The sequence below is a fragment of the Oryctolagus cuniculus genome, chromosome Y (genome assembly GCF_051225735.1).
Source record: "Oryctolagus cuniculus isolate XC-2025 breed Fujian yellow rabbit chromosome Y, ASM5122573v1, whole genome shotgun sequence".
Classification (NCBI taxonomy): Eukaryota; Metazoa; Chordata; class Mammalia; order Lagomorpha; family Leporidae; genus Oryctolagus; species Oryctolagus cuniculus.
Genome location: NC_142889.1, coordinates 31,114,102 through 31,186,190, shown reverse-complemented (window position 1 = coordinate 31,186,190; position 72,089 = coordinate 31,114,102). Strand labels below are relative to the sequence as shown.

The 72,089-nt window shown below is 40.4% G+C and overlaps 1 long non-coding RNA gene and 1 pseudogene across 3 annotated transcripts; one reads left to right on the top strand and one right to left on the bottom strand.

Annotated features, from left to right (window-relative positions):
- Positions 1-23,435: 23,435 nt before the first annotated feature.
- Positions 23,436-24,822, bottom strand: LOC149119479 (nuclear receptor subfamily 2 group C member 2 pseudogene; annotated as a pseudogene).
- Positions 24,823-31,407: 6,585 nt separating this feature from the next.
- LOC149119478 (uncharacterized) lies at positions 31,408-52,697 on the top strand. Of its 3 annotated transcripts, none has more exons than XR_016228739.1 (3): positions 31,408-31,583; positions 45,903-45,985; positions 51,714-52,697. It is a non-coding gene; the product is annotated as an uncharacterized LOC149119478 (long non-coding RNA). The 3 variants fall into 3 exon arrangements; XR_016228737.1 differs by lacking the exon at positions 51,714-52,697 and adding an exon at positions 47,000-48,466; XR_016228738.1 differs by lacking the exon at positions 51,714-52,697 and adding an exon at positions 46,130-46,991.
- Positions 52,698-72,089: the final 19,392 nt, after the last annotated feature.

Sequence of the window (72,089 nt, the reverse complement as noted above, 5' to 3'; positions counted from 1 at the left end):
ATCCCTTTGACTCTTAGGCCTATCATTATGATCAATTGTGAATAGAAATTGATCACCAGGACTAGTGAGATGGCATTGGTACATGCCACCTTGATGGGATTGAATTGGAATCCCCTGGTATGTTTCTAACTCTACCGTTTGAGGTAAGTCAGCTTGAGCATGTCCTGAATTGCACATCTCTTCCCTCTCTTATTCCCACTCTTATATTTAATAATTTCATAATAAATCCTAATACATTAATATATTTTAAGGTGAGAAAATAGGATTTCTTTGAAATCTCATAGAATGATAGTGAAAATTGAAGATATCTAGTGTTTCATAATTTTGTTTAAAAATTGTCAAATTGATAGTCTTTTAGGGAAGTTTTTATTTTTTAACAGATTCAATAGGTTTATAAATAGAATTCTAACAAATAATGTATACCCTTCCTGTCTCATTGCCACCTTCTTTCCTTCATTGTCTTTTTAGTTTTTGAGATAACATTTTAAATTTAAATTATGATTTAAAAAAGCTTAATACTTCAGGGAACTAGTTTAACAAGTATAAAGCAAAAAAAAAATACCTAGTTCAGTGAGAAAACAGACAATGGCTATAAACAATATTTGAAAAAAGAAATAGTAAAGATTAAATGATAAAATCACTATTTTAACTCCTTTACTAAAAGACTCAGAGAAAGTCATTATTTATGTCTGTGTGAAAATGGATGTAAAAAATGAATTATTTTTGTGTAATAAAATAGAACTTCTCTGAAGCTTTCCTGACAATCTCACAGAAAAACTTTTTAATAAATTTAAACAAAGTTTCCCCCTCCTTGTAAATTTTAGAAATCATCTACACTGTTTATACTTAATATTATTATATATAAAAATAATGAGATATTTTCTGGACAGTTACACAGGAAGGTCAGGTCATGGAACTGAGGCCCCTCATCCCACATGAGAAGACAGGAGGAAGCGAAGACCCATAAATGACAGCTCCTTACCTGCCTGAACCCCACACACAGCCCAGCTACTCTGTAGTGGCCACCCAGTCCCAACTGCACAATCAGGGGAGTCACAGCTGCCCAGGGATGACTCTGGGCCCAGAAGTCTCTGCCAGCAGCAAAAGGGCAGGACACCGGAGGTCCCAGGTGTGAGTCCAGGCCCCACCTTGTTGGTCAAAAGAGACCCAGGGAAGTGCTGTGTCACCTGTGAGATGGGGCCAAGCATTGCACAGACAGCTCTGGGAGCCTGCATCCTGCCTTAGCTCCACCTTCCCCCATTCTAGACCCCAGCCCCGCATACTCACCATTTCCTGGTCTCCTAAGTGTGTGGTTTCCTGTGCTGAAAGAGGGTCAGAGATCAGTGGACACTGGGATACCTTCTGGAGTCTCCCAGTAGCAAAGCCCCCTCCTTGGACCCTTTCTCCCCATAGGAACTGGACTACTATGGTGCCAAGATCCTGTGTAGTTATGCAGTGTTTACACCACCGGGCCTGATTAGACAGCTTGCATAGCCATCAGCACACATGAAACAAAAGACACAAGGAATCAGCATCCTAGATAGCAGTTACATAATTTTAGGCCTCTCCAGATGGGAGAAGTAACAGGGAGGGCTGTGTTTGTGTTGCAAACTGCCTCCCCTAGGGATCCACCTTACCTGCAGGGAGAGGGCCTTTCACCACTGGATCATGCCACCTGCCTCCCCATGGGTTTTCCTGCACCTGTCCTACCTAGAAGTTGTAGTAACCTGCTTAAGATGAGTTGAAGTCTAATGGTGTTTATTGGCTTCTGGGCCTTTTCATTTTCTTCATATTTCTGACTCATTTCTCTGTTGGGTCATTTGAAAATTTTTTATATCAATCTTAAGGATGTTAACAGAGGTTAAATATTCATTTTGTTGTAGATACTTGTTTTCTAGTCTGCGTCTTGTTCTTAAATATGATAGTTGTTTCTTGCTGGTACTGAGTAATTAGCAGATTTTATACATTAATCTTCCCAGTAATCTTGTTAAACTTATCAGTTGTATTTTAGATTTTATGAATTATCTCTGTATTAAAGTGTCAACCTAGATATATTATATATATGATCTATATAAACAATATATTCCTTCAAAATTTATCTTTACCCCTTATATTTTCTTTTTGCTTATTTACAGGACTACTCGTCCACTATGAAGTTGAAAACAATAGTGTTGGCGTCTTATTCTAGGCTTTCTTCCAAGGAAAAAGTTTTCAAAGCTTAAGTGTGTTATTTGTTTTAGGTTCCTTATGATCTTGATCAGATTGAAGACATTACTTTTTGTTTGTTTTGACTGATAGCAAGTTTTTTTAAATAGAAACTTAATTCTATTAAATGTATTTAAACATTCACTCAAAATGATCATGTGATTTTCTTTTTGTATTTTTCACCTAATTGTTCGGGAATCTTTTTTTTTTTTTTACTTTTATTTAATGAATATAAATTTCCAAAGTACGACTTATGGATTACAATGGCATCCCCCATACCGTCCCACCCACCCACAACCCTCCCCTTTCTCACTCCCTCTCCCCTTCCATTCACATCAAGATTCATTTTCGATTATCTCAATATACAGAAGATCAGCTTAGTGTACATTAAGTAAGGATTTCAACAGGTTACTCCCACACTGAAACATAAAGTGAAAAACAATAGATGTTTTTTTAAATGATGATGAAATCAGATCAGACCTATTGTCATGTTTAATCCCAGTGAGAGTCAAGTTGGGTATTGATAATTTCTTTTTTTCTTTTTTTTTTTTTACAGAAGATCAGTTTAGTATGCATTAAGTAAAGATCTCAACAGTTTGCACCCCCATAGAAGCACGAAGTGAAATATACAGTTTGAGTACTAGTTATAGCATTAAATCTCAATGTACAGCACACTAAGGACAAAGATCCAACATGAGGAGTAAGTGCACAGTGACTCTTGTTGTTGACTTTACCAATTGACACTCCTGTCTATGACATCAGTAATCTCCCTATGCTCCAGTCATGAGTTTCCAAGGCTATGGAAGCCCTCTGAGTTCTCCGACTCTTATCTTGTTTAGACAAGGTCATAGTCAAAGTGGAGGTTCTCTCCTCCCTTCAGAGAAAGGTACTTCCTTCTTTGAAGACCTGTTCTTTCCACTGGGATCTCACTCACAGAGATCTTTTGCCAGAGTGTCTTGGCTTTCCATGCCTGAAATACTCTCATGGGCTTTTCAGCCAGATCCAAATGCCTTTAGGGCTGATTCTGAGGCAAGAGTGCTATTTAGGACATCTCCCATTCTATGAGTCTGCTGAGTATCTCACTTCCCATGTTGGATCAATCTCCCCTTTATTCTATCGGTTAGTGTTAACAGGTACTAGACTTGTTTATGTGCTCCCTTTGACTCTTAGTCCTTTCATTATGATCAATTGTGAAATGAAATTGATCACCTGGACTAGTGAGATGGCATTGGTACATGCCACCTTGATGGGATTGAATTGGAATCCCCTGGTATGTTTCTAACTCTACCATTTGGGGCAGGTCAGCTTGAGCATGTCCCAAATTATACATCTCTTCCCTCTCTTATCCCCACTCTTATGTTTAACAGGGATCACATTTCAGTTAATTTTCAACACTTAAGAATAACTGTGTGATAATTACAGAGTTAAACCAGTCATATTAAGTAGAACAGACAAAAAAAACTACTAAGAGGGATAATGTATTAAGTTGTTCATTAACAGTCAGGGCTATGCTGATCAAGTCACTGTTTCTCACTGTCCATTTCACTTCAGGAGGTTTCCTTTTTGGTGTTCAGTCAGTTGTCACCGATCAGGGAGAACATATGGTATTTGTCCCTATGGGACTGGCTTATTTCACTCAGCATGATGTGTTCCAGATTCCTCCATTTTGTTGCAAATAACTGGATTTCGTTTTTTCTAACTGCGGTATAGTATTCTAAAGAATACATATCCCATAATTTCTTTATGCAGTCTACTGTTGATGGGCATTTAGGTTGGTTCCAGGGCTTGGCTATTGTGAATTGTTCTGCGAAAAACATTAGGGTGCAGACCGCTTTTTTGTTTGCCCATTTAAACTCCTTTGGGTAAATTCCAAGGAGTGGGATGGCTGGGTCAAACAGTAGGGTTATCTTCAGGTTTCTGAGGAATCTCCAGACTGACTTCCATAGTGGCTTGACCAGTTTGCATTCCCACCAACAGTGGGTTAGTGTCCCTTTTTCCCCACATCCTCGCCAGCATCTGTTGTTGGTACATTTCTGTATGTGAGCCATTCTAACCGGGGTGAGGTGAAACCTCATTGTGGTTTTGATCTGTCTATTTCTGAGAGTGGAGTATTGAAGTCCCCCAGTACTATTGTATTGGGGTCTAAGTCTCCCTTTAAGTCCTTTAATAAATCTTTTAGATAAACTGGTGCCCTGTAGTTAGGTGCATATACATTGATAATTGTTATATCTTCTTGTTGTATTGATCCCTTAATCATGATATAGTGTCCCTCTTTGTCTCTCTTAACGGTTTTTGTGGTAAAGTTTATGTTGTCTGATATTAAGATGGCTACGCCTGCTCTTTTTTCATTTCTGTTGGCATGGTATATCTTTTTCCAGCCTTTCACTTTCAGTCTGTATGGATCTTTGTTGGAAAGATGTGTTTCTTGTAAGCAGCAAATAGATGGGTTTTGTTCCTTAACCCAATCAGCCAATCGGTGTCTTTTAACTGGACAGTTCAGGCCATTAACGTTCATTGTGACTAATGATAAGTGGTAACTTTGCCCTGCCATTTGCCAAAGATAAGTTCTAATATATGCTTTGAATTCCCTGTGATCTTTTGCTGTGAGCTTTCCTTCCTTGGTTTCCTTCCTTTACCTTCTTTCATATTGATGACCATGTTTCTGTGTTTCTGTGTGTAACACATCTTTAAGCATCTGTTGCAGGGCTGGATGAGTGGCAACAAATTCTTTCAATTTCTGTTTGCTTTGAAAAGTCTTTATTTCACTTTCATTCACAAATGATAGCTTTGCAGGATATAATATTCTGGGCTGGCAGTTTTTCTCTCTTAGTACCTGGGCTATATCTCGCCATTCCCTCCTAGCTTGTAGAGTTTCTGATGAGAAGTCAGCTGTGAGTCTGATTGGAGATCTTCTGAGAGTAATCTGACGTTTCTCTCTTGCACATTTTAGGATCTTTTCTTTATGTATCACTGTGGAGAGTTTAATTACAACGTGTCGTGGTGAGGATCTCTTTTGGTTGTGTTTATTAGGGGTTCTATGAGGTTCCTGTACTAGGATGTCTCTGTCCTTCTCCAAACCTGGGAAATTTTCTGCTAATATCTCACTAAATGGCCTTCTAATCCTTTCTCCCTCTCCAGGCCTTCAGGAACTCCTAAAACCCGAATGTTGGGTTTTTTAATAGTATCCTGAAGATTCCTGACAATATGTTTTAGATTTCTAATTTCCTCTTCTTTTCTTTGTCTGACTGTATTGTTTCATGTTCTCTGTCTTCTAAGTCCGATATTCTCTCTTCTGCTTCTCCCATTCTGTTTGTAAGGCTCTCTATTGTGTTTTTCATTTGATCTATTGAATTCTTCACTTCAGTCACTATCACAGTTTCCTGTTGTACTAGTTGTTTCGTTTCATTTTGATTCCTCCTTAATATTTCATTTTCACGTGAGAGATTTTCTATCTTGTCCATTAAGGATTTCTGTAGTTCAAGAATTTGTTTTTGAGAACTTCTTAATGTTCTTATCAATTTTTTGAGATCTGCTTCTTGCATTTCTTCTATCTCATCATCTTCATAATCTTGAATTGGGGTGTCTTTTTCATGTGGGGGCGTCATGGTGACTTCCTTGTTTTTATTACCTCGGTTTTTGCGTTTGTTATTTGTCATATTGGAGATATTTGGTTTCTTCACTGTGGTGCTTTTTCTTGTTATACTATGACTCTAGATTAAGTGGACTATCTGTTTTTGATGGAGCCTTAGGGCTTGAGATGGGTGTGACTTGAGAGCTCTGTTTGGTGTGCCAAAGGTGACACTCCCAGGTTAGGCGTGGTAAATCTCTCTCTCTCTCTCTCTCTCTCTCTTTCTTGTTTTTTTTTTTTTTTGATTCAAAAGGGAAGTAATTCCGCACAGCTGAACAAAGTTGGAGGTAGTTAGCAGGCAAATGATATACCCACAGGAGCCAGAGATCAGAAGCTCTTTCCCAAGGACCACACAGGGAATCTGTTCGGCCCTCAGAGTGGGCTCAAATTCTCCTTCAGTCTCCCACTGGGTTGCCAATGTTACAGAATTTTAGTGTCTCTGGAGAGTATTCATGTGAATTCCGTGAGTTCTCTCCCCCACCATCTCTTTTTTCACAGTCTCAGTTCAGTAGCACCACAAATTTACTAGGTCCTAATCTCCTGTTAATTCGCCCCGCCCAGAGTCAGGTTTTTCTGCTAGGCTCAGGGCCGGTGCAGACCTGAGGCTGCTCTGCTTATGACATATGTCCAAGATGGCGCCTGCACTTTGTCTTGCTCGCCCTTGAGAGGTGAGCGGAGAGAGAGAAACCCGTGTCCGTACCAGTCACCTTTTTTTTTTGTCTCTCTCTCTCTTCCAGTTAGCCTGGTGAACTTCCCCCCACCGGGGGTCATTCCCTCTAGTCTCCTCTCTCCGCTTGCCAGCCGGTGTCTCGGGCTATTGAGGTTTGGCTCACCTCACGTTCCAGCGCTGGTGTGTTGAATCTGCCGCTGGTGTTCCGAACTGTGGGCTCCCATGCTCTCCACGCAGGTCTGCTGTGAATCATGCGTTCCAGAAGAGTTCTTCTGCTGTTTCCTCCCCTACTCTTCCTTGAACCTGCAGTATCTCCACTTTTATTAAACTATCTCTCCCCGGACTATCAGTGTGCTCCCTTCCTGTTTCGCCATTCTGTTTTTAAGGCTCTCTAATGTGTTTGTCATTTGATCTATTGAGCTCTTCATTTCATTTTGATTTCTCTTCACTATCACACTTTCCTGCTCTACTAGTTTCTGCATTTCATTTTGATTCTTCCTTAAAATTTCATTTTCACGAGAGAGATTCTCAATCCTGTCCAATAAGGATTTCTGTATTTTAAGGATTTGCTTTTGAAAACTTCTAAATGTTCTTATCATAAATTTTTTGAAATCCGTATCTTGCATTTCTTCTATCTCATCATCTTCATAATCTTGGCTTGGGGTGTTTTGTTTATTTGGAGGCATCATAATGTCATCGTTGATATTGTTCCCTCGATTTCTGTGTTTATTGCTTGGCATGTTTAATTCTGTTTCCCTCACTGTGAGTTTTTGTTTGTTTGTTTTTTAACTTTTATTTAATGATTTAATGAATATAAATTTCCAAATTATGACTTATGCATTACTGTTTTTTTTTTTTATTATTATACTATGTCCCTGTTAAGTGTACTGCCTGCTGATGGAGGAGCCTTGGAGGCTTGAGATGGGTGTGGCCTGAGAGCTCTGCTTGGTTCTTCAGGGTTACAGGTGTGCAAAGGTGACACCCTCAGGTTATGCGTGGTAAATCTCTCTTTATTTATTTATTCATTTATTTATTTTATTTTATTTTAATTTTTGTTCAGGAGATAAGTAATACTGCAAGGCTGAGCAGAATGGATGGTATTAGCTTCCCTGGCTTCTACCCAAAGAGTCCTGCGGACTCCCACTGGGTTTCCTAGGCTACTGCATTGTAGTCTTAACTCTCCCCTTTTATTATGTATATCCCAGCTCTTTGTCTCTTGCTTGCCTTTGCAAGGTTGGCAGAGTGGAACTTGTCTGTACCAGTATGCCCCTACCTTTTTATTTATTTATTTATTTATTTTTCCTTCTCTCCTGTAGTCTGTTGGACTTTCCCGCTTCAAAACCCGCATCCCTCTAAAACTGTCCGCCGTTTCCCTGCCAATGTCTCAGGTTACTAAGCTCACCTCCGCTTCCAGCGCCGATGTGTGGACTCAGAGCCCTAGGCATCTCTCCTCTCCCCACTGGTGTCTTTGTCACATAGACTCCCCTTTCTGCACTGGCGCTCAGACTCTGCGGCTCCCGTGGTTCGGCTTCCACGTGGTGGGCAACCCTGCTCTCCCAGTAGGTCCTTTGAGTCACAGCAAATAGTTCCAGAAGAGTTTCCTCTGCAATTTTTTGCTGATCCTTTTTCTGAGGCTACCATAACTCCGCTTTTATTAAACTAAATTTTCCCGGACTATCGGTGCATGCCCTCACTATTCCACCATCTTGGCTCCGCCGGGGAATCTTCCAACTCCTGCATTTTTTATTTTCTCTTGCTTGTAATTGATCTATGGCTTTCATACATGATTTAATATATTATAATAACACTTTGCTTATGATATTCATATTTCTGTTTATAAAAGGGATGCTTTTAAAAATTCTTTCAAATCCTGATCCACTTGCATCATCATCAATGTGATATTGGTTTTCCAAGAGAAATTTAAAACATATTCTCTGCTTATTTCCAGTTTACATAGATCTGGGAAACATAAGTTTGTTCTTTCTTCCTTAAAAGTTTGGAGTATGCCTACAAAGATAGACCTGAAATTTTGATTATGTAAAATTTTCCTTCATTGGTTGGTTGGAGTTTTGAAATGTCATTCAACTTACTTTATTTATATATGACTTTTTCTATTTTATGTTATATATGTGTTTTGGGAATTTGATTTTCAAAATATGGTGGATTTTGATCTGTCTAGTCAGAATTTTGCTCTTAAGAATTTCACAGATTTCTCTTAGTATCTTGGTAAAGGCTGCAGAAGAATGATCCTTTTTTAGTTCCTGAAACTGGTTATTTGTGTGACTTTTCTCTCTGTTTCCTTAATAGCTTTTACTAATGTTTTATTAACTTAACATTTTTTAAATCATTATATCCTTGTTTATTTGCTTGTGGTAGGTTTTTTTTTGCAGCTTTTCACAAGGTTTGCTGTTATCTTCTTGCTTTAATTAAATACTGCATACAATTTATTCTACAAAGGTATTGATTTTTACACTTTAAACAAATTTTTGAAACAACTGGAAAATTTGAAAAATGTTTAGTAACAATAGCAAATTTTGTAACTATTGGTAGTTGTTTATGTATAATAATGACATTGCATTTATTTGGGAGATTGTCCATATTTTTAGATGCATAATGAAATAGCGAGGAGTGAAATGTTAAGATATCTGCAACTTACCTGCAAATGAATTCAACAAAAACTACATATGCACCTGCACACTCACTGACACACAGCAAAATATTAGAAATTGGTAATTTTAGATGTCAGGTATGCAGAGCATCACTGCATGATTTTTGTTTCTTTCTGTACACTAAAATTTTCATAATAAAATATTTGAAAACCAGATGGGAAACAGTATATATTGAACAAATATTGCTGAGAAAATTGAGTTCTTATAAAAGTATATTCCTACTTGACATCCTAGGAGAAAACAAGAAAAAAAAAAGCATTTTAGGAGAAAAAAAGAAAAAGTCTCTTTTCTCAAGTTATGACAGAATTTCTTAAGGCACAGAATATAAGTCATGGGGACAGCACAGTGGCATAGCAGGTAAATCCACAGCCAGCAGTGCTGGCAACCCCTACGGGCAGTGGTTCCAGTCCTGGCTGCTTCACTTCCAATCCAGCTCTCTGCTATGGCCCTTGAAAGCAGCAGATGATGGCCCAAGTTCTTGGGCCACTGTACCCTCATGAGAGACCTGGAGGAATCTCCTGAAGCTGGCTTCAGATCTGCACAGCTCCAGCCACTGAGGCCAATTGAGGAGTGAAACAGAGGATGGAAGACCTCTCTCTCTCTATCTCTCTCTGTCTCTCCTTCTCTCTGTGTGTAACTCTACATTTCAAATAAATAAATCTTTTTTTAAAGAATATTAGTCATGAGAAAAAGAACTAAGTGAAAAACTAAGTAAAAAACTAAGAACTAAGTAAAAAAAAAAACTAAGAACTAAGTAAAAATACCAAAACAGGTAAAAGGAAAAATCAGGACAACTAGAAAATATAACCTAGACAAATTAATATCTCTAAGAATTAAAAACATCAGTGGAAAAATAGAAAAAGTTCATGAGACAGTAGCAGAGAAACTCACCCTCAGAAAACAAGTTCAACATCCCATAAACATATCCCAAGTTATATGATCTTGAAAGTTTCAATTGAAACATGACACTCCATAACACACAGATTGGCAAAGAATAGGAAAATATGGTAGTAGTTTGAGATGATTGAAATTGCTATATAATTTGGGTCAACTGGCTATTCAAATTTGACAGTTACACTAATGCAGAAAACTGGCATACTAAATCATTTAGCAATTCCAATTCCAGAAAATTCCATTCATGACAAAAAGCTATTCTTGTTGCACTATTTGTTACTGCTAATATTAGTAACCACCCCAAAGTCAATCAACAAAAATTGAGTATGTAATACAGACCTATTCATACAATAATATATGACACAGCAGTCAAAATAAAGAATATTGTATTCATAGCAACATGGAAGTTTGCAAAATGCACTTCTAACAATAAAATCAAGCTGAGAAAAGACTATCAAAGTGTCAGGGTATTCGTATTAACTGAAAAAATTGAAGAAGGAAATCCAAACTCTATACCAGCACATTAATGCTCTACTGTAAAGATAGGGTAGGCAGCTACACAGTGACTCACAAAGAACCCTCCTTACTGTTGTTTAGCCTCTATAATCCTTTCCTATATACACCAAAGTTGCCTTGTGAAGCCAACAGTCTGTCCTTAAGGTATTGTACTATTTGAATTAATGGTAAACTAGTATTCAAACAGTACTTTATACTTTGCATGTCTGTGAGGGTACAAACTGTTGAAATCTTTACTTAGTATATACTAAGTTGATGTTCTGTATATGAAGATAATTGAAAATGAATCTTAATGATGAATGGGTTAGGAGAGGGAGTAGGAGATGAGATGGTTTTTGGGTGGGAGGGTGATTATGGGGGGAAAAAACGCTATAATCCAAAAGTAGTACTTTCAAAATTTATATTTATTAAATAAAAGTTTTAAAAAAGTTAAAAAAATAAATAAAAGTTAAAAAAAGAAAACATGGTAATAAAACAAAAAAAGATTTGGTTATAAAAATATGGTGGCTTCTGTCTTGGGTGCTCAGTAGCACTCCCTCTCAGACAACTTGCTATGGGATCAGCAAGCACACTCTGGTCAGGCAGTGGTGCTGATGTCCACCTGATGAGTAATGGGGGGTTTCTGCCACCCACAAGTTAGAGACTAGAAGTGATGTCTGTAGACCAAGGGCCAGAGCCGGCCTTCTCAGCTATTCATCCATCCCTAACCCTCAGGAAGCTATTCATCCATCCCTGACCCTCACGTAACTGCACAGAGTGATAAACAGCTATGTTTGGGGGAAGATTGCTACACAACAATAGGTAATTAATACAAGATACTTATACCCATTTTGTAAAATTAAACAGGTGCAGCCACTTGGGAGACCTGGAAGAAGCTCCTGGCTCCCAACTTCAGATTGGCTCAGTTCTGGCCTGTTTCAACCATTTGGGGAGTGAACCAGCAGAGGGAAGACCTCTCTGTCTCTAACTCTCTCTGTATCTCTACCTCTCTCTGTAACTCCTAACAAATTAAACAGGTGCAGTAATTATGAGAACATATGCTCATTTTGGGATGAAGTATAACTTTGGGGAAGGGGATGGATGGGCTTGTGTGCTATTTTTTCAAAGAGATATTTCTTTCAAAGACAGAGACGGTGAGGGAGAGAGGGAAAGAGACAGAGAGAGGAGGGAGGGAAAGAGAGAGAGATGTATCAGAAGCAGAGAAGTTAAGGCTTGATCTGCTACTCCTATGGGATGCTGTGTTGCAAGCAAAAGTTTAACCTGCTGTGCCAGAATGCCAGCCCAGGGTAAGTCTTTAGTTATACTTACCTTTAATTTCCATGGGAAAATATTATTTTTCTTTTTACTTTTTAAAGATTTATTTACATACATGAAAGTGTTTGTGTGTGTGTGTGTGTGTGTGTGTGTGTGTGTGTGTGTGAGAGAGAGAGAGAGAGAGAGAGAGAGAGAGGGAGAGAGAGAGAGAGAACTTCTATCCAATGGTTTACTCCCCAAATGGCCAGGACTGGACCATGCTGAAGTCAGGATGCAGGAGGTTCTTCTGGATCTCCCATGAGTGAAGGAGCCCAAAAACTTGGGCTATACTTTGTGCTTTCCAGGAACATTAGCAAGGAGCTGGATCAGAAGCAGAGCAACTCTGCCTGGAACTGATGCCCATATGGAATGCTGGTGGTGCAGGTGACAGCTTTACCCATTAAGTGTTGTAAGTTCAGTGCCATTTAACTGACTTTCTTTCACTAAAATCAATGCCATTCTTATCTGCTGATACCCAAAGTCTCACAGGTAGGGCCTCCTCCAAAGCTTCATTGCCTAGGAGCCAATGACTGACCACAAAGGTAGCCAGAGGCTAACAAAAAATGAAACCCTAGAACATCCCTGATAGAACGCACATGGAGGCTTTCATCCCAGACATCTTTCCTAACTCCCTCTCCCCAGCAAGAACATAGAAGGAAAATGGAATGGTGAGGCTACATAGCAAACCAGGAAAATAGCAGTGAAAGGGAAAAAATCATCAAAATTGAAATGCAAACACAGCAAAATCAATCCAAAGCACCTATGTTATCTTAAGTGAGGTCTCTCACGTGGGTGGTAGGTGCCCAACTACTGGGGCCATCTTTATACTGCTTTCCCAATCACAATAGCATGGAACTGCATCAGAAGTGGACCAATCTGGACTCAAAACTGTGCTCATTTCAGATGCTCATCCTGGAGGTAACAGCTTAACCTGCTGTGCCACAATGCTCAGCCCACCACAGCACTTTCAGACTTGGACATTTTGATTCAGGACAATGAAATCCCTTTCTTGCTCCCCATGTTTCTGCTCTGCGTTCTCGTAAAGCATTCTCTGAGTATTTTCCTATCAGTCCTCTTTTAAATTCTGCCATCCTCATGGAAAAACTTGCTTTTGTTGATTTTGCATTGGTGGGGTATCTTAGTGAAGAGGTGTTAGGGAAATGTCCAAGGAGTCAAATGTAATATTTCTCTCACATTCAAACAAACAGTAGTAGCACCATGGTTGAACATACTTGGAAGAGCTCTTTGATAAGTGCTTACCATACTCCAGGCATTTCATGCCAAAATCTCTCAACAAAACAGCTGTGAAAATAGGGAAGCTCCCAGAGGGCTCAAACCTCCTCCCGTGGCCACTACCTATGACCTGGCAAAAACAAGACTGAATTTCAATTCCCATGATCCCTAGGTTATATTCTATTAAGTGCTCTTTGGTGTACCATGTTGCCCTGATTTGAAATTTGGGATCACACTGGGAATACATAAGACAGGTCCCTCAGGGGTTCATTGTCTTCAACCACTCATGATTTTCATTTTATCTCAAAGAAAGGGCATAAATAATTATTAGATTGTCCACTTGACTTTTGTCTGCTATGGAAAAAACAAAATATTTAACAGTGATAGGACTTCAGGTACCAGTAGAACTCAGATGAAGGCCAAAAAGGAGTAATTTTTTGGTATGCTTTGTTCTAATGTGCATATTTTGATGTACTGTTTATTTTTTTGTATTTAAATACCAATTTATTGATATTAAGGGATAAACCTAGGCACACTGAAATTCTAAGAGTTTACCTGAGCACTCAGTGATTTATATGTTTTGCAGCCCCAGATTACAAGTAGTTCAGGTTCAATCAAGAGGGTATTAGGGGAACCTTTAAAGAGTTCACCAAAGATAAACAAATAAAATGTTTGGTTGAAGTGGAAGGTCCCTAGTTAGAGGTTACTTGGAGGTTTCTGACTGGTAAAGTCTCTAGGCAGAGGTTGGTTGAGGGTTTCTGGTCAGTAAAGTTGAAGTTAATCTGCAGTTCTAATTGCCTAAGCTTTTCATTTTATTATTTACACGGAGATGGATTTTGCTTTGTTTATGCAGCAATTCAAGTACTAGAGACATCACGAAGATTTTTTTAGAGGTCTCTCCATTTTTTAGCATTGACACATTTTACTTTGCATGTTTTTTTAACTTTTATTTAATAAATATAAATTTCAAAAATACAATTTTGGATTATAGCGGCTTGTTTACTTTAATGTAATTACATTAATGAAGTCTTTTTTCTCAGATTAAAAAGGACTGCAAACTATACTGCTGTTTGAAATACTAAAAAAAAAAAATCAGTGCATATTCAGATTCATGTCCTCTGGGGGAAAATAAAAGTAATATTTTCTTATTAACATCACATTATAAGATTTCAAACTTAATAGATAATAGTGAAGAAAAAGAAGCCCTCCATTCAAAGTCTTTAAGATACATAGAGTAATCATTAGACACCACTGGAATATACAGTGTGGCTCTTCACACGTGATCCAGTGTTACCTGAGTATTCTGAGTACTCACCAGAGTCATGTGGGCCATGTCTTGCAACACAGCATCAAACACCTTCTGATGCCCCTGTCCATGATAGACTTGTATGACTTGTGCTAGAATGGGTGATATATAAGGGGAGCTTGTCATGAGTAACATGGAACTACATGTCCACTCATGGTTCCCGCCTGTCATCACTGAATATCTTCTGTGGATTTGGTTAGAATGTGTGATGTATGAGGTGGTAAGGCAGTGAGTGACCAGGGAACTGCACATTCACACAGAGCTACTGTGTGTCATCACTCCATATCTGGTATTTACAGACCCATGTTGCCCCTTTATGACTAAAAGACCTTTTTATCCTCAGAACATGGAACATGACATCTGCGAACCCAAAACTCCCACTTCCCAGATAAGGAAAATGAGTCCCAGGAAAGGGAAGTTACATCACCTGAAATTACAGCCATCTCAAGGCAGAGCTTTGTCCTTGTTCAAAGTTGCCCAAATTCTTTCATCAAGAAATCTTTCCCAGGACAGAGGGAAGACACTTCAGTATCAAGAATTAAAATGAAATATTGGACATTGCTGATGCAAATTGTATACTCCTCATTATCTCACTAATGAAAACAAGGGAGACTATTTTAATAAACATCACACATTCTCCACAATGAGTAATAAGTGGAGGCAGATACATGTGGCATTGCCCGGCCTGTGCATATCTGCCACCCTCTTCATCTGGAAAATAAGGGAGAAAGGAGGTGAGTAGGCCTTCTGCAGACATGCCACATCTACCACCAGAGACAGATCTCCCAGAAGGCCTGGAGTCCTGTGCAACTGGGTCCGGCTTCTCAGGCCAATCCATGAGTCATATGATCAAAAATACCAATCAGGTCAATTTTAAGAAAATGAAATGTACCAAGCTGTCAATATTCTTTTCATATGTAAAATTATTTGCAGTTTAAAACACATAGATTTAAATTAAAACTTAGTCTGTTGATAAAAGTATTATTTATAAAAATAGTATTTATTTAATAAAATGGAGAGGGAGAGGGAGAGGGAGAGGGAGAGGGAGAGAGAGAGAGAGAGAGAGAGAGAGAGAGAGAGAGAGAGGGAGAGAGAGATGGTTTCCATCTGCTGGTTCACTCCCCAAATGAGTGTGACAACAGCCCTGCAAGTTTACTTTAAGTAAAATGACCCTTTTGTGAAATCAGCAGTCAATATTGATTTGTCTGAGAATGCGCTGTATGTCCTCTTTTCCTTCCTCCCTACTCTTTTTGGAGAAGGCCTGCTTAGCTGTCAGCAGAGATGTGGAGAGAGGCTTAGAGCCAGCTCACTGAGCTTTCTCACTTCCACTGTTAATGCTGATGAACCTCTGTCCAGTAGGCTTCAGCCATCAATTCCTGCTGAGCTACAGAAACCTGCTTTCTGGGCAGTCAGCATTTATTCTCTCTTCCTGTATGCACAAAACTTGGAAGGACATCCACCAGCCTTGTGATCCACATTGGCATTGGGAGGCACCCTTGAAGAATGGAAGGCAGCTTTTCTGTTTTATTTTGCCTGATACTCTTGTTAGCTTGCTCTGACATGCACAGAAGATGGTGCTAAGGTTACAAAGCAAGATTCCTGCTGACCTCCAGGGTTTCCACGATCGGGGGATTAGACACAGTTGGCAAGGGAGGCTGCAGACTTCATTATGAAGACTTCTCTTGGAGCTGAGTCACAAGGTACTGGGTTTTCCAAATCAGTGCCATCAACCGACTGAGATTGTACTCCACAAGTCAGCACCTTTACACAGAAACTGGTGAGACCTAAATTAACATCTAGGATTCTGTGCTGGGGTCATGAAGAAGTAAAACAGGACTGTCTCTTCCCACTCTGCCCAACACAAGAAGTACCAGAAATGGCCCCGTGCCCTCACTTACTGCATACACTGAGGAACACTGTATCCCAGGATGGCACCAGCACAGGCAGACGTGGTGACCTGTATGCCATCCCAAATTGCAGTTAACACCATAGGCAGCTTCTGGGTGCCTGGGAGGGTTATTTAACTGCACATGGGAAAGCAGCAAGTGCACCAGTAGGAGGCTCCATGGAACCCAACCCAGGTATGAGGGCTCTGAGGCACATGGGCATTCACTTGTTGCAGGGCATCAACCACATCAAGGTCTTCTCATCACTTGCTCTCGGGCCTCAGACTGTGTGGCCAGCAGCCTATGGAAGTGACTATGCTGAAATTGGGACTTCAAAGTTCATGGGAAATGCACAATATCTTTTAAATCCATCTTCTTATGAACTTTTTAACTAAAATATTAACATCATTGACATTAGTAGTATTGCTAAGCATTTTCTTTGATTCTTATTGATCCTCATTTTATTCTTGCCATCTTTTAATGCTTTAAAAATTTATAGCATGAAACAGTAAGAAACAGAATTGTAAACTGGTGTAGGTGAGGGTTAATGTATTATTTATCTTATAATAAATTGAATGTGAACAGTGCTGATATTTCTTTTGCTTTCCTTTTAAGCAGAATTGAATTTCACAATGAAGATACTCTTTGCAATGTTTGCATTTCCAGCAGACAACAATATAGAGTGCAAAATTAGGCACTATGACTTTGTTGGTAAACAGTGCTCAGTATCTAGGACAGAATGGATGACCAACATCTTTAACTTCCCATTGATGAAATTTCTGATTTAAAAAATTCAAAATTTACCAACCGCAGATGTGAAGCTGTATACTATTTTTTGTCATAATGTGCATACTTAAAACAAGCAAATATCATTCTGAATAATGGAATGGTAAAAAAAGAGCATGGGGTTCAAAGATTTCTTAACATACATGCACAAGGGAGCTTCAAGAAGGTTTATTAAAAGTAAAATTGTTTATTTTTTCAAAACTATTTAAATTCATACATAGTTTTTATTTTTTCTTTTAGTTTTCTTTAATACCAATCTCTGACATTATAAAACTTCATTTTTGCTTTTTGTCCTTTGAGAATTTCTAAATATAAATTGAGTTAAAAGAATGTTCCAAAATCTGATATTTCATTAAAAGGCATTAAAATGTTTCTTAGGCATGAACATGCTAAAGACAAGAGGAGTAAAATGTTCACATAGTCAGTTTCAATGCCTTCTGGAAATTACTATTGTATGTAATCCTTGGTTCCCTGAGGAAGGAACAATTGACCTTGAATCTTGGAAATGGACAGGAGATAATGGACATAGGGAACATAAAAAGGATAAGGTTATTCCTATTTCCTATTTTTCCTTATGGTCAGCAATATGCCAAGGTCTCAGTCCTGATGCACACAGGATTCCAGGTAAGCCTGAATAGTTATTGCTTCTGCCCCACCTCCTGATGCAGATTCCTTGTTCCCCAGATTTGCATTACAGGGTAAATTAGAGAAAAGCTCTGACCCAGAATCCATTCTGCCCTTGTTTAAAGCAATGTGATAAAATGAAAAGTTGGAAGATGAAGAAACTCTGCCTCCATATATTTTCTCTGTGACTTTTACAGCTAGTAATCCTAATAAGAGCATCATCCCATAGACATGCAAACATTATGGTGGTTCTGAAAATCAGTACAGGAAAACGGCATGCATGGATCATTTACAATGACAATGCTGGAAAATATTACCAGACAAATTTGTGTACCATAGGACTATAAACAATTGGCCCAAGCAGTTCTAAACTCAGGAAAATGGCTTCATTTTAAGGCAAAGTACTCCATGATGAGTGTGGTGATTAAGCAGAGAGAAATCAGAATGGAAATATGCCTCTTACTGTTGATATGCTTCATGGTGAGGGACAATACACAGACACCCAAGCACAAATGCATGGACCCCCTCAATATTTTGATCAAGTGTTGTTGTACACACTCAGAACAGGGAGAGCCACCCCAGATCATAGTATGGGAGAACAAAAGCTTACACACTTAAAACAGAACACTGAGCTGTGAGCTGATTTTCTAGCCAGACTAAAAAGAGTGGCAGAGGGCAAGTTCAATCATATGGGCATGGCAGATGTGCTTATCCATCAGCTAGTGTTTGAAGGGTCAAATCAAGAATTCAAGGATGCAATAGCTCCAGTTAAACATGGAAACCTGGGTTCTTGGGTCTTAGCCACAGGAGATATAGGTGTACAACCTCAGCCAATACACTGCAGTTACTATGGCTACAGCTTTGACTTAAGCTTTAAGGGATAACCAAAAAGTGATCCATGTTAAAATTATGTGAAATTTGGCCTCATAAAAAGGGATTACAAGGAACATCCAGAAATGCCAAGAAATTTCTGTCCCAAGTGCAAAAAGGTATATCATTGGGAAAAAAAAAATCATGAGTGAAATTTATTAGGGATTGTAAGCCTTTAAATGGCCATGGGAGCAGCCCTCAGCCCTGTCCCCAAGAGGGTCAGAAGCCAAAAGCTCCTCAAGTGTATTGGTGATAAAATCTTGAGCTCACTGGACTCACTCCTTAGGAACAGATAATAAGCCTTTTATGAGATTAACTGTGAATGCCATGGTTTTCAATGGATTGCTTGATAGGGGGCAGACTACTGTGTGATGCTAAGTGAGGAGTGGCCTCATCACTGGCCTTCAAAGCCTGAGCCAATATTACATGGAGTAGGAGGTGACACACTCTCCAGACAGGCGGCTCAACCATTGAGTTGGGTTGACTATGATGGAAATTAAGGATTTTTTTAACCACTCATTTCAAAGAGACTTAGTACAAATTTGTGAGGAAGGGATGTACTAGCAAGTCAGGGAGCTTGGTTCACTATGGATTATCAGTTATTGTATGATGATACTACGGATCACCAGAGAAAGGGTTGCACTAGTTCATCTGTTCATATTTACCCCCAATTCTAAGGGTCACCGCCAAACATATAGCCTTTTCCTTTACAGTGGACTTCAGATACCCCCACATGGGTTGAGCAGTGGCTCTGGAATGAGAACTAAAGGCTTTTCAACATTTGGTTGAGGAACCAATTAAAATTGGGTCTTCAGCACTCTTAATAAAGTCATGACTAAGATGGGCACTTGAAGCCTGCACTCCCAGCTCCTCCTGCTATCCCTGCTCATTACCATATCATTATTTTGGAACTAAAAGATTGCTTTTGCTCTATTCCTCCCCACCCTAAAGACAAAGAGCGATTCACCTTTCCAGTGCAACAATTAAATAATAGTATCCCTACACCCTGATATTAGTGGCCAGTCTTCCCCATGGGAATGAAAAATAGTCTTAATATATGCCAGTATTATGTTAATAAGGCTACACAACCTTTCCTTTGTCTATATCCCACAGTTTTCATTATATGGATGATATATGGGTAGGACATCCAGATGAGGATTACTTAGACAAAGCCTTTTGTGACCTTCAGGGCATGCTGTATAAAAAGACTGTACATAGCACCAGAAAAAGTATAAAAAGTAGAAACCTTTACAATATTTGGGAACAATAATTACTGACACAGCTATAAGATCTATAAAAACTCATTTGGAGTTAAAGAAAACTTTAAAGTTAAATGAGCTAGAAAAGCCCTAGGACATATTAATTGGTGTAGACCATATTTTTCCATTACTACTGCTCAAATGAGTCCTTTATTTCAATTATTGGAGGCAGATTCCACTTTAATTCAATAGGAATGGCTACTCTTCATGCTCAGGAAGTACTTGAATTGATAAAGTTTTGGATAAAATGGAACTACATGGATAAAATCCAAGAAAAGGAAATACAATTACTTATAGTCCCTACCAAAAAACAACCTTTGGGAATAATAAGCCAAAATTCAGAAGCAGTCATAGAGTATACCCATCATGTACTTCCTAATTTCATCTCTGTGGGGAGCAACTGGGAGCAACTTGGACTAGACTAAGTTACTGGAATTAAGACTTATTCTATGCATCTGCTCTCCCACAATATGGCGCTGGGAGAGGAGGAAACAGCTTCTACACAGCTGCCTCCAGTTCAACCAATAAACAGCAGGACCTGCTCCTGATTGGAGGAGAGCAGTGTACTTGGCATGTGGGTAGCAGAGTTGGGATTGGTGGAAGAAGACTATAAAGGAGGAGAGAGACAACATGCACCAGGAACATCTGAAGGAACACCTGTGCAGCCCCCGAGAGAGCCAGCCGGCGGTGTGCCACTCCCCTGCGGAAGTGGGGAAAGCGGCAGGGGGAACCGCCCTTCCACGGAGGTGGAAGGGATGGCAGCCAACCCGGGAAGAACCAGCAGCAAACCCGGGGAGGGCTGAGCAGACAAAAGAACAGTGCAGGGTCCTGTGTCATTCCTCCACGAAGAGGGGGAGCGACACATCACACCTTATTTAACTATGACTATGACTTAATAAGGAAGGCAGAAAACAGTGTCAAGCTATTGCTGGGTTAGAGTACCATACCCTCACACTACATTTAAATAAACAAGAAGTAGAATATCTACATGAAAATGATCCCATAGGGCAAGCTACTCTACAAAATTTTCTGGGAAAAATAAACTCCCACTACCCATCTAGGAAGATGCTCACTCACCTTACTTGCAAGACCAATGTTATGCCTCAAATGCTGAGTAGACACGCTGTTCCCCAGGCTGATACCCTATATACAAATGGTAGTTCTACAGAGACAGTCACAATGACTTGTTATAAATCAAATCAAAAACTTTCTGTCCACAAGACTTGGCACAATATTCAGGGTTCAGCACAAACTCTGGAATTAGTGGGTATTCACAATGACTTACAAATGACTTCCCAAGAGATCAATGTCCTTACTGACCCTTTACAATCCTTATAAACTTCCTATATTAAACCAAAGAATATGCCATTGCAACTATTTTTTTACCTCTCTACAAAATTTTTTTTTTTTATCACACAATAAGCCTTTTTACATCTTCCATATGAGAGTCCACTCTGGAATTCCTGGACAGCTAGCTGAATAAATGAGGCTACAGACAAACTTACTAGAATAAATATCCAATATTTAGAACAAGAAAAACTCAATCATCTGTTGCTACATCAAGATCCAACTATGCTAAATCAATAGTTTCTACACCTTACTACTCGGCTGTGGGGAGCAACTCAGACTAGACTAAGTTACTGGAATTAAGACTTATTCTATGCATCTGCTCTCCCACAATATGGCGCTGGGAGAGGAGGAAACAGCTTCTACACAGCTGCCTCCAGTTCAACCAATAAACAGCAGGACCTGCTCCTGATTGGAGGAGAGCAGTGTACTCAGCGTGTGGGTAGCAGAGTTGGGATTGGTGGAAGAGGACTATAAAGGAGGAGAGAGACAACATGCACCAGGAACATCTAAGAGGAACACCTGAGCAGCCCCTGAGAGAGCCGGCCAGTGGTGTGCCGCTCCCCCGCGGAAGTGGGGAAAGTGGCAGGGGGAACCACCCTTCCACGGAGGTGGAAGGGACGGTAGCCAACCCGGGAAGAACCAGCAGCAAACCCGGGGAGGGCCGAGCAGACGAAAGAACAATGCAGGGTCCTGTGTCGTTCCTCCACGAAGACGGGGAGCGACATAATGGGGCCGTGACTCGGATATGAAGCCTAGGCAGGGTTTAGTGTCATTCCTCCACGAAGAGGGGGAGCGACACTTGGCAATCAAAATGTATTGTCTTGTCTTGCAACCAATACTCTCCATTCTAGCTATTAGGTATATAAATGTCTACCAACCCTAGGAGATTTAAAAAAATGCTGTTTGGCAAATGGATGTTACACATTTTCTGGAACTTGGAAAATTAAAATATGTCCATACAACTATAGATACTTATTCTAATGCCTTAATGGCCTCCACTTTGACAGGAGAAACAGCCACACACATGCAATAAGTTGTTGTATTAATATTTCTTATTTTTAGGCATTAATTTTCAGATTAAAACAGACAATGGCCCAGTATATTCAGGTCAATGGTTTCAGGACTTCTGCAGGCAGTGAAAAATTCAACATGTCACGGGCATTCCCTATAACAGTATAATTCAAGCTATCATGGAGCACCATCATCAGAGATTAAAGGCACACATATAAAAAAATCACAAGGGGGGAGCCCACTCTCAACATGCATTATTATCTAAAGCCTTACTAACTATTTTTACCTTAAATGACAAACAAGAAGCTCCTATTATGACTCATTGGACCCCATTAGCCTCTTGAAGTCCGTTACCTCAGGTACAGTGGAAGGATCTCTAAACTAATCAATGGTGTGGTCCTAGCCCATTACTAACCTGTGGCAGAGGATATCCTTGTGTCTTTCCAAAAAATGAACCCAGATCACAATGGATCCCTCTCCTACACATCCAATCACACCATACAACAGGGGATGAAGAGGCTACACATCCCCAAGACACTGAGGGAGATCAAAAGTGGGCCAGGACATGGAGAGTGCTGAAAGCACTTGTGGAACAAGCCAATAACTTAGGAAGAAGACAAAAACAGGACATTTCCAAGCCTGAAAATTTATTAATCTTTTAGTGACACCTATGGTTAGCAATGTAAATGTTCAAGGAGTACATCGGGCTTCTGTTCCTTACCCACCTGGTATGCATGTGCTAGAATGGCATCAGGTAGCACCATATTGGTGTGTAAATGATACTAAGTTATATCCAGGATCTGCATAATGGGATCATGACCCTAAAACAGAACATAAATCTCCTAAGGGAAGTGACAGAGGGACTTGTTAATTATGTTCAATTGGATTGTGACAAAAATTGGAGAGATATATGTGTGTCACTATAGCATAATGGAATAGCTCAATCTATAATCTGTCCATGATTAATCAGTACATCCCTGGATGGTGGAGTGTTGAAAATATGCAAGGGATTGTAAATTTGACAAAATGTAATTATGAATTGGCTAAAATTCATGTGGATGCTATCAATGAATCAGTGTTCACAAATCTGATTATAACTTTACTAAAGGCTTACATCAGATAAATCTGGGGACTCTTACTTTGTAGGGTGCTACCATAAATGTTCTCTGTATATTTCTTAAAATAATTTGGTGACTACTCTCTAATATTCATAAATCCCTGATGTTCACTGTGTATTATTTACAAAATAAAAAGAGTGGAGGAAATGTTAGGGAACAAGACAGCCACAGTATTGACAGGTTTGAGGCTCTGTGTCTGCACATGGCCAACAGACCCTTGAGGAAGTGAAGAGGGCAGTCCTGCCCAAGTGCCTGAAAGGCTTGGATTGAACTGGCCCAGTGCATGGAGAGGAAGAACAGGAAGGACACAGATTTGCAGATGTACTGCACATTGAGGTGCTTCGGCATCAGGTTTGGCATTGTCAGCTTAAACATGAAGTGTGTGTCTGAAAGGATAGGGCCTTCAACCTCAATGGCAGGTGCTTACTGGTCCCTTATGGTGACGTGGAGGCTCCCTCCTCCACTGGCATCCATCTATTTGATCAGGCTTGGTGGCCAGGAGCTGTCTGTGGTATTAAGTGCTTTAGCTAAGGTATCAAATGCCCTGCAATCTCACTTGCAGACTGGTCCTCTAGCTGGATTTCTGAAGTGTAACCATTGTTCAAGGATTCACTTAGGTTGACAAGGAGGTCGCTACATTTGCCAGTGTGCCTAAGCTCCCTGGATTGTTTCTGCCTTGGAGTCACTGCCAAGAGAATTGTGCCATCCTAGGCTGCTAGACATTCACAAGCATCCCTGATCCTTCTGTCTTGTGGATATCAGAGGACTTCTCAGGTCCTTCTGGATATAGATTTTCTCAGGTGAAGCAGCACAATTGCTCAGTTTCTCCCACTGCTATCAAAGGACATCTGTTTACTCTGTACAGATTCTATTTTAATGCTCATAGCCAAGCATTTTTTTTCAGCTGGCAAAACTGACAGTGATTACAGTGATGTTTGCTGATGACGAAGTCTTGGTTGCTCTAAAATTTTTTTTGCATGGTCCTTTTAAAGAAACCTTTGCAACCTTCACAACTGACAGCCACATAGTGATGGCCAGAGGCTTTGTCACCACAGATCGTACAGTACTCCACCACCTGGAGCTGCTGTAGGTCCATCCTGCCCAGAAATTGCTCCACAGAAGCAGAACCCATGACAACCTGGATCCTGCCAGGAACCAGGTTGTCTCAGGTGGTGAATATTTCCTGCTTGGTGCTGGAGGTCTCTGGAAAAGCCAGTATCACCACCCCAGTTCCTGCTCCATCTGGACCAGTGAGAATGAACTGATGTTTAGAGGATAGAGAGGCACCCACTGCTGTAACTCTCTGTGTCATCTTTCCTGTCAGCTGGTCCATCACAGTCTGAACGTGCCGAGGAGAGGCTACCAGCAGAGTTGGTGTAATGATCTGAAAGCACAGGGAGAGGCTGGCCATCCCTCAGAGATTCTGGCAGAAAGGTCTTTGTAGGTGGTAATTCAACCACTTGTGGGTCCCCACTTTGTAATGAACCAGCCCCTCCATATTTGTAGCCAAGGTGAAGCAAGATTATTAGAGAACCTCAGGATTTGGCACCAAAGTGGCCTGGAAGCAGGTCTCATGTTGGTGGTGGGCAACCCCCAAAGAGGAGGGCAGGGCAGAGTGAGACTGGGCCTCCTGAGTAGGTAGATGGCAAGAGCCTGGGGGCTAAGGGATCCCTGGACCACAGGAGAGAGGAGACACTGAATTGTATGGGGGAGGATCAGAGCTGGGGGTGCCACAGGAGTTGTGGGGAAGGAGGAAACTGTTATTGTTTTTGTCAGTGAAAGGTCAGAGTTCTTGACCCCATTGCTGTAGCCACTGCAGCCTGGGCACTGGGAGGAGGAGCACGAATGTTCTTCCTTTTCTTTGTGACAACCATGACACGCAGTTTTTCTAAAATACATATTTTCCATGATTTCTAATCATATCATCTCAGATTCATTATGCAGATATAGTATGACTTTTTTCCCAATATTAAAACATTCTTTGTGTAGCATGGTAACCTGAATTCATGAGTTAATGGTATTTATTTTTATTAGACAATGAAGTCCTATCCCATTTAATGAGCAATGCTTACTTCAACTTTCCCACATAACAGGAATGTCCTGGGAAGAAACCAAGTCAACATTCCTATTAACATTTCACTGATTTTTTTTAGATATACTTATTTAGCTGAAGGTCAGAGTTACAGGGAGAGATACAGAAAGACCCTGAAAGTGTGGGTTCACTCCTTGCAATGTCCAAGGTGGGTCAGGCCAAAACCAGGAGCTTCATCCATGTCTCCCACATGGGTGGTGGTGACCCACACACTCAGGCCATTTTCTGCTGCTTTTCCAGGCCATTACCATGGAGATGGATTAGAAACGAAGCCACCAGAACATAAACTGGCACCTATATGGGGGGCAGGAATTGCTGGTTGTAGCTTTACCCACTATGGCAAAATGAAGGCCCCTATTTCACTGAATTGCAGGAGACAATGGCCAGCTGTACCCAATGCCACCTCAGCTTACTTTTTAGTCTGGGTTCTCTTAGATTATCCTGGAATATTTCATTTTATCTGCAAAATATCCTTCAAAAGGAAGAAAGTTTTAAAGCTAAATCTTTATAGGTTCCAGGTAAACATGCTTGAGTGGAAGGCAGTGTGTTTGTGCACTATGTGTATCACATATTGTGTTGCTGCAGGGGTGTTTGCTATATAAAGTCCAGACACCCTAATATTGTGTGGAACATAATTATACTAATATGTATGTTGTTTAACTGAAATTCAAATTCAACTAAATGTTCCATCTTTCTAACTCTGACTGCCTTACTCAAAAGACACATAAAAGCCTCTCAAATTAACTAATAAAATGACAAACTGCTATCTATGTTGTATCATTGTGGTTATTTCCTTCTTGCTACCAAGTGTGTGAGGTTGCTTGGCTATCATATAAATTTCTACTCTCAACAACCATTTAACCAACTTCCCAGGTAATTACACTGATTCTTTTCTAGTCCTATCTTTAGGCTTCACAAAATGCCTCTCATAATTCTAATTTGACTTCTACATTATTTTTAATAGAAAACTTTTATTTAATAAATATAAATTTCAAAAGCACAACTTTTGGATTATAGCAGTTCTTTCCCCCATAATCACCCTCCCACCCACAAACCATCCCATTTCCACTTCCTCTCTCATCTAATTCTTCATTAAGATTCATTTTTAATTATCTTTATATACAGAAGATCAACTCTATACCAAGTGAAGATTTCAGCAGTTTGCACCCACGCAGACACACAAAGTATAAATTACTGTTTGAAGACTAGTTTTACCATTAATTCTCATAGTAAAACACATTAAGGACAGAGTTCCTACATGGGGAGCAAGTGCAGAGTGCCTCCTGTTGTTGATTTAAGAGTGTCAATTGTTGGGCCGGTGCCGCGGCTCACTAGGCTAATCCTCTGCCTTGCGGCATCAGCACACGGGTTTCTCGTTCCATTCAGGGCACCAGATTCTGTCCCGGTTGCCCGTCTTCCAAGGCCAGCTCTCTGCTGTGGCCAGGGAGTGCAGTGGAGGATGGCCCAAGTGCTTGGGCTCTGCACCCCATGGGAGACCAGGATAAGCACCTGGTCTTATGCCACGGCGGCCATTGGAGGGTGAACCAACGGCAAAAGGAAGACCTTTCTCTCTGTCTCTCTCTCTCACTGTCCACTCTGCCTGTTAAAAAAAAAGAGTTTCAATTGTTAAATTAACTCCTATATTACTGTAGTAACATTCTACTGCACAGAAAAACTTCCTTTGTCAGCTGAGGCTATTAGTAATTCTCAAGCTATGATTCCTAATCAAAGCAGAGGAAGGCAGGATCACTGCTTCCATAACAATGACCACAACTCGACCTTTTCTCAAATAGCCACAGCTCAAGCACCATGACTCTAAGAATAGGATGCCTTGTGTGAGGGAAGATTAGACTGTTTGTGCTCTTTGACCTAGTAATTTCATTTCAGGAATTTATGCTAAGGAAACAACAACAACAACAAAAAACAAAACACAAAAACATACGCAGATGATGTTCCTTACAGGTTTACTTGTAATAGCAATAAATCAACAAATAAATAGAAACAAAAATGGAGGCCAACATTCAAATCTCCATCAGCATAGGATTAGGTATGTCCCAGATGGTGCACCAAACAAGATTAGTTTCCTAATGGGACCTTACCCTACTGTCCAGTCTCAACAAACTATGTGATCTCAAAAAAACACCAAAGACAAAAAAGCTCTCCATGCTTCAAATCCACCAATAGATTCTAATTTTATTTTATTAATTATTTATTCATTTGAAAAAGCAAAAATTGCATTTTAATTAAAAATAAAAATATATTCATTATATATTAATAAATTATGAACAATGGGTATTTCAAAAGTTTGAGGGAAATAGAATTCAAAGCTAAATTTATTTTAGTGGAAGAAATTTTGAAATCTATGTATATATGTGCTCTTTAAAAAGTAATAGGACATGTTTATTATAAAAATCTATACATAGATTCAAGTCTTCTTCAACAAAAATAATCTCTTAATTCCATTTTGCATGAACTATTTGAAATATCATTGTCTGCATTGTTCTGAAAGATGTACACATTGTAGAATGACCAAACAGTGAATTAACACATATATCATCTTGCACATTTTTAAGAGGTAGTAGTCCTTAAATCTATTTTTTTCAACAACTTTAGAGAATACAATATATTTTTATTAACCATAGTCACCATGTTTCACATTTTATTCATGTCCCAGCTCAATCATCTTCTATCTTTTGATTATACACGCACATTTTTCTTCTGCTAATTAAGATCTTCAACTTAATTGTCTATTGAACTTAAGTGTTCTTTTCCTAGTTTTCTTAAAGTTACCCTATTATTATGCTTTAATGTTAAATATTAGCAATTAGTTATGTCTTTCAAACTACTATAGCTAAACTAACATTTAACCCTGTACTAGGACCTGTCACATTACAACATTTTATTTTTTTTTCTCCAGAGCTCTTTAAAAACATGAACTATTTTTACACAAAGTTTTATTTTGTACTACATTTTTGAAATATGAGGTCAGAGTTTTTGACATTCAGCCCACTCCAGAATGTAGAATGAATTATAGAAAATTCAGATATATGACCTTCATTTTCAATACAAGTTAGCAATTAACAGGCAGCCCCACAAAGCAAAAAACAAACTAAAACAAACAAAATAATCCAGAAAACTGAAAATCAGAGCAATTATATTTGTTATGAAAGAGTGCTTTATAGGCTGATAATGCAGAATTAGTCAGTAGTAAATACGGAAGTGTCTACCTTTGAAGGTCCGGGAAAGTTTACTTGCTTCTCTAAAAGAAAACAGGAGAGACATGGCTCAATGAGGATGTGATACATTTTGAGGGGCTACAGTCCTTTTGTAGACATGGAAAGGGTAGTTGATGGGCTGTGACTACCTGAGCATATAAGTGTAAAGAATGGGTCTCTGATGGTTGAGACACTAATTCACCAATCAGAATAGATGGACTTCAGGAACAAAAATGGAGACATGCATAGCCTGTGATGGTTGCAGGCACATGTGGGTGGAGACACTGGGAGTCAGACAGGGCATGCACATATAGGGTTTGTAGACATGAAATGTAATAAAGTGGATGCAAATAAACCATTGCTTAGAGATAATTTATAGTCTTAGATGATTATGTTAGAATAAAACACTGAAAAGCAATCATTATAGCTTCCTTGTCAAGAATTTAAAAGAAAATTAGAAGAATATTGAATAAAGGAAAGAAAAAGTAAAAGTAGACATCTATCAAATACCATTAAAAATACCACACATAAAAAAGGATCCAATGATTTTTAAAGAAAAATGCTAATAAAGTTAATAAACCATTAATAAAGGCAATTAGGGAAACACAGGGAAAAGTAACACAAATAACCAATTTCAGTAATTAATATAGAATCATCCTTTTGTAGAGGTTATAGCCCTGGCCTGAAGCACTGGCATCCCATATGGGTGCCAGTTGGAGGCCTGGCTGCTCCTCTTCTCATCGATCTCTCTGCTATGGCCTGGGAAAGCAGTAGAAAATGGGAAATGACCCAAGTTCTTTGACCACTGCACCTGCATGGGAGACCCAGAAGAAGCTCCTGGCTCCTGGCTTTGGATCTGCACAGCTCTGGCCATTGTAGCCATCTGGAGAGTGAACCAGCAGATGGAAGGCTTCTCTCTCTCTCTCTCTCCCTCCCTCTCACTCTCTCTCTCTACTTCTCTCTTTAACTTTATCTTTCAAATAAATAAATCTCTAAAAAAATACACCATGTTTTGAAAATTGAATTTCCAAAACACAAGTGTAACATAAAACAATATAGGGTGATCACTGATGCCATAAACAAGAGTGTCAATTTGTTAAGTCAACAACAGGAGTCACTGTGCACTTACTCCTCATGTAGGATCTCTGTCCTTAATGTGCTGTACATTGAGATTTAATGCTATAACTAGTACTCAAACAGTATTTTTCACTTTATGTTTCTGTGTGGGAGCAAACTGTTGAAAGCGTTACTTAATACATGCTAAATTGATCTTTTGTATATAAAAATAATTGAAAATGAATCTTGATGTGAATGGAAGGGGAGAGGGAGCAAGAGAGGGAGGGTTGCGGGTAGGAGGGAAGTTATCGGGGGGGGGGTCATTGTAATCCATAAGCTGTACTTTGGAAATTTATATTCATTAAATAAAAGTTTAAAAAAGCCATAAAACAGGAAAGCTTCTAAGTAAGTTGAATCACATTTTGAAAATCCCAAACAACCAACCAAGAAAAAAGTCACACAGTAAAAATTTCAGGTCCAGATTTACAGAATGCTCCAGAGTTTTAAGGTAGAAAAAAACAGATCTACATTTCCCAGACCTACCCAAAGTAAAAATAAGCAGAGAACATTTTTAAATTTCCTTTGGAAAATCAATGTTTCTTTGATGATGAAGCAAGTGGACCAGGCTATGAAATAAAAAATAAGTTTTTTAAAAGCATCCATTCATAAACTGAGCTATAGGTATCCAAAGCAAAGTAATAATGTAACAAATTAAACCCCATAAGAAAACATCAATAGCAAGCAAGATATAATAAAAATGAAACAGTTGTTAAAGTTCTCAGACAATTCATCCAGGTAGGTAAAATTACAGGTAGAAAAACCACATCATCATGTAGGTTACATGTTGTAAAGCATTTAATAAGGTTCAGCATCTAGTAAAAAAATTAAAAACTGCTAGCAGAACATTGAAATAATAAAAGCTAGTGAGTTCAAGATTGAAAGGAACTTACAAAAACAGTGCAACTAGTACAGGATCACTGGATTTTCCCCCTCCTGGGAGTAAACCTAGACCATGATACCTGTACTATCTCTCTTCAGCTTTCTATTGCAGGAGTAGTCAGGGAAATAAAACAGTAAAAAGAAGCTATAAGGTGCAAAAATCAACTTCTAAGTAACAAAGTGTGACTATATTGGATGCTGCTTTAATACAGAGATGAACTATGAAGTCTAAAAACATACAAGGATAAATGAAATTACTGGAAAAATCAATATATAAATAATACATAAAATATATAAAATCCACTGGATTACTAAGTACAGCAAGGAATAGAAAATAATATTAAAGGACAATAGGCAGACTAGAAAAAAGTCTGCAAGAGGAATGGAAAAAAGGATGAAAGTATTCAATATATTTAAGTATTCTTAAAATTAAATTAAAAAATGAATGAAAAGAAAAATTAAAAGAAAAACAAAGGCTCAGAAGGCAATAAACAGTCTCTAAATTGTAACTGACCTGAATGAAGTAGGCTGCTGCAACCCCCAGGCAGGATCCTCTCAGGAACAGGGACCAGGGAGGCAGGAGGGGCCAGCAGGTGGCAGGACCAGGAGGTGAAAACCCCTCCTGCTGCTTGGCAGGTGATGTGAGGACTCTGTCGGAACTAAGCCGGGACCGGCCCCTACTTTTCTCCCCTGCGACCCCTGAAGATACGCGTCTGCGCTGTGGAGGGTGCTGATTGGCTCCGTTCTGTATTACGTGTGCGTGCCCTCGGCTACCCAAACTGTCCAATCAGGGGCGCTTGCGTAAACAATGCACAATCACGCGGGATCTTGACGCCACAGTAGTCTTCCGGTTTTGCGGTGGAGCGAGGTCCAGGAGGAGTTTTCACGGATGGGAACCTGAGAAGGTGAGGAGCGTCCGTTCGCTGTTTTCTGATCTTCCTTCACGCAGGACGCCTGGCAGAGGTGAGTGTGCGGGACAAGGAGTGCGCGGAGGGGTAGGGGGGAGTTGGCAGAAGTTGATGTTCTGCCTGGCAGGACTCGCAGGGCTCCGGAGGTTGTCCCCAGGCCTCATGTCACTGCTGGCACCTCACTTCCTTCGCCCCCCGCTGCTCCGCGGTGTAGGCCTGGACTGGCACCTGGGACTCCGGGCTTCCTGTCGCTTCCTCACAGACTTGTCAGCCCGGAGCCATCTCTGGGCAGCTGTGTGGCAGCAGTCGCCCATCTTCCCCGATTGTGCAGTGGGGGTGAATGGTCCTTTGGGAGAACCCGTGCTGGGGGTGGGAGGGTGCATGCAGGCGAGCAGCTGTCCTCTATGGGGTCCTCGGTTCCCCTTCTCATCCCAGGGCTGACCCTACTCTGACTATGTCAGAGGCAGGGTCTCATTTCGCAAACTCTGACCTCTCAGCATAGCTCTTTCTGGGAGTCTGATATCAGTGTTTTATAGACTAGGCAAGTTAAAATCAAAGCTGTGTGGTTCAAGGCTTTTGGTCCAGGTTTTAGTGGGGCAGGGGGACACTGTGTTTGATACTTGAATGTCATTTTATCACGCACACATTCCCTTAACAGGCTGTCATCTGTGTTTGAACTTTCAAAATAGAAACTTCGGTTACATTTATGAGTGTTTTAAAAAAGATTTCTGTTCCATGATTACCTTCCCAGTCCCAAAGATAAAGTAAAAGATTCCTAAGTTATTTTTAATTTGTATTTTAACAAGGTAATTTTTCAAGATTATTTGAGTACAATTGACAAAATTGGTTTTTACTGAAGGCGTGCAACCTGATATTTTGATACATTACTGGAATTTCAAAAGTATATGGAAAATTAAGATTATTTTTAAACCTATTTTCACAAAACATTTGGAGTCCCCATGTGCATATATATCATGAAATTATTAGGACAATCCAACTTTCATATCCATCAACTTACATCGTTCTTAAAAGAGTACTTAAGTTTTTAATAAGTTATATCTAATGCTGTATTCATCTCGTTATTGTGTTGTATATTATATCTCAAGGAGTTAATTTATCCCATAATTGTAAATGTGTATTGTTCCAGTAACATCTTTCCATTTCCTCCACTCTCAGGCTCATGGTAACCACCATTCTGTTCTGTCTTTCATTTGACTTTATTATATTCCACATATACATGAGATATGTGGTATTTATCATTCTCTGTGATATTCCAAATAGTGTAATGTCCACATCGGTACTTTTGGATCCAAATTGTGAAAAATGTCAGAATTTGCTTTTCTCCACATCTGATTCAGCATTTGACACTTTTGATTTTATTTTACTTTTTGATAATATCTTTTTAGCCTATGTGAGGTAGTAGGCATTATGGTCTTTATTAGCATTGCTGAGCCATTTTTCATATGATTGCTTGCATACGTTGATTGGAAAATCTGATCAAATACTTTGTCCATTTTTATTACAGTATTTGCTTTTGCAATATGTATGTTCTTTATATTATTACATTACTCTTACTATCATCTGCCAAGATTTTCTCCCATCTATTTCTTTTTTAATTTTTTCTGTTAGTATGCAGAATCATTCTTCAGTTTTTAAAAATATTTATTTATTTGAAAGGAGAGTTACAGAGACAGAAGCAGAGAGACAGCAAGAGACATATTCCATTTTCTGGTTCACTCCCCAGATGGCTGCAATGGCCAGAGCTGGGCTGATCTGTACCCACAAGTCAGGAGTTTCTTTTGGGTCTCCCATTTTTCTCTGCTATGCCACAGCTCTGGTGACATCTTCAGCTTTGTGTTAAACCTATAAATCTTTTATTTAAGATATAAAAACTTCATGCATTTTGTAAATACAAATTTAGGAACATAGCGATCCTTTCCATCCTGGCCTCCCTCTCACCTGCACCCCCCACCCTTCTTCCTCTTCCCCCTCCTATTCCCAACCTTATTTTTTGCTAAGATTTATCTAAGATATATTTTCTATTAACTTTAAATGCAAAAGATTAACCCTACACTAAATAAAGAGTTAAACAAATAGCGTGAAAAAAAAAAAAACCAAAACACTGTTCCTCAATAGTGGAGACAAGGGCTGTTCGACGTCATTACATCTCAAAGTGTCGCTTGCATTTCTACAGATTACCTTTGAGGCATACCACAGATCAGGGAGTTCATTTAGTATTTGTCTTTCTGAGACTGACTTCCTTCACTAAATATAATATTTTCCAAATGAAAATGAAAGTATTCCATTTTCATTTTGTTTTTTTGCAATCCTACTTCCTTATTTTTGCTTTTGTCACCTATGCGTTTTGTGTCATATCCAAATTATTGCTGAGGCTAAAGCCAATGGATTTTCTCCCAGTATTTAAGGAGCTTTAAGTTCTGAGATCTTCTGTGTAAGCCTTCAATCCATTTGGATTGATTTTCAGGCATGGTGTAATATAATGATTCACTTTCAGATTCTGGCATGTGGATGGCCAATTTGCCCCTGCCTCCAATGCTGGCCCCCAAAATGTCCAATGAGTACACTCAGTGAACCCATTGTCACTTGATCAAGCACCCCTGATGCTGTGCCTGGAGCTGGACAGTGATAAGGTAGAAACTGGCAGAGTCCAGTTTTAGCATCACTTGCTATCTCATCTCCCAGGCCCATCCTGCTGTGCTCTGCTGCTCTGCCCTGTCTGTATTGGGATACCACAGAAGGGGAGAATTCAGGGAGAGGGACATGAGAAGAGTTTGGGATGATGGGGAGAAACAGACCGTGCAGTGATGGGGTTGGGCTCATGGGGCTGTGTTCTCTCTCTGCAAGCCAGAGATGTGGAGGTAATTCAGAACTTTCCAGGAGGGATGGACATTGTGTTATAACCTTGTTTAGAATGCACATGTCCCATATTGGGGTGTCTGGGCTAAAGTTACATCTTCCACTTCCAGCTTCCTGCTAATGTGTGTTCCTGGATGGGGGGGAGTGATAGTTGAGGTAGTGAATCCTTGCCACCCACCTGAGAGACCCAGGTTGAGTTCCTGGCTTCAGCTTGGTCTGGCATGGCCATAGCTTTATTGGGCATTTGTGAAGTGAACAAATAGATGAGGGTGTTCTCTCTTCCTCTCTGTCTCTGTGCAATCTCTTTTTCTTCCACACTAATTAATTAATGAATTTGTAAAAACTGCATGGAATAATTGGTACCAAATCAGAGTTAAATTATAGGAGTAAATTCCTAGTGTTACATAGCATATTGGAGTAACTATAGTCCATAATCTTATATTTTATGAACAAATAGAATTGTGAATTGTGATTTTGAGAAGGGAATGTGTTGTTTACCCTGATTTGATCAATATGCATGGATTAAAAGCTCATACTGTATTCCATAGATATGTACAATTATTTTCAATAAAAAATTAAAAAACAACATTTTACTTAGTGTATAATGTTACAAGTTGTTGAAATATTTAAATTAGTATCACAATTAATGTGATCTTTGGAAGTAGTTTATTAATACAAATGTAATCTAGAACACATGGACTGATATTTTGTCATGTTAAGTGGAGCAATCAGGAGGCAGTATTTTATCTTAAATTAATGATTAATATTTTAAACTGTTTCATGTAAGAAAAAAATTAATTATTTCTTAAAGTGTATATGGAATTAATTAGAATTAGGGCAATATCAACAAGAAATGTGGAATTAAATGTTGGGTTAATTTTGATGCAGAAATTTCTTGAAACATATGTATAGTTCTTTCATACAAAATATTGTCCATGAATTTGAAGTCCTCTCATATTCATGCTTTCAAATATTTTTGAAATAAAATGAACATATTTTAATTTCATGTTCCACAAAATACTTGAAGCCCCCTCATATTTACTGGTTTTTAGTTTCTTCTGTGAAGCCCAAACTCATGAGCCTGTCTGTGCGGTCCTAACTGTCCCATGTTTTCAGTGTGTGTTCCATGCTTTGTACTACTTTGGGAGTCATATAATCATAAGCACAGTATAAGATAAGCCCATTTTCATTAATTCCACAAATGTTTCATATTATTTACAGTACCTCTTCATGACTATTAGTCCCAGACAGGTCTTAATCCAAATTTTGTCTCCAGACATTGACCTTTTCTGGACTGACCCATAATTGGAATCATATAGTGTTACAGTATGTGTGGTTTTGCTTTTTATTTCTTTTCTCTCTTTTTTCCCTTTTTTGAGTTTCATTACTTTTGTAGTCTGTCATTTCATAATTATTTTTGATTTCTAAATAGTATAGCATTATAAAAGATATACTACATATTGTTGTTTTTCCACATCAGTATTTGGGTTGCTTTCACATTTGGGTTTCATGAATATTGCTGAAGTGAGTATTTGGGTGCATGCGGGCTTTGTATCTTTTAGTGATGTATCTTGGAAGGAAACTGCTGAGGCAATCAATAATCCCATGTAAAACATGCTGAGAAACTGCCAAATTATTTTTCCTAGTGGTCTCACAGTTTTATTGGAAGTTTGTTTACCTATAGCTGAATCAGTCATTTTATTGAATGTGAAGTTGGATTGTCCAGAGGCTTTGATTTGCATTTTCACAATGATTAACTTTAAGCATACCTCTTTTGTAATATTAAAATGTGTTACTGAAATCACTGCTTCATTTTATTATGCTTTTTAATTATACTTTGTAATTTTAGTATAAAATCCATGGTCTTATTTTAATTCATTAGTGCTATTTTCATTCTGTGATGCTACATTGAATGTTCTCATTGATTATATTTTCAGAATGTTCATTGCTACTAAACAGAAATATGATTGATACTTGAATCTTTTATATTTTGCAACATTACTGAATTTTACTTTGAGTGGGTCTATAGTGAATTCCTTAGGATATATTTTACATACAAGATTATGTGTTAGGCATTACAAGCCAAGTTTGCTCTTTTGTTTCTAATTTGGAGAGTTGAATTTTTTATTATGAGGTCTTTAGCAGAATCCTCTAATACACTGTTGAGTAGAACTTCTAAGAGTATTTGTGGTTTGTTTTCATCTTATAGGAGTTTACTGTAGATTTCCCATAGGTGCCCTTCTTGAAGTTCTCTTCAATTCCTAGTTTGTTTAGGGTTTTAATCATAAACTGCATTAGTCAAAATTTTTCCTCTATCATAATGAGGTTATCAAATTTTGATTTCCTTTTATTAGCATAAATTATTACATTAATTTTTTATCTGTAACATTTTCTTTGTTTATATTTGAGAACTACATAGAGATAGAGCTCCTACCTTCTGGTTCACTCCCCAAATGTCTGCAGTAACCAGGTCTGGCATAGAACTGAGACCAGAGCCAGAAGCCAGAAACACAATCATGGCCTCCTATTTGGCTGGCAGGGAGCTAGTTGTACCATCACCACTGCCTCCTAGAGTCCAAATTGACAAGAAACTGGAGTCAGGAGTCAGAGCTAAACATTGAACTGTAATATGGAGTGAAGGTATCTTAGCCAGCATCTTAAATGATGGGCCAAATGCCCACACTTAACCTCTGTAGTCTGCTCCTTTGGTCTATCTGTTTTTGCAGTAATAATGCATTGTTTTGATGACTTTTGCTTTTGAATTAAGGGAATGTGAAACCTCTGATATTTATCATATTTTCAGTAATACTTTGTGTATTTGAATTGTTGACATTCCATGTGAATTTTCTGTATAGTTTTTTTTTTTTAATTTCTGCTAAATGTAAGTATTGGAATGTTATAAAAATATGTTGAATTTATAGATCACTTCGGATCATATTGATTTCATTTTTAATGAAAGTTTTTCTCTTTTTAAAAAGTTGTTTGAAAGACATAGTTACATACAGTGAGAGAGATCTTCCATCCACTAGTTCACTCCCCAAATAGCTGTAACAGCTGGGGTTGAAACAGGCCAAAGCCAGTAGCTTCTTCTGGGTCTCCCAAGTGGGTGGCATGAACCCAAGGACTTGGGCCATGCTACATTGATTTTCCCAGGTGCTTTAGCAGGGAGCTAGATCAAAAGTGGAGCAGCCGGTTTTGAACCAGTTCCCATAAGAATGTCAGCAACACAGGCAGCAGCTTTACCCACTATACCGCAAAGCCAGCCCCAATACTGATTTCTTACATATATTTTATAATCCACAAACACAGGATATATTTCCATTTACTTGGGCCATCTTTAATTCCTTTCAGTAATCCTTTATAGTTTTCAGTGTTTAGATATTTTATTTCAGTGGTTAAATTTATTCCTAATTATTTTATTCCTTTTGATGCTATTGAAAATTCAGTTCTTGTTATTTCCTTTATTATTGTTAATTTTTAGTTTATAAAAAGACAGCTACTTTTACTATGCTTATTTTGTATTATGAAACTTTGTTGTATTTGATTATATTAACAATTTTACTGGAGAATCTTTAATATCCTCTACATGAATGGTCATGCAAATGAGGCTGCAGAAAGGTTCTGTTGTTTGTCCTGCAAGAGTTAGAAATCTGTCTGCTGGGCCGGCGCCGCAGCTCACTAGGCTAATCCTCTGCCTTGCGGTGCTGGCACACCGGGTTCTAGTCCCGGTCGGGGTTCCGGATTCTGTCCCGGTTGCCCCTCTTCCAGGCCAGCTCTCTGCTGTGGCCAGGGAGTGCAGTTGAGGATGGCCCAAGTACTTGGGCCCTGCACCCCATGGGAGACCAGGATAAGTACCTGGCTCCTGCCTTTGGATCAGCACGGTGCACCGGCCGCAGCGCGCCGGCCGCGGCGGCCATTGGATGGTGAACCAACATCAAAAAGGAAGACCTTTCTCTCTGTCTCTCTCTCTCACTGTCCACTCTGCCTGTCAAAAAAAAAAAAAAAAAAAAGAACGCGGGGTATCAGCGCCACTGGCGGAGGATTAGCCAACTGAGCCATGGCGCTGCCTCCCCTCCCCCGCAAAAAAAGAAATCTGTTTGTTGGACATTGGGCTAACACTGCTAACAAAATCCACAGAATCACCCAGGGCATCACACCACCTCTGCTTCATGCATTCCCAGTTAGACACTACAGCTTCTTAAGGGATATCTTACACCCTATAATGTGTATTGTGTACTTCTAGCAGCAGTCTATAAGCATGACTGATCCTAAGGGATTATTTGAGACTCAGGTCCTCTAAACTGCATAAACAAGAGTTTTGGGAGCTGTGAAATAGTGATTCTGAGAGCACCAGGTGACTGCTGCCTGCACTTCAGGTTCTTACTGTTCCAGCCTAGCACATAAGTGATGGCCACATCTACTATCAGTTAGGAAGAGGAAGATTGCTGCCCGTACTAAGGAACTCCATACCAAGGTATGACCTTTGATAGAGATGGAAATACAAAGCCTGTTCAAAGACCCAAGACAAAGACTCAGTGAGAAAGACACACCTGGTGCACATATGTTCCTGACAGGAAGTGATCTGTAACTCAACAGACAGGGACTGGAGAGCTGATAGCCATCCTGAAAAGATGCCAAGATCATCTCGAAAGCACAGTTGATGGTGTCCTAGGTGCAGAATGCTTGTTTGGAGACTGACAAATTGCATATTGCAGCATAAATTTTCTTGCATCAAATGATGGTACACAATTGAGAAAAGAGCTGCTGAGGCATTTAGGTGTTTTTCATAGAGTTTATCTGACTGCCATCCCCATGGGACAGGAAGAAGACCAGAGTAGTCCCATTCTGCCACATTTGGGCTCAGCAGTTTATTAAAACTTTAATCAGTGTTATTCATGTTAAAGGCACTAAGACAGATATTCTATCCACTGATTCTCTCATCAAATGTTCACAATAGTTGGGACTGAGCCAGCCTGAAGTGAAGATCCCAGAACTCAGTCTGGGTGGCAGAGACCCAAGTTGTTGAGCTATCACTTGCTGCCTTCTAGAGTGTGTTTTAGCAAGAAGCTTGATTGGTAGTAGTGTGGGGTCGCAAACCTATGTGCTCAGAGGCAGGATGTGGGCCTCTAAAGATCTATCTTAAGTGTAGTTCCCAAATGCTGATTCATCTACTATTCTATGAGAACTCCCAGTGGAGGCCAAACCCACTCTCCTGGCTCTGATGATCACAGCCCCTAAAGTTCCCAGGCACAACCATCCAAGGAGTCTTCACAGCATCAGACTCCTGCTGTGCTACCTATCCAGTGTACCACCAGGTGCTGTTCTCCCTGACTTCTCTCCATCCATTATCCACAGGCTAGCACCCAATCTGGCCATCCACAACAAAGTCAGAATGCTCTCTACTGATGTGGTGGTGAGAGGGACTTCTAAGATGACTCATTTCAAGTAAATCTCATGGCTTCCTCTAGTCCTTCCTTGACATCCAGGTGGCCCATCTACCCAGATAGCCACCAGTAGCTAGCCCCTGGCACACTAGGCCTGGAACCCCACAGGCACCCCTCTGGATGACAGTCACCTGTTTACTGGCTCATGGCATAGATAATCATAGCCTTATTGGGAACTGAATCATAGGCCATTTGGTCTTCAACTCAGCCTAGCCCTGCTGGGTCATTAAGAAAAAGGCTAGCCCTTAGGATACTCTTATGGTCATCATTCTTAAGGCCATGGTTTACATTTCTGGTGTTGTTCTTTCCCACCTCTCATTTACCATTTCTGATCCTTGGCATGGATGGAATTTATGATAGTCTAACATCATTCTCCAGTATCTGGCTTTGTTATGTTTCAACTGATGGATATGTTGGGTTCACTATATCTGCCTCCTGCTTTATTTAGTTTTTAAGGGTAGCATGTAAGCAGATAATACTTTTTAAGAACATAAATCCAGTACCATCATCCCAACTTTCAAAATTGATAGCTGAATATTATCTAATACCCATTGCTTCTGATTGTCACATAGATTTTGACTTATTTATGGCTGGAAGAATGGCTAGAGGATTTCACTTGGACTTACTCTTACACTATAGGCCATGAAACCAATTCTTCCCATTACTCCGTATTTCCCTTCCAATTCTACAGCTTGAGACCAGTGAAATTAGCTATGCTGGGCTTGGGGAACCAGTAGACTCTTTGAAAACTAACCTTGGACTAGAACACTGTTTTCTACCAGCGCCCCATGCACAGCTACTCCAAAATAGGACTGTGATTCTGCTTTATACTTAGGATATACAGGTCAAAAATATTAAGGCATTTATCTCCCCTCACTGTGCAACTACCCACATAAATGTGACAGATTGTTTTAGTTAGAGACTGCAAGAATGTTAACATATATGCTTGATGTGATGTTACACATATCTGGGAACTTGTCATCTTGAGATTTGTATTTGAAAACTGGCTTATGTACAGGAACAACAGAAATTTGACTGATGGAACATGTGCTCTCACTCGTCTTATGAACTGATCTTAAAGTGTTTAGATTGCATCAGTTGAGCACTGCCCTTTTTATCTGAGAAGTCATGTTGTTTCTATGGATGCATGCTATAATAAGCATTTCCATAGCTCTCTTGATCAAGTACCCTTGGCTGCTATTTCATTCTTATTCAAAGTGAACACAGCTTGCTTCAATAGTTAAGTACTTCCACCAAGTCCCTATTATTATTGTTTTGGAATCTTAGCATTCAAATTGCTGAGTTCCCAGTGTTTATGACATTTCCCACCATCAGGAGTGACCTAGAGAGAAGATTCACCTCTGTGGTACTCAGCAATGACAGTGCCCTTCTCACCAACACACATTTTATAAGTTTCATAAATGGATTGTCTTTGGGCCTCTTGTAGAAAAATAGTCATTTTATAAGCTTTTCAATTTTAAATATACTTCTGTATTAATTTAATAACTGAAGCATAATTACTGTGAGATTTCGATTGTTTCTCTGTCACAGCAATTCAGGTATTTATACCTCACTTAACATGGATTATTTTTATTCAATTTCAGATGTCATGCTAGCATTACCATCACCATTTGGAATTCTTGATAGTCAGTAAAATCCTTTGTTTTCAATGAGTGCTCTCACTTTGAGAAATGCCCCTTTTCTAATTTTGTCCTGTACCCTCAGGACCCAACCCCATACATATTCTCCTACTCCTGATAGAACATATTGGCTATGCCCTGCAACTATTTCTTTTGAGATAGATCTATTTTTCTCTCTTAAAAAACTATACTTCTGTATCTGGGTTCATGAGGATGAAAAAGTTATTTGGTCCTTCAAAGTACTTGTAGGATTAGTAGATGTAGTAAAACCCCCAAGTGAAATCTATTTGTAGGTAGCAGACTCCTTTCTTTCACTAAGGCATATGTGATATGATTATATTACCTTCACATAAGTTCATGAAACCAGGATGACCACAATCAGTAATTTTAGAAAATCCACTGTCTGGGGACTAGTTTAGCAAGACAAAAGAGAGTATAGTTAGTTCTACTAGGCAAAGACCATTTTCCTCATGAGTAAGCAACATAACCAGTTAATTCCCCTAATGTTATGGTATCATCAAAATTATGTAAGTATATTATATGGCTTCACTGGAGTACTGTCATAATTTAATCTTTTTAAAAGTAAGCTTTCTTGCATTTCTCCCCAAATCTACATGTTTGATGAATATTATCAACATTAAAATGATAGTTGTATTAAAATGTTTTATTGACACAGTTAACAATTATAGGTTAATCAGACATGGAAACTAACTTTATGGATGAATATTATAACTGTAGCTAGCTGAATCGTCTTCTAGGACAAACATATAAACCCAACAATTAAAGGTTGATATACAGTTTTGGCCTTGTTGAATATTATAATCTATATAAAGTATTTTATGTCCTAGAAGATGAAATATAAATAACACAGCTAAAGTACTTAACAGAAATTACATTGAAAGTCAACAGTCATTGTCGTAGGTGTCTATCTTAATTTCATGGTTGTTGGTTAAGCCTTATAATTCTAGAAATTCATCTGATTCAGAAATGAAGAAATCCTGTACGTGATATGCTAAGCTGTTTATATAGTCTGCCATATTTGTACTAATACTGTAACCTGTACTGAGAAACCTCTGCTCTAAACTTTTTAACTTTTTCCCCGGAAGACTTAATATTTGATAGCAAGAGTTTTCTGTATAAAGCAGAAATGATCTTAGAATGATAAAACTGGCTGTAGTCAACATATTGTAATTATAAACATCAGAATGGAGAACTCAGTGCTTTGTTGAGGAATAATAAATCATCAAGCTATGGTGTAATTCAGTGATTTCCTGGGGGGAGAGAATATTTTGGGTACTGACAGATTTTCAAAGCTTTCAATTAATGACATAAAATGTATTATAAATAAACTCTAGGCTGGCGCTGCAGCTCACTAGGCTAATCCTCCACCTTGCAGCGCCAGCACACTGGGTTCTAGTCCCTGTCGGGGTTCTGGATTCTGTCCTGGTTGCCCCTCTTCCAGGCCAGCTCTCTGCTGTGGCCAGGGAGTGCAGTGGAGGGTGGCCCAGGTGTTTGGGCCCTGCACCCCATGGGAGACCAGGAGAAGCACCTGGCTCCTGCCATTGGATCAGCGCAGTGCGCCGGCTGCAGCGCGCTGGCCACAGCGGCCATTGGAGGGTGAACCAACGGCAAAGGAAGACCTTTCTCTGTCTCTCTCTCACTGTCCACTCTGCCTGTCAAAAAAAAAAATAAGTAAACTCAATAGACAAGACAATCAGTTTTAAATCTTATAACCATGTCACAAAGTGGGAAAATTATCTTTTACATTAGTAAGCACTAAATCACTAGAATATTTGTATCATGTGGGATACATTTATGAGTAGTAAACCATTTTTGTTTTAAAATATAAATTTATTTTATGAGAAATTATTATTAAATTTTGAATAAGCAGTTTAGAGGTAAAATATAAAATGTGTATGTGGGGGCTGGCATTGTGTAGTAGTAGTGGGTAAAGTCATTGCCTGTAATACCAACATTGCATATGGGTGCCCTTTGGAGTCCAGCTACTTCACTCCTGATCCAACTCCCTGCTACTGTGCCTGGAAAAGCTGCAGGTTATGGCACAAGTTCTTGGGCTTCTACACCCATGTGTGGGACTCAGAACAATTGCCTGACTTTGGACCGGCCCAACTTTAGCCCTTGTGGCCATTTGGGAAGTGAACCAGTGAGTGAAAGTTCTGTGTGTGTGTGTGTGTGTGTGTGTGTGTGTGTGTGGATAACTGCCTTTCAAATAAATAAATAAATCTTTTAAAATGCATTTATGTACAGTATATATATATAAATGTTTCAAAAATCCGTGGTGTTATTTGAACAGTAATAATTGAAGTTCTCTGTTTTAAAATAAATATTAATAGAAGTAAATTCATTGTTTTTTTTATGATTTCCTTGGGTGTTCTCTTTGTAATACTTCATGGGTCTTGGACATACTAGTGGGTATGTTGAAGTTTATCTTGGTATCGTTTAAAATTGTGATGGCAAGAAGAGTTTCCACTGTTTTTGTCAGAACACATCATATCAAATAGCCTATAGTCAGGAAATTCTCAGTTCAAACCTTGCAGAGACAAAAAAACTGAGATCATTTCAAGGAGGGTCCCTCTTTTTCTGGTTTGTATCAACTCTGTAAATCTAAATACTGTTTGCTATGTGCCCTGGATTGTAGAAGGAAAACAAGCAACAAAGCTTTAGCTGCTGAGAATAAATTTTGTTTCAACATTATTCTAAAGACTGTAGTTGATTGAAAGAACTCAAAGAAACAAAAATGGGACCTTATTCCTCAATGTCCTTGATATTTTTAATTCTGAAGTCAATTGAATCCAAAACATCTGGCCTCACATCCATATTGTTCACTTTGATAGTGCTGAACAAAATAGCCCTTTAAAAATCATAGAGTCAGTTGAATTTCAGAACATCTACAGGTTCCATAATGGCAGATTTGGGCCAGCATTGAAATATGAGTGATCAGGAATCTGGTTCTTTTGTTCTGCTGAGAGCACATCCAAAATTTCCCCAGAGGCTGGTGCCATGGCTCAACAGGCTAATCCTCCACCTTGTGACGCCGGCACACTGGGTTCTAGTTCTGGTTGGGGCTCCGGATTCTGTCCTGGTTGCCCCTCTTCCAGGCCAGCTCTCTGCTGTGGCCAGGGAGTGCAGTGGAGGGTGGCCCAGGTGTTTGGGCCCTGCACCCACATGGGAGACCAGGAGAAGCACCTGGCTCCTGCCTTCGGATCAGCACAGTGTGCCAGCCACGGTGGCCATTGGAGGGTGAACCAATGGCAAAGGAAGACCTTTCTCTCTGTCTCTCTCTCACTGTCCACTCTGCCTGTCAAAAAAAAAAAAAAAAGAAGAAGCCAAAATTTCCCCAGAGCAGATGGCCTATGTGAACCTGATCCATGAAGGCTTCAATGTAATTCTATTTAGGTCTCTGTGTAAGATAATAATCATGAACCCAAGGCCCTGATCACCATGAATCTGACCCGAATCCAAAAGCAAAACACAGAGCTAATTATCACTGGCTCATTTTAAAGGACTTACAATTCTGCATACGCTTGGTGCCCAGTGGCCCAGTTATAATTGGCTTTGTAGTTGAATTAAGCTTGGCTTTAAGTTATACAGTGGATAGTGTCTGTTTTCTCCCTGAAGACAAAAGCTGATATCCAGCAGAGTGTTGGCCTGGATACAGTCACCCTAAACCATAGAAGATGACAGTGTTAAGTCACATGTGAGAAATGAGGAAGCTTTCTCAGTAAGGTGGTAACAGTACCTATTGATAGATCTTAGCAGTAAAAGTTCCTGTATGGGGCCAGTGCTGTGGTGTAGTAGGCAAAGCCTTTGCCTGCAGGACTGGCATCCCATAAAGGCACCTATTCATGCCCAAGCTGTTCCTCTTCTGATCTAGCTCTCTGCTTATTGCCTGGTAAAGCAGTGAAAGATGGCTCAAGTGCTTAGGCACCTGCACCCATATGGGAAACCTAGAAAAAGGATACTGGCTCCTGGTTTCAGATCAGCTGAGCTCCAGCCTTTGTGGCCCATTTTGAGAGTGAACCAGCAGAGGACCGTCTGCCTTTCTCTCTCTCCGTCTGTAATTCTACCTATCAAAGGAATAAATAAAATCTTTTTTAAAAAGTTCATGTGTCTGTTTGGTACTTTATATATGCATTTAAAGTTCAAGTGGAAATTTATCTTAATTTAATGTGTTATTTTTCTCATATAGGATTGTTGAAAGAATAAATAGACTAAGTGTGTAGAACAACAATATATATGTGCTAGTAGAATATATGGTAATAAATTAACCCCTTCATTTTTTACATGGAAACCTTTGATCAAAGACTAGAACATTTTCTTCTGATTCTAACTGTAGGACTCTACTTTAGGGTTTCTCACTCCCAGGCCATATTGGTTTTCCTATTTCACCAGATGGTGGAGAACCCCTCCTGTGGTGGGAAAATACAACATTAGGAACAAGCAACATGCAAGAACCATCTAACACAGATGTTCAGGTATTTTGGTTCTTCTAGCTTTGATTTGGATGACCTTTGGAAATGGAGGTGACTGTTAGGATAATAGTGGCTTGATTTGGATGACCTTTGGAAATGGAGGTGACTGTTAAGATAATAGTGGCTTTTGTAACCTTTTTTTTTTAGGTTTTGATGTTGGTGTATGCTTATTGAAGGTAGTTGTTCCTTAGGTTTGAACATTTACATTAATTAGAATTTGATGACAATTTTACCCATTTACTTTTCTTCCCCTTTATCTATATCGCCCCATATTTTTCACATGTAATTCCTCTGTTGCAACCAAATGTTACATTTTCCTACTTGTTTGATGATGTATCTGCTATTCTTTTACTGGATCATTTAAATTCTAGCTTGGGGTTGGCAAACTATGGTCTGTATGTTAGATCTGACTGGCATCTATTTTATAAATAAAGTTTTATTGGAATAGAGCTATGTACACCTATTTATGTATTGCTTGGGGCTGTTTTTGGTTGATTCTAGTTTGTAATGGCAGATGTGAGAAAATACAGAAATAGAGACAGATGGGCCCACAGGACTAAAATATATACTATCTGGGCTGTATAGAAAAATTTGCTGACCCCTGTTCTAATTTTTCAATCTATTTATACTTTTGAGCACATGAGTTGGGATGTATCATCCATTCATTGCACTGGAAACTGACAAGAAATAGATGTGTTTCAATTGGGTTAAAATTTTGCAGGAAACAAATTTTGCAGGATAACCATCCAGGTCATGGAGCTGAAATAGGTATTTAGTTAAAACACATGAATTTCATGAATTTCATGAATTTGACTTTTTTGTGGGTCAAAATAATTTGAATTATGTAATTCCTTAAGGTTCAACCCAGTAATACTCCTAACATAATTTTTCTAGTCTCCCTCCTGCCATGAGAACCTGCTGTCAGTAGTAGGGACTCACTGGTCTGGAAAGCCCATTGCTTACTGTGCAAGCATTTCCTCCTACAGTTTTTTTTTTTTAATTTCCATCTCTCTTCAGGTGGTCGCAAATAATTTTTGCACTTCTGTTAAGCCCATGTTGACATATACATGGTCATCCTAGTTCTTGAACGGAACTCTAAATATCAAGTCTGTATCTGCACCTGGGGAGGAAGAAGTGGATTCAGTGTCCAGGTATCCCTAACAATATCCATTCTGCTGGTTTCCTTGACCTTGATAAGATCCCACTGGTAGGACCACTTCATGGGCAATGTACTTAGCATTCAACAGCATTCATGCTGTTGTAACAATCAGGCTAAGTAAAATAGTTTACCCAGAGCCAATAAATTTCAAAAGTCAAGTTCACTTTACAGTGAATACACTTAATTATTTTCATCAACCAATAGTCCAATTTAATCACTATAAAGATTGAAGTTTCACTTGACCATGGTGGCAGAACTTTGATCAAATCCGCATGACTTTGAGTTCCCAAATATAGAAAGCAACTTTGCAAAGATTGTAAATACAAAATATTTTAACACAGATTTCTGTGGTGGTGTTTTTTTATTTAATCAGTATAGGGAATACTTTCTATTAGATTTAAGGTCAAAGAAACAAGTAGGAGACTGTCCATGATGTAGGAGAAAGAACACTGAGTTTGGGAGTTTTGTTTCCTGGGTTCAAGACCCAACTCCACCATTTAAAAGCTGTGCTAACTCAGACATACTTCTTAATCTATAGATTGGACATTATTCAAGTGCAACTTGAGTTGACATATGCAGTCTGAGGCCCCTACAATTTTAGAAGTGCAAGGCATTCAATAATATTATTCTCATATATTTAATTGCAGAGTACAAATAGCTGATCACAGTGAGAGCTATTAATTATTATATTATTATTTCATAGTGGTTAAGTAATTAGCCACTAGATCACCAAAGATCTTGAAGATACACAGAAATAAAATCTCTCTGCTGACAATACTAATTGGTGTGGTATTCCTCAATCAGTCCTAATTTATGCCTGTAATTCCAACCTAATTACTATCAGTTATCTCTTTCATTCTTAAAATAGTTGCAGTGAAAATGATAAATTATGTGGCCACTTTAAGTAAAATGTAAGTAGAACCTGATGTTCAAAAAAAACATTATGATTAAAATCCTTTATTAGTACATACTGTTGATTTTATGTGTACTAGAAAATAAATTGTCCTGCCCTTATTATCACTTTACAGTTGCACAAAAGATGATTGAAAATGTTATTAGCCTAAGGTCAAGAGTCTGTGGGTCATAACAGGATATAGAGTTATTCTCCCAATATTGAGATATTGTTTTAGTCATTAGGCTACTTTTACTTGCCAAGTGTAATAGGGTCACTGTATTTTTTAGTCAAACTCACAGATGTTTCTTCTTTTTTCTCTTTGTTATTTGTTGCCTCTGGGATGAATAACTCTAGAAGAAACAGCCTGCTTTTGTTGCTTCCCTGAATTGGAAAGACTAACTTGAAATGAAATTGGCTGGTTTTACTCAAAATTTTATTAATTATATTTAAGATTAATGTGTTGAGGGTCCTTGCTGTATATTCATATAAGAATTCTGAATATCCAGGTTTCTGAGGAATCTCCAGACTGACTTCCATAGTGGATTAACCAGTTTGCATTCCCACCAACAGTGGGTTAGTGTCCCTTTTTCCCCACATCCTCTCCAGCATCTATTGTTGGTAGATTTCTGAATGTGAGCCAATTTGACCAAGGTGAGGTGAAACCTCATTGTGGTTTTGATTTGCATTTTCCTAATTACTAGAGATCTTGAACATTTTTTCATGTGTCTGTTGGCCATTTGGATTTTCTCTTTTGAAAAATGTCTATTGAGGTCCTTGGCCCATCTCTTAAGTGGGTTGTTTGTTTTGATCTTGTGGAGTTTCTTGATCTCTTTGTAGATTCTGGTTATTAACCCTTTATCTGTTGCATAGTTTGCAAATATATTTTCCCATTCTGTTGGGTGCCTCTTCACTTTCCTGACTGTTTCTTTTGCAGTACAGAAACTTCTCAATTTGAGGCAATCCCAAATGTTAATTTTGGCCTTGACTGCCTGTGCTTCTTGGGTGTTTTCCAAGAAGTCATTGCCGGTACCTATATCTTGCAGGGTTTCTCCAAGGCTCTCTAATAATTTGATGGTGCCAGGACATAGATTTAAGTCTTTAATCCATGTTGAGTGGATTTTTGTGTAAGATGAAAAGTAGGGGACTTGCTTTGTGATTCTGCACGTGGAAATCCAATTTTCCCAGCACCATTTATTGAACAGACTGTCCTTCCCCCAGGGATTGCTTTTGGATCCTTGATCAAATATGAGTTGGCTGTAGATGTTTGGATTGATTTCTGGTGTTTCTATTCTGTTCCATTGGTCTATCCATCTGTTTCTGTACCAGTACCATGCTGTTTTGATTACAACTGCCCTGTAGTATGTCCCAAAATCTGGTATTGTGATGCCTCCAGCTTTGTTTTTGTTGTACAACATTGCTTTAGCTATTCGAGGTCTCCTGTGTCTCCATATGAATTTCAGCACCAATTTTTCCAGATCTGAGAAGAAGGTCTTCGGTATCTTGATTGGTATTGCATTGAATCTATGAATTGCTTTTGGGAGAATGGACATTTTGATGAGATTGATTCTTCCAATCCATGAGCATGGAAGATTTTTCCATTTCTTGGTATCCTCTTCTATTTCTTTTTTTAAGGTTTTGTAATTTTCATCATAGAGATCCTTAACGTCCTTGGTTAAGTTTATTCCAAGGTATTTGATAGTTTTTGTAGCTATTGTGAATGGGATTGATCTTAGAAGTTCTTCCTCAGCCGTGGCATTGTCTGTGTATACAAAGCCTATTTATTTTTGTGCATTGATTTTATACCCTACTAATTTGCCAAACTCTTCTATGAGTTCCAATAGTCTCTTAGTAGAGTTCTTTGGGTCCCTAAGTAAAGAATCATATCATTTGCAAAGTGGGATATTTTGAGTTCTTCCTTCCCAATTTGTATCCCTTTAATTTCTTTTTCTTGCCTAATAGCTCTGGCTAGAACTTCCAGAACTATATTGAATAGCAGTGACCCTACCATTCAACCCAGCCATCCCACTCCTTGGAATTTACCCAAAGGAAATGAAATTGGCAAACAAAAAGCTGTCTGCACATTAATGTTTATTGCAGCTCAATTCACAATAGCTAAGACCTGGGACCAACCCAAATGCCCATCAACAGTAGACTGGATAAAGAAATTATGGGAATGTACTCTATAGAATTCTATACAGCAGTCAAAAAAAAAAAAAAAAAACGAAACCCAGTCATTTGCAACAAGGTGGAGGAATTTGTAATACTTTATCCATTTTAGTTTTTTTTTGTTCTTGTACCATTGGTTGAACTCTGTAATTCACACACAATTATTCTTAGGTGCTTAAATTTTAACTGAAAAGTGATCCCTGTAAGGAATCTGGAAAACATTATGCTGAGTTAAATAACCCAGTCCAAAAAGGACAAATACCATATGTTCTCCCTGATCGGTGACAACTGACTGAGCACCAAAAAGGAAACCTGTTAAAGTGAAATGAACACTATGAGAAATGGTGACTTGATCAGCCCTTGCCCTGACTGTTGATGAACAACTTAATGTTATTCCTCTTAGTATTTTTTTGTTTATTTGTTCTACTTAATACTTTTGGTTGAATACTGTAATCAATACACAGTTATTCTCAAGTGTTGAAACTCAACTGAAAAGTGATCGCTGTTAAATATAAGATTAGGAGTAAGAGAGGGAAGAGATGTGCAATTCAGGACATGCTCAAGCTGACTTACCTACATGAAAGTTCTCTGCGAGTGAGAAACCAGTGAAAAGAACTGGTCATCAAAGCAGGAGGTACCTTTCACTGAACGGAGGAGAGAAGTTCCACTTTGAATACAACCTTGTCTACATATGATCAGAGTTGGTGAACTCAAAAGGCTTCCATAGCCTTGGAAACTCATGACAAGAGCCTAAGGTGATTACTGATGCCATAAACAAGAGTATCAATTTGTTAAGTCAACAACAGGAGTCACTGTGCACTTACTCCTCATGTAGGATCTCTGTCCTTAATGTGCTGTACAATGTGATTTAATGCTATAACTAGTACTCAAACAGTATTTTTCACTTTGTGTTTCTATGTGGGTGCAAACTGTTGAAATCTTTAGTTAATGTATGCTAAACTGATCTTCTGTATATAAAGAGAATTGAAAATGAATCTTGATGTGAATGGAAGGGGGGAGGGAGTCGGAAAGGGGAGGGTTGCAGGTGGGAGGGAAGTTATGGGAGTGGGAAGCCATTGTAATCTATAAGCTGTACTTTGGAAATTCATATTCATTAAATAAAAGTTAAAAAAAAGATGGAGGAATTTGGAAAACATCATGCTGAGTAAATTAAGCCAGTCGCAAAGAGACAAATATCATATGTTTTCCCTGATCAGCGACAACTAACTGAGCAGCAAAGGGGTAATTTGTTGAAGTGTAATAGACACTATGAGAAACAGTGACTTGATCAGCTCTTGTCCTGACAGTTCATGTACAGTGTAATACTTTATCCATTTTAGTATTTTTTTTTGTTCTTGTACCATTGGTTGAACTCTGTAATTCACACACAATTATTCTTAGGTGCTTAAATTTTAACTGAAAACTGATCCCCGTTAGGAATTTGTAAAACATTATGCTGAGTGAAATAAGCCAATCCCAAAGGGACAAATACCATATTCTCTCCCTGATAGGTGACAACTAACTGAGCACCAAAAAGGAAACCTGTTAAAGTGAAATGAACATTATGAGAAATGGTGACTTGATCAAGCCTCGCCCTGACTGTTGATGAACAACTTAATGGTATCCCTCTTAGTATTTTTTTGTTTGTTCTACTTAATACTTTTGGTTGAATACTGTAATCAATACACAATTCTTCTTAAGTGCTGAAACATAACTGAAAAGTGATCGCTGTTAAATATAAGAGTGGGAATAAGAGAGGGAAGAGATGTGCAATTCGGGACATGCTCAAGCTGACTTACCTCAACGGAAGAGTTAGAAACATACCAGGGGATTGCAATTCAATCCCATCAAGGTGACATGTACCAATGCCATCTCACTAGTCCTGGTGATCAATTTCTGTTCACAATTGATCATAATGATAGGACTAAGAGCCAAAGGGATCACATAAACAAGACTAGTGTCTGCAAATACTAGCTGATAGAATCAAAAAGGGAGAGAACGATCCAACATGGGAAGTGAGATACACAGCAGACCCATAGAATGGCAGATGTCCTAAACAGCACTCTGGCCTCATAATCAGCCCTTAAGGCATTTGGATCTGGCTGAAAAGCCCATGAGAGTATTTCAGGCATGGAAAGCCAAGACACTCTGGGGAAAAAAAAAAATACTAAATGAAAGATCTCCACGAGTGAGATCCCAGTGGAAAGAACAGGTCGTCAACGAAGAAGGTACCTTTTTCTGAAGGGAGGAGAGAACTTCCACTTTGACCATGGCTTTCTAAATATGATCAGAGTCGGTGATCTCAGGAGGCTTCCACAGCCTTGGCAGACAAGAGCCTAGGTTGTTTACTGATGCCATAAACAAGAGTGTCAATTTGTTAAGTCAACAACAGGAGTCACTGTGCACTTACTCCTCATGTAGGATCTTTGTCCTTAGTGTGCTGTATATTGTGATTTAATTCTATAACTAGTACTCAAACAGTATTTTTCACTTTATGTTTCTGTGTGGGAGCAAACTGTTGAAATCTTTAGTTAATGTATGCTAAACTGATCTTCTGTATATAAAGAGAATTGAAAATGAATTATTGATGTGAATGGAAGGGGAGAGGGAGTGGGAAAGGGGAGGGTTGCATGTGGGATGGATGTTATGGGGGAGAAGCCTTTGTAATCTATAAGCTGTACTTTGGAAATTTATATTCATTAAATAAAAGTTAAAAAAAAAATAGCCAGGTATGATGTAATTGGGTTCATACATTTAATATAGTGACATCTTCCTGTTGAACTGATCTGTTAATCATTACATACTGCCCATCTTTGCCTCTTTTAACAATTTTTGAGTTAAAGTCTGTTTTGTCTGATATTAGGATGGCTTGACCCGCTCTTTTTGTTTTCTGTTAGCATGGAATAACTTTTCAGTCTCTGTGTATATATTGTTGGTGAGATGTGTTCGTTTTAAGCAGCAAATAGAGAGCTCTTGTTTTTAATCAATTCAGCCAGTCTGAATCTTTTAACTGGAGAGTTGAAGTCATTTACATTCCAGATTACTATTGATATGTAACAACCTGACCTTGCCATTTTTCCATAAATATTACTATTGTTTACTTTGTATTTATATTACTTTTTTGAAGATTTATTTATTTATTTGAAAGGCACAGTTACAGAGAGGCAGAAGCAGAGAGAGTGAGGTCTTCCATCTACTGACTCCTCGGATGGCCACAATTGCCAGAGCTGCACCAATTTGAAGCCAGGAGCCAGGACCTTTTAGCAGGTCTCCATGCAGTTGCAGGGGCCCAAGCACTTGGGCCATCTTCTCTTTTATAGCCAGCTCCTGAAAGAAGTTCTGATATTCGTGAAATACAAATAACCACTACAATTGGATCATGCCTGGTTACTGGGAACTTTTTGGTCAGGTTTGTTTCTGAAGCTGCTTTATAGCTGGATTTGGCTACTTTACATTAATTTATACAATAAGTGCCTTTTATAAAAAGATATAGTATGATGAAATAAAAATAAAAATAACTAAGAAGTACACAGGAAATGTCTTTTAAAGTTTTATATGATGTAAGAGACAAAGAACAGCACAAACCTTGGAATATCTGTAAAAATAAGAAAGCAAATAAGAATCTTTATTTAAAAATATTTTATTCTTTTCTGAGCTGCAAACCAGTTTCTGGAAAAACAAATATGCAAGGGTTTTAATAAATAATGCTATTATAATTACCTTCTGGCATCTTTTGTTATAGAAAATAAAGTTATAGCAAAGTACATATATAAGTAGAGAACCACTTTCTTGCAATGCAGCAGATATATAGAAAGACGCTCAATATCACTAACATACCAGGTAAATGCAAGTCAAATATTCAATAATATTTCACCTTCTTTTACAGTGCCTTTTGTCAAAAGGATAGGAGATGACAAGTGTAGTCAGGGATTTGGATAAATAAGAACCCATCTATATAATTAGTGGAAATGTACATGGGTACAGCCAGTATGAAGACAATATGAAAGTTCCTCAAAAAGTAAAAATAGAATAACTATACGACTCATCAATTACTCTACTGGGTGTATATGCAAAGAAATCAGTCAGTCATCACCTGGTAGAGATATCTGTGCTCCCATGTTTATTACAGCATTTTTACAGTAACCAAGAGATGAAAACACACTAAGTAACCTCTGATGGATGAAGAAATATTATAAATAAAGAAATGGAGAATCAAATATTTTATATTGGAATGCTATTGAGAGAAAATTATTTAGCCATTTGCTACAGCACAGATGAATCTGGAGTATAAACCAGATATAGAAAAAATATTTAAATTGCTTTGTGGTCTTGATTATATGTAGAATTTTTAGGATCCAAATGCTGTACATAGAAACAGTGCAGAACATTGGTTACTGGGATAGGATGGAATGATGTAGATCTTAGGGTAGAATTTGTTTTTAATCATTATTGATTTGAAAGGCAGTGACAGAAATTTATCCTTTTAGATTATTATCCAAATTCCCACAATACCTAGGGCTAGCCAAGTCAAAACAGGAGCCAGGGACTCAACCCAAGTTTCCCCTGTGGTGACAGACCTACAACTTCAGCCATCACCTGCTGCCTCCAAACATGTATTAGCATGACTCCAGAATTTAGTGCAGAGCCAGGGCTCAAACCCAGACCCTCTAATAAGGGATGTGAGCCTCTCATGTGGCATCTTAACTGCTCCACCAAATGCCTGGTCTGGGTATAAAGTTTTAATTCTGTAAGGTTAATCAGTTTAGAGATCTGGTGAACAGCATGAGAACTCTAGAGAATTATATTATAATCTCCTAGAAATAAATTCTCAGTGTTCTTACCATGTACATTAAAAATTTAATGTGAGATACACATTGATATCATATTTTGTCAACATACCACAAAACATGAATTATAGTGTTATAAATCCATTTTACTCTGAAATATAATTTGCTTAACTTTAAGAAAGATACATATACATGAGGACCTACATGCACATAAATGCACATTCTTCTGATTCTCCCAAAAATCATTAATAGAAATTATTTGAAAATGCTACCAAGATTTTAAGAAAATCATACAGTTTTACATTAAATATTTATGTTCATTGTGTTATCAAGACTTTAAAAATATGTTAAAGTGTTGTACCTCTCTTGTAAACACTAGCAAATTATCTATTATGTGGTGATCATATAGAATGAAAATAGATAATTCAGTGTTCCAAAATAAATATAGAATGATTACATGCAGTGGAATGCATTACAGTTTTATGCTTTTAACAGTTCTCAGATTTTCATGAGAAACATGTGTGTTTTTTAATTGTAATTTTAATTTTAAGTTTTCACACATCATATAACATGTCCAAATCTTGAATATACTATTCAGTGGTAGCTATAAATAATCCAGAGTTTAGGAAATGAGTCAGTTTTCATCTATATTATGAGTGCTTTTGCAGGGCCATAAACAAAACACACTTAAAGGGAGAGGACATTTCTAAATGGAATTATCTCTACAGGCAAATGTCTTGGGAAGAAAATGTGAGAAACAGAAAATAGTAATCAGAGAAGGCCTTATAAATGTGCTGACAGTAAAACCCTTCCAACTCTAAGAGGTATATCATCAATTTATTTGGGTTTCTAAGACCTGGAGTGTTTTTAGTTCTAGTATGATGGAAGCAACACTAGTATCCCTAACTTGATGCAGGCCTATGCAGCAGCTTTGGGCTGCTTTTCTGTTGTATGTGCAGATGTGCCTATCTGAGGTTGTGCCTATGTGTCTGTGCTCCTATTTTTCTCACCTCCCCAAAAAGTTCTTAATTTTATCACCTGCTCTCAGTTGCTTGTGGGAAGTAATGTCAATAGCACCAGCTATTCTGATGACTGGGATCACAGTGTGTCAACCAATCACAGAAACCCTGTGGTCACACTTGGTGTCATCCAGGACAGGGTGAGGGACAGCAGTAGTCACTAACAAGGTGTTAGTCCTTGTTGTCCATTTATCATGAGCAATTATAAGTTCCAGAGTATTCTGCTGCCCAGTCTTCAGTGTTACATTATACAATAGCTCATTTCACACTCAATGGCTAACTCAAAGAATGCTGAGAGTACAGCAAAATGAAATAAGGGCTCAGAATATTCTAGGGGGCTGGCGCCATAGCACAATAGGATAATCCTCTGCCTGTGGCACTGGCATCTCATATGTTCACCGGTTCTAGTCCTGGCTGCTCCTCTTCCAATCCAGCTCTCTTCTATGGCCTGGAAATGCAGTAGAAGATGGCCCAAGTCTTTGGGCTCCTGCACCCACATGGGAGACCAGGAAGAAGCATCTGGTTCTTGGCTTCAGATCAGTGCAGCTCCAGCCATTGCAACCATTTGGAGAGTGAACCAATGGGAGGAAGACCTTTCTCTCTCTCCCTCTCACTGTCTGTAATTCTACCTCTCAAATAAATTAATAAAATCTTTTAAAAAATCTTAAAAAACAATATTCTATACAAAATTCCCACTGAAAAATATTAAAAATTAAATATTTATTTTTTAAATGTATATATTTTTCTGAAAGGTAGAGGCAGATTTTCCATCTAGTGGTTTATTTCCCAAATGCTCCCAACATCTGAGATTGGACCAGGCTGAACCTAGTATCCAGAGACTCCATCTGAGTCTTCAATGAGGGTGGCTAGGGGCCAAGTACTTGGGCCATAATTTGCTGCCTTCCTGAGAATATCCGGGGAGGGGGACAAGTGCCTGTGGGCCTCTCAGACACAGAAAGAATTTCTGACATAATCAGGTTGCAAATGTTGTGCAAGCAGGCTGCAAGCTGTGGCTGGAAAGCTTGTTATACCTGCTGGCATCTCCCCCATGATAACCTCCTGTTCAGTATGTGTGAGCCTGTAGTTCTAACCACAATGTCAATCCTCTACCCAGAGCTAGTACAGGAGAGGCCTGAGCCCCTAAGGGGACTCTGGCTGACTTCAGGAGACCCCCACTATCTCCTTGGGTGGCCCCAGTTCAATCAACATAGACTATGTGAAGCCCCTGTCCAATGGGCACCCCCATTGATTGACCCAATTAAAATGCAGTAATGCCATAAAAACCCTGGGCACTTCCTGAAAGCCATAGTCCTGCTCTGGCATTCCATCTGGTCTCCTGTTGGGTTAGATGCCTTACTGTTGCTTTGCAAACTAAATAAAGATTTTGCATCTTATTTGCAAATTGTTTCCCATGTTTTTATTTCTATGCTAAGCTGAGGAAAAGCACACATGGAGCTTTCTCAGGTAACCACCCTCCCCTCCATGACCCATAACACTTCCCAGGAACACTAGCCAAAGTGGATCAGAAGTAAAGCAACTGGGACTTGAACCAATGCTCTGATGTGGGATACTGGCATCCCAAGCAGTGACTTATCTCACTATACCATAATGTTGGCCTCTAAGAATATTTAAGTAAACTTGTTAAGTAAAATTATTTAAATAAAATTCTAGATTTACACTATGAGAAAATATTTAAAACATAGATTTTAATTGATTTTAACTACTAGTTTAGGAGTTACTTTTGGTCCAGATAGTATCACAAATTGATATATTTATAATAGTGTATAAATACATATATATTCTGTACAACTTCTGTTATTTGAATATTTAACCAAAAATGCACCACATAGAATCCAGATGAAAGATAAAATAGACCTATTAGCCTTAGAAATCATACATTGCATACACACAATACATATGTTATGAAATCATTTACATATCTCATCTGATGCACCTTCCTGTAAATAATCAATAATGTGAATAATATATTCTTCCTCTCTTGAGTGTGTCTTCTGGTTGGGATGCCGGATTCTGTCCAGTTTGCCCCTCTTCCAGCCAGCTCTCTGCTGTGGCCAGGGAGTGCAGTGGAGGATGGCCCAGGTGCTTGGGCCCTGCACCCCATGGGAGACCAGGAGAAGCAGCTGGCTCCTGCCTTTGGATCAGCACGGTGCGCCGGCCGCAGCGCGCTGGCCGCGGCAGCCATTGCAGGGTGAACCAACGGCAAAGGAAGACCTTTCTCTCTGTCTCTCTCTCTCACTGTCCACTCTGCCTGTCAAAAAAATAAATAAAAATTTTAAAAGAATATTGATTTATCTGGAGGCAGAGCATCAAAAATTACCCTTCCTTCCTTCCAAGGCAGAGTACCAGAAAAATCATGCATTTGGACTCAAAATGGAATCTTTAGTACTAGGAGAGCGAGAGCCATTTTGAATCTAAAAGGAAGGTCACTAGGTGCAGAAATTGAACACTAGGTGTTCTAAATCAATCAAGCCATCTTAAGAAATAAGTGCCCCACAGTAGCTGGGACTGGACCAGATCAAGACATCTTAGCAAGAAGGAGGAAGAGCCCACACTCCGATATAAGATGCTGATGTTCCAAATGGTGGTTTTTTTTTTTTTTTTTTTTTTTTTTTTTTTTTTTTTGGCAGGCAGAGTGGATAGTGAGAGAGAGAGAGAGACAGAGAGAAAGGTCTTCCTTTGCCGTTGGTTCACCCTCCAATGGCCACCGCAGCCAGCGCACTGCAGCTGGCGCACTGCGCTGATCCGATGGCAGGAGCCAGGTACTTCTCCTGGTCTCCCATGGGGTGCAGGGCCCAAGCACTTGGGCCATCCTCCACTGCACTCCCTGGCCACAGCAGAGAGCTGGCCTGGAAGAGGGGCAACCGGGACAGAATCCGGCACCCTGACTGGGACTAGAACCCAGTGTGCCGGCGCCACAAGGCGGAGGATTAGCCTAGTGAGCCGTGGCGCCGGACTTTTTTTTTTCTTTTTTTTTAAAGAGCTTCTCCAGGGAACCTGTCTTCAGGAATTTTTCTTTCATAAGATCTATTTATTAGAAAGGAAGAAAGGAAGAAAGGTTGATTTTTTTTTTTAATTTACGTATTGGAATGAGTTATAGAGAGGCAGAGACAGAGACAGAGTCTTCCATCCCCTGCTTCACCTCCAGATGGCTGCTGTGGCTGGAGCTATGCTGATCCAAAGCCAGGAGCCAGGAGCTTCTTCCAGGTCACCCACATGGGTGCAGGGGCCCAAGGACTTGGGCCATCTTCTGCTGCTTTCCCAGGCCATAGCAGAGAGCTGGATTGGCCCCAATACAGTGCAATCTTCATTTTTTTAATTTTAAAAGATTTATTTATTTGGGGCTGGTGCTGCAGTGCAGCGGGTTAACACCCTGGCCTGAAGCACCAGCATCCCATAGGAGTGCCATCAGACAGAAGACCTCTCTCTGCCTCTCCTCTCTCTGTGTGACTCTGACTTTCAAGTAAATAAATAAATCTTTAAGAAAAATTTATTTATTTATTTATTCACTTGAAAGAGTTACACACACAGAGAGAGGAGAGGCAGAGAAAGTGAGAGAGGTCTTTTGTCTGATGGTTCACTCCCCAATGGGCTGCAATGGCTGGAACTGTGCTGATCTGAAGCCAGGAGCCAGGAGCTTCTTCTGGGTCTCCCACAGGGAGTATAGAGGCTCAAGGGCTTGGGCCATCTTCCACTGCTTTCCCAGGCCATAGCAGAGAGCTGGATTGGAAGAGGAGCAGCCAGGACTCAAACTGGTGCACATATGGGATGCTGGCGCTTCGGGCCAAGGCGTTAACCTACTGCACCGCAGCGCTGGCCCCCAGTGCAATCTTTCTTTAAAAAAAAAAAATCTTAAGGGAACTCGGCTCAGCTGTGACTCCATGATCCACTAATATGAGATCTATTTCCAGTATCTCCTCCTCCATTTCCAATCCAGCTCCTTGCTAATTCACCTGGAAAGCCACGGGAAGATTGACCCACTACTTGGACCAGCTGGGAGAAGTGGAACAGATGAAGGTCCCAGCACCTGCCTCCTGGATTTGCCCTGGCCACCCAGAGCCCATCCAGCAGATGGAAGATCTCTCTTCCTCTCCCAACCCTCAGCCTGTTACCGCATAACTTTTCCACATACATAAGAGTAAATTAATTTTAAAAAGAATTGGCTAACTAAATCTCTGAAAGGGGGGGGGGGATGAGCTGGCCCTGGGGCATAGTAGGTTAAGCATCTGCCTGCCTGTGTGTGTGGCTCCACGATCTGACATGAGATGCTGATGTCCCAAATGGTGTCTTTTTTTTTTTTTTAAAGAGCTTCTCCAGGGTACCTGACTTCAGGAATTTTTCTTTTATAAGATCTATTTATTTGAAAGAAAGGAAGGAAGGAAAGATTTATTTATTTATTTAAAACAGAGTTACAGAGAGGCAGAGGCAGAGAGAGACAGAGTCTTCCGTCCCCGGGTTCACTCCCCAGCTGTGCTGCTTTGAAGCCAGGAGCCAGGAGCCAGTAGCTTCTTCCCAGTCTCCCATGTGGGAGGCCATAGCAGAGAGCTGGATTGGCCCCAGTACAGTGTAATCTTAAAAAAAAAAAAATCTTGGGCTGGCGCCACGGCTCACTAGGCTAATCCTCTGCCTGCAGCGCCGGCACACTGGGTTCTAGTCCCAGTTGGGGCACCGGATTCTGTCCCGGTTGCTCATCTTCCAGTCCAGCTCTCCGCTGTGGCCTGGGAAGGCAGTGGAGAATGGCCCAAGTCCTTGGGCCCTGCACCTATAAGGGAGACCAGGGGAAGCACCTGGCTCCTGGCTTCAGATCGCTGTGGTGCAACAGCCAGGCAGCCCTTGGCGGGTGAACCAACGGAAAAGGAAGACCTCTCTCTCTCTCTCTCTCTCTCACTGTCCACTCTGCCTGTCAAAAAAAAAAAATCTTAAGGGGGCTCAGCTCAGCTGTGACTCCGTGATCCGCTAATATGAGGTCTATTTCCAGTCCCTCCTCCTCCATTTCCAATCCAGCTCCTTGCTAATTCACCTGGAAAGCCACGGGAAGATTGACCCACTACTTGGACCAGCTGGGAGATGTGGAACAGATGAAGCTCCTGGCACCTGCCTCCTGGATTTGCCCTGGCCACCCAGAGCCCATCCAGCAGATGGAAGATCTCTCTTCCTCTCCCAACTCTCAGCCAGTCACCCCACAACTCTTTCACATAAATAAGAGTACATTAAATTTAAAAGAGAATTGGCCAACTAAGTCTCTGAAGGTGGGGGGGTTGGGCTGACCCTGGGGCATAGTAGGTTAAGCATCTATCTGTGACTCCAGTTTGAGATGGAAGGACTCTCTGTAACTCTGACTCTCCAGAAAAAAAAAAAAGATAAAAATCTTAAAAAGAATTATTATTATTATTATTATTATGATTATTATGATTATTATTAGGGGGCCTGTGCTGTGGTGTAGCAGGTAAAACTGCCACAAGCAGTGCCGGCATCCCATATGGGCTCCCATTCGAATCCCATCCCAGCTGGCTGCTCTCTGCTATGGTCTGCAAAAACAGTAAAAGGAGGCCTGAGTCCTTCTGCCTCTGCACTCCCATGGGAGACATGGAAAAAGCTCAGGCTCCTGGGTTCGTATCGGTGCAACTCAGGGTGTTTCAGCCACCTGGGATGTGAACTGGTGCGTGGGAGACCTCTGCCTCTCTGTAACTCTGCCTGAAAAAAATAAATATCTAAAAAAAAAAAAAAGGGATTAGAAGTGAAAATTGTGATAAAATATTGACCATGTAGAGGGAGGAGATTCAGACAACGGGCATGGCATGTGACACAACATGAAAAAAATCACAGCTTGCTTCTTTTTCTTAAAGATTGCAAGGCAGAGTGAGTGGGGCAGGTGGTCATTATGCCCTTGTGAGTTATGCTTGGGATGCACACACCCCACAGAGGAGTGCTGCTTTAGGTTCTGCCTGGCTGCTCTGCTAAACATATAGTTTCTGATGAATAGATCCTGGGAGTACCTTCTCCTTTTCACACACACACACACACACACACACACACACACACACACACACACACCTACCTCCCTACCTCCTTCCCTACCTTTCCTCTCTGTAAGTCTACATTCTAAATCAATCAAGGCAAGACATCTTAGCAGGAAGGAGGAAGAGCCCACACTGATCTGAGAAGCTGCTGTCCCAAATGCTGGATTTTTTTTTTCCTTTTAAAGAGCTTCTTCAGGGTGCCTGTCATGTATCGGGGTACACCTGATATATGACAGCAGAATCTGCCTTAACCCGCTGTGTTACCACACTAGTCCTGGCATCACAACATGTATGAATGAAGCCTTTTACCACCTTTTACTACCTGTCCCTGTGCTATAGCTGAGAAACTGAACTGAGAAAACATCATATTACACAGGAGATTGCACTTACCCTGGCTGTTACATTCAGGGTTCATGTGATCAGGTGACAGAATGTGTGTGTGTGTGTGTGTGTGCGTGTGTGTGTGTGTGTGTAAAATCCCAAATCCTGATGATGAATGACAAAAACAATTGAGGTGGGGTGTTTTGTGGCATGGTTGGATTAGCGGTTGCTTGAGATGTTGGCATCTCACACCAGAGTGCCAAGTCGGGTCCTGGGTACTCTATATGCTTCTGAATCGAGCTTCCTGCTAATGGGTCTGGAAAGGCAGCAGTGGATGGCTGAAGTAGATTAATGGAAGCAGATTTCATAATATAAAGACACTGGTGAGACCAGCATTGTGGTGCAGCAGGTACAGCTGCCGCCTGTGACCCCAGCATCTCATATGGGCACCAGTTTGAGTCTTAGCCACTCCAGTTCCAATCCAACTCCCTGATAATGGCCTGGGGGGTGGTATCAGAGGCTATCCCAAGTCCTTAGGCACCTGGAAGAAGCTCCTGGTTCCTGGGTTCATCATGGCCCAGCCCTGGCCATGGTGGCCATTTGTGGGAGTGTACCAGATGTCTCACCTTCTCCCTCTCTCTCTCTCTCTCTCTCACTATCTCTCTCTATATCTCTATCATCTCTATCATCTCTACCTCTATCTCTATTTTTAACCTTTCACATAAGCAAGCAAATAGGCTAACACAGAAGGATCTGTGAACAGAGATGCATCTGGCAGCAGCCTTGTATGTTCTGGCCAAAGAACAACTGGTAAGTTAAACATGCCTGTGGATGGGCTCATGGTGGAATACACCAGTGTGCACCTATGCCCAGGAAGAAAAAGAAAAAAAAAATATTGGTGCCTTCCTAGTTATAGAATATTCTCTGGATAAGCTAAGATGTTCCAAGGTTGGAGCAAAAGGGCAGGGAGGAAAGCTGTGTTCCTGGCATCCCTGGCCAGTTATTTCACTCCCCTGCCCCGTGCCCTCTTCCTAGGCCAGAGTCAGGGCAGAGGTGCCCATGGGGACAGAGGTGGGGGGAGGACACACACCCTCCCAGAATGAATCTTATCCTATCCTGCCACTGTGATGACTTTGCAAGGCACAGCTGAAGAGAGAAACTGGTAGCCTGGCCTTGGGAATCTGCTTGCCACACCCACCCACCCTCAATGACTTGGAATCTGCCTCATTCAATTGGCTTCATTCAAATGCAGAAGAAACAGCCCCGAGCTTTTCTCTGTGAATGGGTTTCCTTTTCTCTTCTCCTCAGCTCCCCCACCTCGGGTCTTTGTCAGTGAATGGCCAACTTTCCCTGCTCTGCCAGAATGCTGCCTTTCTGGGGCAAAGGTCAGTCAGTCCTCTTAGCCCTGGAAACCATGACAGCGACCACAGCTGAAACCCTGACTTGAAGGCTGACATCTTTCTTTATGGCCTAGGGTGTGTTTGCTTAAGATAGAGCGTGCACATGTGTCTTTCAGAGGAGACAGAACCAGTGCAGTGGAATGCTGAGCAGATTCTCTTGCCGTTCTGGAATTCTGGTAGTCACAGGACAGAAGGCTAGCAGGGGATGATTTTGACAACAGACAGACAGACAGACACCTCTGCTGAACTGTGCTTGCTCTGGGGAGGAGGGGCAGATTATGGTCATTCACCTTTGGGTTTCACAAGCACTTCTCACTCTCCCACCTGCTTCCCGTGGAAATCCACAGTCCCCCTCTGTGAGCCCAGGGCATCAGTGAGTGACCTCATGTGCCTTCTCACCACCCTAACACAAGAGGTAGTTGGACAAATGTGAAGGAACCCCAGAGAAGATCGCCACAGAGGAAGACTTGTTATGGCACGATGAGTGGGCAGGCGAGGTGGGGTTGAGGGCCGTAGGGGGATATGGCTGTCGTTGGGCAAATAGGAAGGGTACTGTCTGACAAATACCCCAAAGTGTTTAGGCTCCTGCTGAGCATGTGGGAGATCTGGATGCAGTCTCTGACCCAGCTCCAGCCCGTGTGTGTGTGTGTGTCCCTCTCCCTCCTTATTTTAAAAATAAAAATAGGACTACAGCAACGAACGTGACCGTGATGTGAGTGTACCGAATGTCATGGAACTGTGCAGCCGAACGTGTTTCCGACGGGAGTGGATTTCACATCAGCGAGGAAGTTTTCTGGCTTTGTCGAGTGGGGATGTGAGGGATGTGAAAATCTGACAGTGCAGCCATTTGGAGCATCAGAAAAGAAGTGAATGAGGACTGTAAATGACTGTGGGTCCTGTGACAAAGAGTGAAAGGAGATTTTCAACTTGTAAAATCCACATGCCGGGGGGGGCGGCACCGTGGCTCACTAGGCTAATCCTCCGCCTGCGGCGCCGGCACACCGGGTTCTAGTCCCAGTCGGGGTGCCGGTTCTGTCTGGGTTGCTCCTCTTCCAGTCCAGCTCTCTGCTGTGGTTGCCTGGGAGTTCAGTGGAGGATGGCCCAGATCCTTGGGCCCTGCACTCCCCTGGGAGACCAGGAGGAAGCACCTGGCTCCTGGCTTCGGATCGGCACAATGTGCCAGCCGCAACGCACCGGACGCAGCAGCCACTTGGGGGGGGGGTGAACCAACTGAAAAAGGAAGACCTTTCTCTCTGTCTCTCTCTCTCACTGTCTAACTCTGCCTGTCCAAAAAAGAAAAAAAAAAACAAACAAACAAACAAAAAAACATACCCTGGCATGTGCATGCATGCTATACATCCGGTTGCCTGCTTTGAGTCTGGCTACCCACATTCTGGCTTCCCGATGATACACATCCTGGGAGGCAGCACGTGATGTCACGAGTGCCCCCCTCCTCCACTGGGTAGCGTTTCTGGCTCCTGGCTTTGACCAGGCCCAGCCTTGGCTCTTTGTTGTGGGCATTTGTGGAGTGAACCGGTGGATACAAAGTCTACTTAGACCTCTCCCACCCAGACCGTCGTTGCTGTTACACCCTGAATTATGTGTCATTTCATGATTCCTCTTGACTTCTTGCCTGTGTTCCATTTGCTTAGTTCTCTGTTGGCCTGCTTGTTCATTCTGTAGGGAGGGGAGGTAAAGGGGTTTTGATATATGTACATCTACATTTGCCAGAGGAAGTCAGTTCTGTCCGCATCCTAAGAGAAGTTCACAAAATTCCCTAGTCTGTGGTAGTGTGGTGACACAAGATTGGTGCCGCTGCTGTATATGGTCACTCGGATGTTCCGTGTCTCACAGAGATTTTGTCAAAGGCAGCGATAGGTAGGACAGATGAGGAGCCGTGGGACAGCCGCCACTAGTATGTTCCTTCATTTTGGCGGTGTTGTGAGGGAATTTGCAAAGGTGGGCATATTGTAGAGCATGTTGTAGAGAGCTGTAGTTTGAAGAGGTGGGGAGTGAAACCAGCAGATGGAATCAATCTCTCTCTCTCTGTGTTTCTACCTCCCCCCACCCCACACACACTTTACCTTTCCAATTCAGAAATAAATAAATGAATCTTAAAACTTGAAGAAATAATGTGTGGTGGGCGTTCGGATCAACGGTTAGAGTTTTCGGCATGGGGCACTCCCGTCTCATGCAATGGAGCATGGGTTCGATTCCTGAGTCTCCTCTGATTCAAGCTTTGTGCAGAGGCATGCCCTGGGAGGCAGCAGGTGAGGTTTCAAGTACTTGGCTCCCTGACATCCATGTGTGGGGATTGTTAGAAAGCCCCACGGTGAAAAAATAGAGTCAGACGCTATTGGGTATGAGTGATGGGAACTGTCAGGGCTGCACCCCAGCATCTCCACTGGTGGGGAGCTAGAGTCATACTGGAGTAAAAAATCCAATCCTGGCTGGCGCCGTGGCTCAACACCGGGTTCTAGTCCCGGTCGGGGCACCGGATTCTGTCCCAGTTGCCCCTCTTCCAGGCCAGCTCTGTGCTGTGGCCAGGGAGTGCAGTGGAGGATGGCCCAAGTGCTTGGGCCCTGCACCCCATGGGAGACCAGGAGAAGCACCTGGCTCCTGCCTTTGGATAAGTGCGGTGCGCTGGCCGCAGCGCGCCAGCTGCAACGGCCATTGGAGGGTGAACCAATGGCAAAGGAAGACCTTTCTCTCTGTCTCTCTCTCTCACTGTCCACTCTGTCTGTCAAAAAAAAAATTTTTTTTTTAAATATCCAATCCAGGTACTCCAATGGGAGAGGTGGATCATCTTATGATTACTTGAAGATAGTTGAAGATTCAATCCCACAATCGATCACTTTCTTTTCACTTTTTAATGGATTACATATTTATTGGAGAGGCAGCATTACAGAGACAGGGAAGGAGAGAAGGAGGAGGAGAATGAGAGAGAGAGAGAGAGAGAGAGAGAGAGAGAAAGAGAGAGAGAGAGAGAGAGAGATATGCAAGCATTGTGGGACATCTGGTTAAGCTGGATCAGTCCTGGACCAGGTGGCAGGCACTCAAACCCATGCTGCTGTGGGATGCCAGCGTTGCAGGCAGAGACTTGAGACCAAGGAACCGCTTCCTAGGGCCCTGAGGTTGCCACTGCCTGTGATGCCAGAGTCCACCTCCCTGCTAATGTGCTTGAGAAGATAGCTAAAGATGGCCTGAGTGCTTGGGCCCCTGCACCTATATGGGAGACCTTGATGAAGTTCCAAGCTCCTGGGTTTGGCCTGGCCCAGCCCAGGCTGTTGTAGTTCCATTTGTGGGAGTGAACCGACTGTCTCTGTAACTGCTTTTTGAGTAAATCGATACAGGAGAACCTGGTTGGTGACAGACATCTTAGAGACTACCGGTTATTTTTAAGCAGGAGGTTTCTGGGAATAAAGCGGATACTGTCGATAGCCCTACCTGGACTCTCTTTGGGCAGGTCTCTGTGGATGTGGAGTTGGTGGGGAAGGAGGGAGGAAGGGAGGATCCAGTGTGAAATTTCTGCTTCCATTCGTCTCCTCTTCACCGGGCCCTCCCTCACTCTGCAAGCCCAGCCGAGCCAAGCCGAGCCGAGCCGAGCCGAGTCTCTCTTGCCTGAGGCTCACGCACCAACTAGCGGCCACAGTATTGAACATGGGTTTGGTGAGGGAGAGCTAAGATGGAGTCACAACTTTCCCGGCTGGTGGGCGGTTGGGGCTGGGGCTTGTTTGGCGTGGGCTGGGTGTGGAGCACCTTTGGACTTCCTCCTTTGGAAGCTGCTGGCATGCCTTTGGGTGGGGCTGGCCCATGGGGACTGGAGACTGGGGTCAGTCGGTCTCCCCTCCCCAAGTCTCCCGGCACCTGCCTCCTGGATTTGCCCTGGCCACCCAGAGCCCATCCAGCAGATGGAAGATCTCTCTTCCTCTCCCAACCCTCAGCCTGATACCGCATAACTTTTCCACATACATAAGAGTAAATTAATTTTAAAAAGAATTGGCTAACTAAATCTCTGAAAGGGGGGGGGGATGGGCAGGCCCTGGAGCATAGTAGGTTAAGCAACTGCCTGCCTGTGTGTGTGGCTCCACGATCTGATATGAGATGCTGATGTCCCAAATGGTGTCTTTTTTTTTTTTTTAAAGAGCTTCTCCAGGGTACCTGACTTCAGGAATTTTTCTTTTATAAGATCTATTTATTTGAAAGAAAGGAAGGAAGGAAAGATTTATTTATTTATTTAAAACAGAGTTACAGAGGGCAGAGGCAGAGAGAGACAGAGTCTTCCGTCCCTGGGTTCACTCCCCAGCTGTGCTGCTCCGAAGCCAGGAGCCAGGAGCCAGGAGCTTCTTCCCAGTCTCCCACGTGGGAGGCCATAGCAGAGAGCTGGATTGGCCCCAGTACAGTGTAATCTTAAAAAAAAAAAAATCTTGGGCTGGCGCCACGGCTCACTAGGCTAATCCTACATTCGAATTTTTGAATGCATTCGAATTTTCTAGGCAGAACAATTGAGAATCCCGAGAAAACATGCTATTTCTATTTGTAATCATGGCACTGGATGCATTTGCTGAACAGAAAGATTGTGCTTTTCTCCAAAACCACTTTGACGGTGATTTGTTGTTTCAATTTCTTTTTTTTTCTTTTTTTCTTTTTGTTGTTTCAATTTCAACGGAATTCCACAACACTTTGTCCAGAAATGCCTGGAGGAAAGCAGAAATATCCGTTGTGTTGTGGCTATCTGAATCTCAGATTTTGCTACAGCCTCTGTGTGTGTTTGTGTTTTCTGCACTTCATCTACGGACGTGAGGGTGTTGAATGCATTTTAGCATGCAACATTTAGTTTTCTGCCGACAAACGCTAATTGGTTCCACATGGAGTCAATCCCTCCACACATTCGAGTTTTCTGGGCAGAACAATTCAGAATCCAGAGACACCATGCCATTTCTGCTGTAAACATGGGATTGGATACACGTGCCAATCAGAAAGATTGTGCTTTTCTGCAAAACCACTTTGACGGTGATTTTTTGGTTCAATTTCACCCAAATTCCACAACACCTTGTCGGGATATGCCCGGAGGAAAGCAGAAATATCCGGAATGTTGTGGCTATCTCAATGCCAGATCTTGCAAAAGCGTATGTGTTTGTTTGTGTTTTCTGGGCTTTATCTATGGACTGGACAGTTTTGAATGCATTTTATATATAACATTTGTTTTCTTCCAGCAAACGCTAATTGTTTGCACATGAAGTCAATTCCTCCACACGTTCGAGTTTTCTCAGAGAACAATTCAGAATCAGAGAAAACATGCCATTTCTGTTTAGAAACATGGCATTGGATTCACTTGCCGAACAGAAAGATTGTGCTTTTCTCCAAAACCACTTTAAAGGTGATTTTTTTGGTTCAGTTTCACCCGAATTCCACAAAAGTTTTTCCTGATATGCCTGGAGGAAAGCAGAAATATCTGGTGTGTTGTGGCTATCTCAATCCCAGATCTTGCTACAGCCTCTGTGTTTGTTTGTGTTTTCGGGGCTTTATCTATGGACTTGAGGGTGTTGAATGCTTTCAGCATGTAACTTTTTGTTTTGTGATAGCAAACGCTAATTGGTTTCACATAGAGTCAATTCCTCCACACATTCGAGTGTTCTTGGCAGAACAATTCAGAATCCGAGAAAACATGGTATTTCTGTTTGTAAACATGGCACTGGATGCACTACCCGATCAGAAAGATTGTGCTTTTCTCCAAAACTACTTTGATTATTTGGTTCAATTTCACCCGAATTCCACAACACTGTGTCGAGATATGCCTGGAGGTTAGCAGAAATATTGGGTGTGTTGTGGCTATCTGAATCTCAGATCTTGCTACAGCCTCTGTGTTTGTTTGTGTTTTCTGGGCTTTATGTACGGACTTGGGGGTGTTGAATGCATTTTAACATGTAACATTTGTTTTCTGCTGGCAAATGCTGATTAGATCCACATGAAGTCAATTCCTCTATGCATTCGCGTTTTCTCTGCAGAACAATTTAGAATCCTGAGAAAATATGCTATTTCTGTTTGTAAACAAGGCACTGGATGCACACCTGAATCAGAAAGATTGTGCTTTTCTCCAAAACCACTTTAAAGGTGATTTTTTGATTCAATTTCACCCGAATTCCAAAATACTTTGTCCGGATATGCCAGGAGGAAAGCAGAAATATCCAGTGTGTTGTGGCTATCTGAATCTCAGATTTTGCTACAGCCTCTGTGTTTGCTTGTGTTTTCGGGGCTTTAACTATGGACTTTGTGGTTTTGAATGATTTCAGCATGTAACTTTTTGTTTTGTGATAGCAAACGCTAATTGGATCCACAAGGAGTCAATTCCTCCACACATTCGTGTTTTCTCGGCCGAACAATTCAGAGTCCTTGAAAACATGGTATTTTTGTTAGTAAACATGGCACTGGAAGCACTTCCCGAACAGAAACATTGTGCTTTTCTCCAAAACCACTTTGATTTTTTGGTTCACTTTCACCTGAATTCCACAACACTTTGTCCGGATATGCCTGGAGGAAAGCAGAAATATCGGGTGTGCTGTGGCTATCTCAATCTCAGATCTTGTTACAGCCTCTGTGTTTGTTTCTGTTTTCTGGGCTTTATCTACGGACGTGAGGGTGTTGAAAGCATTTCAGCATGTAGCTTTCTGTTTTCTACTGGCAAATGCTAATTGGTTCCACATGGAGTCAATTCCTCCCCGCATTCGTGTTTTCTCGGTAGAACAATTCATAATCCCGAGATAACATGCTATTTCTATTTGTTACCATGGCACTGGATGCATTTGCCGAAAAGAAAGATTGTGCTTTTCTCCAAAACCACTATGACGGTGATTTTTTGGTTCAATTTCACCTGAATTCCACAACACTTTGTCCGGATATGCCTGGAGGAAAGCAGAAATATCCGGTGTGTTGTGGCTATCTCAATCCCAGATCTTGCTATAGCCTCTGTGTTTGTTTACGTTGTCAGGGCTTAATCTATGGACTTTGTGGTTTTGAATGATTTCAGCATGTAAATTTTTGTTTTGCGATAGCTAACGCTAATTGTTTCCATATGGAGCCAATTCCTCCACACATTCGAATTTTCTCAGCAGAACAATTCAGAATCCCGAGAAATCATGCTATTTCTATTTGTTACCATGGCACTGGATGCATTTGCCAAATAGAAAGATTGTGCTTTTCTCCAAAACCCATTTGACGGTGATTTTTTGGTTCAATTTCACCCAAATTCCACAACACTTTGTCCGGATATGACTGGAGGAAAGCAGAAATATGTGATCCGTTATGGCTATCTCAATCCCAGATCTTGGTACAACCTCTGTGTTTGTTTGTGTTTTCTGGGCTTTATCTACGGACTTGAGGGTGTTGAATGCATTTTAGCATGTAACATTTTGTTTTCTGCAGGCAAACGCTAATTGGTTCCACATGGAGTCAATTCCTCCACACATTCGAGTTTTCTTGGCAGAACAATTCAGAATCCCGAGAAAACATGCTATTTCTGTTTGTAAACATGGCACTGGATGTACTTCCCGAGGAGAATGATTGTGCTTTTCTCCAAAACCACTTTGAGGGTGATTTTGTGGTTCAATTTCACCCAAATTCCACAACACTTTGTTCGGATATGCCTGGAGGAAAGCAGAAATATCCAGTGTGCTGTGGCTATCTGAATCTCAGATCTTGCTACAGCCTCTGTGTGTGTTTGTGTTTTCTGGGCTTTATCTATGGACTTGAGGGTGTTGAATGCATTTAAGCATGCAATATTTTGTTTTCTGCCGGTAAACGCTAATTGGTTCCACATGGAGTCAATTCCTCCCCGCATTCGTGTTTTCTCGGCAGCACCATACACAATCCAAGAAAACGTGCTATTTCTGTGTGTAAACATGGCACAGGATGCACTTCCTGAGCAGAAAGATTGTGCTTTTCTCCAAAACCACTTTGAGGGTGATTTTTTGGTTCAATTTCACCCGAATTCCACAACACTTTGTCTGGATATGCCTGGAGGAAAGCAGAAATATCCGGAGTGTTGTGGCTATCTCAATCCCAGATCTTGCTACAGCCTCTGTGTTTCTGTTTTCTGGGCTTTATCTATGGACGTGAGGGTGTTGAAAGCATTTCAGCATGTAACTTTCTGTTTTCTACTGGCAAATGCTAATTGGTTCCACATGGAGTCAATTCCTCCCCGCATTCGTGTTTTCTCGGTAGAACAATTCATAATCCCGAGATAACATGCTATTTCTATTTGTTACCATGGCACTGGATGCATTTGCCGAAAAGAAAGATTGTGCTTTTCTCCAAAACCACTTT